Source organism: Girardinichthys multiradiatus, chromosome 18 (genome assembly GCF_021462225.1).
Source record: "Girardinichthys multiradiatus isolate DD_20200921_A chromosome 18, DD_fGirMul_XY1, whole genome shotgun sequence".
NCBI lineage: Eukaryota > Metazoa > Chordata > Actinopteri > Cyprinodontiformes > Goodeidae > Girardinichthys > Girardinichthys multiradiatus.
This window is the reverse complement of record NC_061810.1, coordinates 5,390,402-5,442,295: the sequence shown is the minus strand read 5'-3', so window position 1 is coordinate 5,442,295 and position 51,894 is coordinate 5,390,402. Positions and strand designations below refer to the sequence as shown.

Here is a 51,894-nt window from a genome sequence, read left to right as displayed (position 1 = left end):
GACTCCCGCAACCCACCCAGAGAAGAGCAGGAGAGAGTCCCAGGGGAACCATCCAGCAGCCCAGGGAGCTGCAGCGACGAGCCCACAGGCTCCGCCAGCAGCCGTCTACACCTGAGCAGATCCAGCCATGGACCCGGAGACCCGAGACCCCGGGATATATCATTCCCCAAGCAGAGGGGCGATGTGGCAAGCAGCCACCGGGAGTGAGCCAGCATACACCAAAGCACCCAGCCCCGGACACTGAAAACCACAAGTACACCGGTGGGCAGACACACCAACCACCGGCCGGTAGTGTGGTGGGGGGGAAATGGGCCCCACATTTGATGGGGGGCCTAAACTGATCCAGGCAAATCTGTCAGTTACTTCCACCATCATAAATAATATTTATAAATTAGATAATGCTTAGAGTGTTTAATGTGCAAATGACAAAGACACAACCTGGATACATGACATCCCCTGTCCCTCAGCTTTTTCTCCACCAACATCTAGCATTTATCAATCAATCCATGTGTTTCTAATCTGTAGTGATTCAGTAATCTTAAATTACTACCTTTTACAATTTCACAATCATCAAGAGGTTTTCCTTCTGATTTTACAAAAAACACATTTTCCTTGGTTGTGATACAACATGTTGGATAAAATATGCACAGAAAATGTGACAAAATGGACTGCTCATTCCAAGAAAATTACAGTGACATTTCCATGACTGGACCTTCATCTGGCAAGTGCAAGCACAAACAGAGACGTGTCAGTTTCCTATTTCAGTTTTCAATAAACTAACTAATAAATTAAATGAAAATTGCATGTCAATGGGGGAATTTACACATTCAGTCTGCATATGTTGGCTTGTTTCAGAGTATAATTAATCCTCTCCCAGTGCTCTACAACATTGTTCAGCACTTTGATAAACCAGATTCATTGATCCAACTTTAAGGCCAAGCGTCTGTTTTCTCACGGTGTTGAGAGAATAAGTTTTATGGTTGACTTAACCCCGGGCATTCTCAGTGTTTTCCCATAGATAACTAATCTGCATTAAATCCTGACCCATGACCTCAGGGACTTTTGACTTCCACTTTCTTGAGAGTATTGATAGTTCTGGAATCTGTCAAACACTGCAGAGCTAAAGGTTAGTCTGGTGTGTCTCTGTCTGAGGTTTCTCTTGAGGCTCCAAATGATATAAACAGCATACACAGTCAGGAATTTTGTAATTTCAATAGACAAAGAAACATAGACAAAAATGTAAACTTCTTAAAACAAGTTCTACTTTTAAATGCTGTTTGTCATTTTATTAAAGTGAATAAAAGACAAATCTTAGAAAAATAAAAAAACCTACAAAAGCTGTAAGAACCTGGTTGCATAATTGCACATATTCTTAGATTATGTTGAAGCAATGGGACTGTATCAGGTTTGAGTCTTCTTTGTTCAGAGTCTATCGCAATTCTACATCTTGACTATGTAATATTTGTTCACTCTACTTTGCAAACGTTCTCCAGATCTATCAGATTGCAAGAATATCAGATGTCCTCACACCTCTTCAAGTGGTTTACTATCAGACTTAGCTCTATGCTTTGGCTAGGCCATTCCAAAAGTTTAATTTTCTGCTATGGAAAACAACATCACCCCCAGACTTTGATGCTAACAGCACCGTGTTTCACTGTGGATAAGTTGTTTTTCTGTATTGTGAAGTGTTGTTTTTTTGTGACGAACACATCTTCAAGAACTGGGACCCAAAAGTTCATACTTGCTTAGAAACCTTTTAGCATGAAATTTAGGGAAGTTTTAGTCAGGCTTGGATGTTTTCTTTGGAAGAAATGGATTCTGTCTTGCTACCTCATCCCTTGTCCAAACATACTGAGAATCCAGGAGATCATTGTCACATGTAGAACACGACCTGTACTTGTTAGAAGTCCATGCAGCTCTTTCAGTATTGTTCTTGTTAGCCTCCCTGAACAGTTTCCACCTAGTTTACTTCATCAGTTTGGAGAAACACCTACATCCAGTTGTCATTTATTTTGTTTAATCATGCCATGGCATATATAGTATTGGTAAGATGGTTATATACATTCATTATGGACCTAGATGTCAAACAGGAACCAAACCATTATCTGGGTGGAATGATTATACAACAAACCTTTCAGCAAACTATGGCTTAGCTTAGCTGAAGGATGCAAATAAGCAAATGTATTGAAAGTCCTACTAGGACAGCTGCTGATTCTGGTTCAGATTCAATATTAATTAATGGTAAAGGTGAACCTACACGATAGAATGCTCAAACTGAATCAAAAGGTGATTTAAGTATTTGTTTCAGGGTGTTACCCCTCATGCAACTAGGTTACTGCAAACTTTAAATATTTTTTTTTATCCTAACAGATTTGTTTGTTTGGTCATTTTACTGTTGACATTTAGATCAACACAAAGCATTCCACATTACAGGTTAAAATATTATTTAAAATGGGGTTTTTTTTAGGATACAAAAACCTGTCATTTTAAACGGGGTGTGTAGTATACACACCCCGTCAACTCTTAATCAACTCTTAATCAACTCTAAATTGAACTTTGACATTGCAAAACAGAGCACTCTGAGATGTTGCCTTTCAATTTGAAAAGAATCAGATTTCTTTAGATTGGGAAGCACACTGATCTGATTCTTTACTTCAAGGACTTCAACAGAACAACGATGCCCATAGACTGCTGGATAAAAGAAGAAAGGCTGCATGGTGGCGCAGTTGGTAGCACTGTTGCCTTGCAGCAAGAAGGACCTGGGTTTGATTCCCGATAGGGGGTCTTTCTGCATGGAGTTTGCATCTTCTCCCCGTGCATGCGTGGGTTCTCACTGGGTACTCCGGCTTCCTCCCACAGCCCAAAGACATGCCTGTTAGGTTAACTGGTTTCTCTAAATTGCCCTTAGGTGTATGAATGATTGTGTGCATGGTTGTTTGTGTGTTGCCCTGCGATGGACTGGCGACCTGTCCAGGGTGTACCCCGCCTCTCGCCCATAGACTGCTGGAGATAGGCACCAGCTCCCCCGCGACCCATTATGGAATAAGCGGTAGAAAATGACTGACTGACTGACAGTTTAATAATGATGATAGATTTTAATCTTCATACACTTGAGGTTGGATATAAATAATTTTACATGGGACCAGAGCATTTGCATCATTGCTGGTTATGTAAAACCTTGGAACTGAAAGAAGTGCACTTTCTTTTCCCAGTAATTATACACAAGAAAACACAAGCATTTGCCTGTATTGGATATTTGTTTCTTTGGGTTTCAGGTCTGAAGTTAGGAAAATGAAACCCAACTTTGCCTTTTGCTTTCATTTTCTGCAGCATATAAAAGCCATGTGTTTGCTGCCCTGTGGAGGACAAGCAGAGAAGTGGGGAAGTCTGCTCTCCACATTATCACACTGGTGAGTAAGGACCAGTTAATATTTGTAGCAATTTTTATTAATTGACTGTTAAGGGGGAAAAATATGGCTATAAAGCTAAGCGTTTTGTGGATACTTCCGAATAAGCACTTTCAGGTCAGATCCTGAAATGAGGGAAGATGAAGGAAATGAGGTGTGCTGCTGACTGGTATACCCCACTAATCTGATTTGTTCAGTGTGGTTGACTCTCAAGCCGGTGTGGGAAAATATTTCTGGAAGGCCTAAGGAAGCCATCATAAAAATGACCTCGTGTGCAGCATGGCACATACTGTGCTTCCCAGGTTTTCCAGTCAGTCTCTGATACTTTAGCCTCACTAGGGACTCAGGGTCATCTCTGCTCAGTCATGCCTAGGTCTGCAACAACTTACCATACATTCCCTTTGACAGAGGTGAGTTAATGTAGCTCTGAACTGGGAATATGTCTTTTTTAATTTTCATTTTAAAAATACAATAATTATCAGGCTTTGTTTCAAATGTAATTTATTGTGTGCGTATGTTTTCAACAGGGTACATCTAATTTAGTTGAACTTCTGTTTGTTCATTTAGCCAGATACTCTCTTTCTAAACCTAAAGCATGCTTGCGTTTGTTAGGTTTCTGTTTCCTCTCCTGGTGTCATTAACCACAGCAGAGGGACCCAGTCTAAACTGTGGAGTTCTGTTCTTAAGATGATGCCTCGCATGGCACTGTGCAAGTTTGGTAAGTTTAACACAGGTTGCATCTACAAAATAGTTATAATCAGACATCATGTCATCATCATTTGCCACAAGTCATTATTTTGTACTCTTTAAAGTAAGCAAAGCAGGCTAAAGGTGCATGGTTGCATTTCCTGTTTTAAATAGGTGACTTGATTTGTAATTTTCTCCATCTATTAGCCCCACTGGTTCTGGTGGGAGTTGTGGTTTTTGCAGCAAGTGGGATCTTAGAAGACCCTCTCTATGAGTGCCTCCATGACACTGACTACAGTGAGCTCCTGGACATTGTGATGAAAGGTCTCCCTGCTGCTAAGACGCCTCGGCACATGGCAGTGATCGGCGGGGGCATGGCAGGACTGACAGCTGCGAAGGTCTTAGAAGATGCTGGACATAAGGTTAATTATATGGGGAAAAGGCCTATAAAAGTGTCGATAAGGTGGTAGCGGATGATGTTCCCATGGTGATGATTACGTTTTCCTATCTATGGATCAAAAAGGTGACCATACTAGAAGCTAGTGAGCGTATCGGAGGACGGGTGGAGACCTTCAGGAACAGAAAAGAAGGCTGGTATGCAGAAGTAGGAGCCATGAGAATCCCAAGCTTCCATAAGTGAGTAGTGAAAGGACTGGTCCAATGTAGCGATATGTTTACAGGGATGAATTCTGGCAATGTTAAATCAAAGTTTATCTGGAGAGAAGGTCTGCAGATGTTTGTATTTGTGGAAAAACAGAAATGATGCTACCAGACCTTCTTCAGCACAACTCTGATGTTTTGTCCCTTTAAAGGAATCCTGTCCTGTTTTGTTTTTTTTATTCTATGCATATAATTACATGTAAACACCAGCCTTAAGTGGGAAAGTGAGAAAACTTTCAATGAAATGCTGAAATAATAAAAACACAGAACGATTTTATGTATCAGAATATTATTAAACATTATATTGTCTTTATAGAGCTCTGAACTGATTTAACATGTTTCATAGTGGAATTATAGCAAGCGTGGCAAGCTCTATTAAAGCAGGACGTTTTGAAGTTTGCTATTTGTGCATACAAATGTTTCCGTGGCAAGAAGAGAATACATCAGCAATGAGCTCTGATAAGTAATTCAGATTGCTGTGAGCAGTTATAATGTAATTTCCAGCGTGTTTGAAATCCATCATTTTACAGTGAGAAAGATTATTGACCTATGGAAAACATTTAAGACACTATCCATGCTTCCAAGGAGTTATCATTCAAGCAAAAATGTCAGAAATGTAATCCAACACCTTAAGTTTGGGCAAAATTGGGACGTGCGAATGATGTCATATTGTAAAGAAGAAAGGGAGAAAGGGAGAAAAGAAGAAAGTCTCAAATCTCTTCACAATGATCTGAGAAACTGATAGTCGTATAAAACAAGTTACAACTTCAAGTTATTACTGCCAGGTGGTTCTACACCTATTGGATCATGAGGTCAAAGTGTTTTCACTCATCATGTTTCCTCTTGGCTTCATCTTTAGTCAATAAAGAGATAATTGAACCACAGAATTTTAAAAGGATGTATTTTGTTTTCACTATCACGATGTAATATTACAGGAACAGACTGGGTAGATATTTTCTTTATATTACCATGTGATTACTAATTTCCCAGTTTTCTGTACCTTCAAAGAATAAAGGAAAATCTCTCTAATGTGGATGGAATTTTAACACAATATGTTTCTATCACAGGATCCTGCTTACCTTTATCTCCACATTACAAATTCCTCTGAATCACTTCATCCAAGATGACATCAACACCTACTACTTGGTTAATGGAAGGCTACACAAAACTTACTCTGTAGAAAATGACCCCAGTGTGCTCAACTACAGCTTGAATGACAGAGAGAAGGGGAAGTCAGCTGCTGAACTCTTCAGTCAGACACTCTGGAAGGTCTTTAGACATGCAGAGAACTGAAAATAGTTATTTCTGCACTTGTTATGGATCATTTGTTCAATGGTGTCTGTGTCCAGGTGACGGATGACCTAAAGACACTGGGCTGTAGTGCCATGTTGAATAAATATGATTCCTACACAGTGAAGGTAAGACATTTGTCAGTGTACTCTTGGAATAACAGCTGACATACAGACTCTAGTAATTGGTCTGTGATCTGCAGGAATATTTGGTTAAGGAGGCCAACCTGAGCCGCGGCGCTCTGAGGATGATCGGTGACATCCTCAATGAAAACAGCCTCTTCTACATGTCCTTGATAGAGATGCTGTACATACAGTCGGACATCAATGACAACACAGAGTAAGATATTCTTCATAACTGCATGATATCATGGTTGAATACCAAGACAGCTCCAGGAAGCAGGAAAAAGGCTTTGGGAGAACATTTATTTTAGAATGATGAATGGAGAATCAAACTCAATTACAATAGGAAGTAATGTGAAGTGTCATTTATGATTACTTATAGCCACAATTGAAGAAATTACCGTATAACATTATGAAATGCTTTGTTTAGAGCAAGGATCTTTAGAGGGATTAAGTGCACCCTCCATTTGCAATTCAGGAATGGTACAAATATGTTCCGCCAGCATAGGTGGTTGATGCAAGTGGACATTGTTTTAGAGCAAGATTTTTACTGACAAATTGCAGACTAGAGTGTACAAATGTGTTAAACGTGACTAAATGCACGAAGAGTTTTCTTAGAAAGCACACTTGCAAAATGTTTGCCTCATAAGTCCTAAAAATATTGTATGTTTAATTTGTTGTTAAGCAGGTAAAAATAAAAATGTTAATAAGTTTATTTTTGTATTTTCCATTTAAAAATATTGAATTTTTGTGGACTGTGAGAATTCTCAACATGACAGTTTTGGTCCATGTGGGTGAATGTTTGGGCACCACTGGTTTAGGGGGCTGAAATGGAAGTAGGCCGGGCCAAAATGCAAAACGGAAGGATAGACCTGCTAAAATGGTTCTTTAGTATGAGAGCAGGCTGCTATTCTGCATCCTTTAACCCATCTGAGGACTTTACTTTAGCTTTGTTTTCATTTACATATTAAAAGCAGGGTTGGTAGAGCATTTTTTTTATATTTTAAAGCTCAAAGAAGAAGAGCCTCTATAGCCTTTTATTATACTTAATGATTAACAGGCTGCTTTGGAACCCAATTTGGTCAAAATAAGTATTTTAAAAGCAGGAGATAAATACAAATGTTATTTTTTTTAAACTAAAATGTATTAAAGTTTAGGCTTATTATTTTTGTTCTGTCATACATACGTACATAATCACAGTTCCATGCACTGTGAGCATGTTGGAGGGCTTAGAAAATCTGCAGAGCAATGTAGATTGGCTCTACAAACTGTACACACTCCAACACAATAAGATCATAATTCATTATTTCAAAACATTTTCAGCTTTTAATGTGACATTCATCATGTGTAGTTAAACTGAAAAGCAAATAGATCTGTTAATCGGGGGGAAAAATTAACAATCCGACACTTAATCTGACAGTTAAACTAATACTTTGCATAATCACATTTTATTTTAGTTGAGTCTTCTTTGGTTGGACTCTATCAGATTGTGATAACATCTGGTATCTACAGCTCTCTTCAGGTGATGCCATAGATTTTCTGTCAGATTGAGTTCCAAAACTTTAATTGTCCTGTTAATTCCTGCTGCTGTTTTCCTATTTGCAACAGGAATTAACCAGACTGACCAGTTTCAGTCACATCTTTTCATCCATTTTGGGGAAATGTCCAGTTTCTGAAGTGTCTGTGTTTTATTACCTTTTCTTCAACTATTGGTGAATGCATTCATTGTACCATGGTGTATATAATGTGGGTTTGATGTGAACTTAAGAAGACTGAATGCTGAAAATAGCTATTCAAATAGGTTATTGCAGCATTTTATTTTTTCTTCTAAAACATATACTTGTTTTTCAGTTGAATTGTACTGGTATATGTCACATTAACGAAAACATTTAGAAAGATAGACTCATTTTTTGTACCACAATACCTGAACTTTTAACAGGGTGAGAGCCACTTTAAAGCTGCAGAAGGTGACCTTTATAAAAATGTATATTTTACATGTATGTTAAAACTGTCACTATGTCCAGGACCAAGTTTGTAGTCCAAGTATGTGAAGGCCATAGTCAATGTAAAGCATATCGCTGATGTTTCGTGCCAACCAGTGAATGTGCCATAGCTGTTTATCTGACATCATTGGTGGCCCTGCTTACTAGCCTGCGCATTCACTGCAGGCTTTGCTGTTGGGAAAGAGCTGTAGCACAGCAGAGAGCAAGGGGAAGGGACCTGTAAGGTGTGCTTGTTCAAACTTTCAAGCTAAGTTCACTGTTTTCTCAGAACTCCCTACTGCAGCTTTAATTCAAGACCTACAGCTGCCAGTGGGATATGCATTCATTTTTGGAACATGACATTTAGCAGGGTTTACTTTCATAATGATAATGTTGTTCTGGGAAAAGAGGTGAAAATGAATAGAATAATTTCGCCATTTATTTTTTGCATCTTCAGAGCCCCAGAGCATATGGGAACAATGGTTTCCTGTTAGCATTGATATCATTTTGGCAGGTTAATTCAATTCAATTCAGTTTATTTATCTAGCGCCAATTCACAACACATGTTGTCTCAAGGCACTTCACAAAAGTCAGGTACATACATTCCAATTAATCGTAACCATTGAACAGTGCAGTCAGTTTCAGTTATTTATTAAAATTGGATAAAAAGTTTTTCTATCTAAGGAAACCCAGCCGATTGCATCAAGTCAGAGACTTGTAGCATTCCCTCCTCCTGGGTGAGCATGTAGCGACTGTGGACAGTCACTGGCGTTGACTTTGCAACAATCCCTCATACTGAGCATGCAGGTTAGCTAATTCAAATCTAGTGCTCACTACTATTTTGGTATATTTATGCCACTGGTAAATGTTTCCTTTTTCTCTTGGTTCGTAGATCACTTTGTGAGCAGGCTTTTGCCAGATAGTTAGGATACAGCTGACATAGCTATTCTTTTGAATCTGATCAAAGAAGGAACATCACATTTGACAAAAACAAACTGTGTCAAGAAAAGTCAGGTTTTCATGCATACAAATGTATTCTATAAAAAAAAAAATTTTCTGTGTAATTTTTTCAGGTACTTTGAAGTGACAGATGGTTTTGACCACCTCCCAACAGCTTTCTACCAAGTTCTAAATGCCACAATCCTGCTGAACTCCAAGGTGAAGCTAATTAACCAAACAGGCGGGGCTAATGTGACAATAACATATGAGGACTGGCGTAACTCAGGTTCATTGTCAAACATGACAGTGGACTATGCCCTTGTTACACCCACAGCCAAGGCCACCCTTTTCATTGACTTCTACCCCCCTCTGTCTGGTGATAAAATGGAGGCCCTGCGCTCTGTTCATTATGCCAGCTCCACAAAGGTGGTGCTCAGCTTTAAGAAACGCTTCTGGGAGCAAGAGGGCATCACAGGAGGGAAAAGCATTACCGACCGGCCCTCTCGCTTCATCTACTACCCCAGTCACAGTTTCCCAGGCATCACTGCAGGGGCCCTCCTGGCTTCCTACACCTGCTCTGATGACTCCACACTCTTCCAGGGGATGAGTGAGGAGGATTTGATGGCTGTAGCTCTGGAGGACTTGGTGAAAATCCATGGGGAGTATATCCGACCGCTGTGCACAGGGGGGCTGGTGAAGAAGTGGGGCCTGGACCCATACAGTCTTGGAGCCTTTGCCCTGTTCACACCGTACCAGCGAGGGCACTACGCCCAAGAACTGTTCCAGAGTGAGGGACGGGTGCACTTTGCTGGGGAGCACACAGCTACTCCTCATGGGTGGATTGAAACTGCTATGAAGTCTGCTCTCAGAGCAGCTAAAAATATCAACAGCTTGACTCTGTAGTTTCAGATCCGTTTAATATTTTTTCTTACAATCTCACCTTTTTTAGAATTTGTCCAATGTCTTGAACCCTGGTTCATTCTCCATCTGATGTAATGTCTGTTTTATTATGGTATGGAGATAATTCTGGGTCTCAGTATCAATGGTTTAAAGTTTAAGTTGTTAAAGTCTTTTAAAATCAGTGGTGCTTCTTCCATGAATGGCACATTGGGCAAGCCCCCCCTTCAGTCACCCTTCCACACCCACTACTGCTTCAACAATACAAACATCTACAGAAACAATCCCACTTTTTGTTGAGATAAATTCTTCAAATTTCCCAGTTGAATGTAACTAAAGGGAGCACCCAGCCAGTCTAGCTAAAGGAAAAGAAGCCGTCTCAAAATAAATTCACGCACATGCCAGCCTAAGTGGGCACTGTGAATGACAGCAAACACACCCTGATCTCCCTATTTGTACCAACAAGCAGGGGTGTCTTCTCGCTACACAGGTGCCAACTCTCTATTGACTGCACATGCAAAAAAGCAATAGAAAACTTGTTCTTGGTACAACTTAAGGATTATATAGTTATAAAATAAATTATACTTATTTTTTACATTGGTGCTCATCCACCCCATTTCTAATGTGTCCCTGGGCAACTGCCCATATCATGAATATGCCACTGTTCAAAATGGCTAAGCTTTTTAATCAGTATAATTAGGTTTTTAACAACTGACTTACTGTCAGTTATTGATGATATCAGCTCAACTCTGAATATTTGCGAAGCAGGGAACATTAGGGCAATGAAAAGTACACATTATAAACCAGTTTTTTTATATTTACAGTATTTTGCTCATTTCAGACACTTTTTACTTTCGCAGCTACACCTTTTTCTCGATTGAAATTGTGACTTTAATTCACTAACTCTTAACTTCATATGTTTTCATATGTAATGGAACACCAGTAAACAGTCCTTAGGAAATTATTGTTATGTATCTGAACTAAAAAGGTATTACCCTTCTTTGCCAGCACTGTACCATGAATTCTGTGTTCATTGATCTGAATAACTGACAATGACCCATTCCTTGTGTTTATGTAGTAAATAAATGCAGTACTTGACACAGTTGTGGAGAGAAGTCTAAATGCACTCATTATGGACGTAAATATATGATCTTTGACCAAGTGTTTGTTTATTTTGATCCATTCTTTTTCTGGAGTTGACTGAGTGTGCAACAAGCAACTTCAATTAGTTTTAAAAACCAGAACCCAAGTTCCAATATTGAATTTTGTATAACAATGTCCTGGGGGACCTTGGTGATGGCAACAAAATATTTAACCACACTTCCTATCAGAATTAGTAGGGTTCATTTGAATTGGTTGGTTTCCCGGAATGGGTCAGGCTTTCAATCATAGCTCATAAACTTTTAATGTGACTGAGGTCAGGGCCGTCCCAGCAGCTTAATGTAAGCTTTCTTTGTACATTCCCAAACCGGTTTTGATTTGTGTTGGGGATCATTGTTCTGCCACAACACCAAAATATATTCAGGTTTTAACCATCTGACTAAAACTGTCACCCTCAGAAAAAGGGAATACATTTTGGATGTTAAAGAACAACCCAGGAACTGCAAAGGATCAATCCTATCAAACCTGAAGATGCTGAAACACCAGTGTCACTGTACACTGTGAAGTGTTTCACATCGACTTGAATTGAGAAGGTACTATAAAGACAGACGATCCTGTTCTAAAATCATAATGTCATCTAATTTGCATCTAATACACAGATTTCCTACAGTCAAACGACAATGGAAAATAGTTAGTTCTGATTAGAATCAACCTGTCAAGGAACTACAGGTGGAAATTAATATCCTTTGCTATAACCTGGCACCATGCATATTTCCTGTTTTTAGGTCATTGTATTGCTGTGCACTGTCCCTGTACAATTCAAATCATCATCGTCATCTAAAACGATAAATTGGTTATATATTGCACCATTCCAGATGTAAACTTCTGACCTGAATACTACATACATCAGTCAGCCTTGCATCTTTGGAACTTTTATAAAATTCTCATCATTTTCCATAACCTCCTGATAGTCAGTTGTAAGGAAATTGGCTTTATGTCTTTAACGGGTAAGATAGCAGGAGGTCACTCAGGTATTCTGGCTTGATCAGGGGTCATAATCTGTCAGATCTTCTAAGGCTCTACTGGAGCAAGCAGTAATTTGGACCACAGTCAACTGAAACAGAGTGGGATATAAAATTACAAACTATCAAACTGAAATATTTATGAGAGTTGAGCATGTTATGATTACTTATGTCCTTGAAATAAGGAAAATACTTCACAATCGATAAAAATAAACTGATAATTTAATATGTGTATGAAACCATTTTTCCTGATACTAAACAGGAGTAGGAAAAACTGTCAAACTTAAAACTATTTGGAAATACAAACTGAAAAACGCTGAAAGAATGAACAGGACCATTAAACAAAAAACTTGAGGCTTGTGGAATCAAAGTAATCATGAGCTGCTCAAGGCTTTTTGGACCATACTATGCCTATCTCATAACAGACATTTGACAAAGAAAAGTACTAAATATGAATTGAAGCTGAAATTGTCATGGCTTCATTGCTATGTAGCAAAACCTAAAAATATTTTTAATTTAGTTATTTCAATATGAAAATAAGCCCCTAAAATATATGAAAAAAGAAGAAAAGATGACATGGGTGGAAAAATGCCTGTGTTTCAGAGGTATGTTTGAGCAATTACAACACAATCAGAATGTGTTCCATCACAAACGTACACTAGATAGCCCATGATGACAAAATGAAAATGCGTTCTTAGAAAGAAACTGAGCGACTAGTTGGCCTACAGTTAAATAACCACAGCCAAATATAAAGAGAATCTTAATGAAAACCTGCTCCGACTAAATAACACAGCAAAGATGACAATGGAGTTGCTTCAGGCTAGCGCAACCAGAGTCCTAATTTAAATCCAACAGAACATCTCAGGCAAAAACCTTAAACAGTCAGCATGACTGCACAAAATGGGAGAAAATGTCACAACCCAAAATGGTGGAGACATAAGGCTGGAACTACTGCTAAAGGTTCTTCAAAAAAGCCATGGGTGTGAAAACTAAAGTACCTCTTATGTTTAAATGTCAACTCCATTTACAAATGTCTAAAAAACATGCTTTCACTTTGACATTATGGTTTACTTTTTGCAGAATCTTATGAAAGAAAACTATATTCAGATAAGTTTTAGAATCACTCACACAACAAAATATGGAAAAATAAAGGTGTGTAAACCTTCTGGTGGCTCTGTACGTGCCAAATAAACTTGTATTTTTTCATGCTACATATAAAATACATAAATGGCCTAATTCTCTATGATCCTTTAACTTGGAGACAGAAAACAGAACCACACAATATTTGAAGATTTTAATATGTTTTAGGAGCACTGAAGTAGAGCTTTTTTCAAACTTTTGACAACCTACAGAGATTTCACACCAGAGCACAGATTAATTCCACTAGTGAACCTGTGGGAGTTTAATAACACCTTCAAGATCTACATCCAGAAACATTAGAAGACTTTATCCCACATCTCCATCAGCCAAAAGCAAACAGTCCACTTCACGTTCTCTCCCATCAACGTGGTACAAAACTGTCTATGTGCTAATAGTCCTCTTTCATCAGGTCCATGATCAGTGAGTGCCCTTCTGCACCATCTGTGTGAAGCGGTTGGTGATGGTCAAGGTGGTGTCGATGAACCTCTCCACACAGTTCTGCAGACACGTCTCTGTCCGGTAGTCCAGCTTAGACCCTGGACTGTCCACACACTTGTCCCAGCACGCGTCGGTGAAGCTGTGCACCTGGAATACACAGCAGCACACAGTCAGAAGCTCAGATGGACGATTCCGATTGTAATTATAACACACAGACACTGTATCTGACACCTCAGAGTCCAATGTTAGATTAGCTCGATCCATGGTTCCAGAGTCCAGGATATGAGGTGAACTTTACAGCATCTCATTTCTACATGCACATAAGTGTTAACAGGGCCAACATGAGGCCTCAGTACCGCATGGAACAAATAAAGCATTAAGTTTGGGTTCTTCAGGACAGTTTGGTATTTCCACAGGACAGTGTGGCCCCCAGCATGTAACCTGCCTGCTGCTGGGGTGTGGGTACGAACCTGAGCCTGAAACTGGGCCTTCTGCTGCTCTATGGCGATCATCTTCTGAAGTTCCGATGCTTCTGCCTTCTCCGAGGCGCTGAGATTATCGAAGCTGTCCATGAGCCTCCAACCGAACAACAAGAGTCCAGAGAGCGACCTGACGAACCGGGACTAAGCGGCGGGCAGCCGTGTCCTTCACTGTTACCGGCGTGTGACTCCGGCTGAGGAGATCTTCAGGAAATCCAGAGACAGCGCTGATCTACAGACTGCAGAGATGTTCCTCACAACGTGATGGGTCACATCTCAGTACTTTGGAAATCAGCATCGTGATTGTGACGCAGGACGTTACGTTCACCAAGATCTTTGACGGCAAAGAGAAGTTTACTCGAGTCCTAAAAATACACTGAAAACGTTTGTATGCAAACTTGCTACTTTATTCCAGACAGATGCATAATTTTATATTTCGACTAGTATTTTCCTAATTTAATTTACTTCTGAATTGTCTGTTAGTAATTATCTCAGATATGAACAGCTCAATCATCATCTTTTTTTAATTTTCAATCTTTTAAACAGTGTAAAAACTTGGTAACTCCTGTACCATTTAAGTCAACTTAATAAATTAATTAAAACATACATAAGTAAATATACATCTCATATATTTTCTTCACCTGTTTGCTACCTGTTTGCCAGACACTGAATGCCACAGACAAAGGTAGGTTTCTGCCTGGGGCGAGAGCCGGCCCGAGGAAGAAGCAAACTAAGCTGCTGCTCAGGACATCACCAGGCCCAGAATACATATATTCCACCGATATGAACATTTTTAGTTTGAGTAGTTTTAAACTGCTAAGGTCAGCAAAAACAGAAAGTGTAGTGACTAGCAGTTAGCTTCCTCCACTTCAAGAATCTATTTACATTTTCAGCAAGCTCAAGGTGATATGATGTATTTGTGCCACAGGTATGGGAACTATTACCAATCATAAGTTCAGAGAACTTCACTTCGACAAATCCAAACTAACCCTTTAACTAATCATACAGAATAAACTATTCATAGTTTGAATGTTATGTTTATATTCATAATTAAGTAGTGCTTAGTTTAATGGTTTCTGGTGCTCATGGTGACTGAAGTAACATTTTATGCACAGAGTAACTGCAACTAAATATCAATAAAGAAATGACAATTGGTCCCTTTTGCTTGAATCTACTGACACTAGTCTGAAATGTTGCACTTAGGATACAATAAGTCTGAGAAATAACCTTTATTTAATGAATAACATGAGCCAGAACTAGGGCCACACATTGAAACTCTATCTAGGGCCCTATGCATTCTCAGGCCGACTTTATCAAATTAATTCATAACATTAAGCTTTTTTAAAAAATAAAAATGAAAAATATGCCAGCAGAGTTGTATGTGATTTTAAAAAGGGTGTGTTCCAAAAGCTTCCGAAAATCCCAAATTGATCTGAATACTTTGCATATTTAAGCCATAGTAACATAGGAACAGTTGACAGATTTTAAGCGGAGTGACTCATCTTCTCGGACATTCAGCATCTTTGTTGGACCTGACGACTCCGTGATGTACATCCGGGTAACGGTGGTGACCTTGGTGGGTTAGTCGTCATGGCGGCCATCATCAGATTGAGTTCTGTGTGTCGTGCGGGTGTAAAACGTGAGTACTGCTCTCTGTCTTCCAGGTTGGTGGGTTTTCTGAACCCGACTGCTGAGCTGAGAGCAGCGGGGTGTGAGGAGGACTCGAGGAGCGTGGCAGTGGACAGGAAAACCCACGGCCGATAGGGTTGTTACGTTCACGACACAAAGCAAAGCGAGTTTGGGAACACACAGCTGGATGTTGGTAACCTTTCATAGCTCCTTTTCCTTTGGACGCTGGGAACTCATCCAACCAGAGCCTGAAATAAAGTTGCTTCGTGAAGTGATGTAAAAACCTGCCGCCATGATGAAATCACGGTTACGTCAGGGGCTCGACCCGCATCGTTTAGACAGCAAACCTACAGGGTTCCTTCACTTATAGGAAAAGTGAATCTAGAGTATAAAAATGATCTGTGCTTCCAGAATCTTTCCCTCTCTCATTGTCTAAAAATAGCATCCATCTATTTTCACACAGTCTGTTATTTCCCAGGCTCGATGTCTGACCCTTGTAGAAATAACTGCTGTTCACCGTCAGATTTTAAACTATTTTGGGTTTAAATAGGATAGGAATTTTAAACCGGGAGCAATATGTCATTTTGACATCATAAATATTTTCATAGACCAAATGATAAAATATTAAACATTGTATCGAAGATATACGCTGCAAACTATGTGAATAAAGTGTTTAATAAAGTCACTAATAGACGGAATATAAAGGAAGCAGTGTGTCCGTGGTTGTACCACTGAGTTCTGCTTTTTATTTAAACTTTCTATGTTTCTGATGACACTATACAGTTATGATGAATGCAGTTAGTATCATTTAACTCTATTATGGATCAGAAAATATTAGAAAAGGTCATTGATCGTATTGGGTCCTAAAACTAGATGGATAAGAACATAAAACATATTTGGATGGTTGAGGCTGACCAATAAAAATTCAGGCCAGGATTTCTTACTTGATCAGTTTTATTTGGCCATATTTTTGTTTTCTGCTGCTAATTCTTTTTGACTATCAGAATTGTAATGTTTTTAGGACTTGCGTTCTTTCATGCTGAAATAAGCTGCCTGAATCTGCAGGATAGATGTTATGGTGCAGACATTTCATGTTACAGAGTTTTTCCACAGCTTCCATCCTGGCCAGTCTGCACCATGTTTTACACTTGAGCTTCTGCTATGATGGCTTTTTAGCATACTATCATATGTTATCCCCATATGGAAAGTCTCTAAAATGGAAATGTCACTAATAAGTATGTTTGGAAAGCTGCTTCTGAAAAATCGAGAACTCTTGGAACAATCTCGATAAGTAGAGATATTTGGTCTTGATATTTTGGTGAACTGTGAGGCATTCAGATGTTTGGATAAATATATTGGATATTTCACACAACAGAACACCTCAGCTGTCAAGCACGGCAGTGGAGGGGTAGGGATCTGGTCTTATTTTGTGTCGCATGCTGGCATCTTTTAACCAGTGTGTTCCAGATTTTGAGGCTGTGCTCAGCAGCTAGTGACAGGCAGGTGAAACATCGCGAAGCTCTAAAGCTTTCCATCTAATGGTGCCGAAGAACATTCAAAGCTTTGAGGCTTCATTCTAACTAAGAACAGGAATATCTGCTGCTCTCCTGAAGCCCTTGATTCAGAATCAGTCAGCCCCTCCCCTGCCTGCTGCTGGAAGTTTTAAACTCTGCTAGTATGGGAAGTACAGCCAGAAAAAAATACACATGCTAACCTCTTTAGCTGAGAAGGCAAACCCACAAGCGTTGTTCCCTTTGAGACAGGCAGGTAGGAAATACCGAAGGAAGCCACATGCTAGCCACACTAACGCTACAAGCTAATGCTACGTCACTGATGTTTGAGAGCAACTTGAAAAGGTCAGTGAAGCTCCCGCATGACGTAAGCTAACGCTATCTGATTAAGTATTGGCTTCACAGACAGAACAGTGATGGTTATGGTGGAGCCAGACGAGTGGACAGCCGAAAACTGTAGGAACCTGCAGCAACCTACCCTGCTGCTGCAGCTGATCGCTACAGAAAATATTCAGCAAAATCACCAGAAAGACACGATTAAGAAAGTTAAATAATTGTCATATTGTAATAATATGTTTTTCTCTTAACTAGAAAGAATTGTGTGCCTTCAAAAAACATTGCAGCGGAATCAAAAATGGTTTTGAGTATTTTTCTAAGTATCGTTATCAAGTTTAAAATTCCAGTGTCATGCAACTCTAGCTCCCACTCAGTGTTTCCAATGGGTTCACTTCAGGATAGGGCTGAAAAAATGAATTGGATTGAGATTCATCTTTAACTGGAGTATACAGACTCTAAAACTGGTCATTTGCTGAAAGAAAAACCCACTCAGGGCAGCATTAGGCCAAAGTTGTACAAAAAATACATAGATTTTACATTTAATATGAAAAAACTTCTTTGTAAATATGCTCTATCCAGAACTCCTCAAGTAGCATAGCTTTAGCTTCACCTGGTCCAAATCCTGAAAAAAATTATTAAGTTCCTTTTGTTATCCGATTATTAACTGATAAATAGGGGGAAAAAAGTCGACAGATTAATCGATTAAAAATTGTTAGTTGCAGCCCTGTTTTACAGAATATCGCGTTTTTTAATCAAAGCAGGAATGTGAACAAAAAAAAAAAGCATCAAATTCCGTGGCCCAGTCAAAGTCAGACCTCAACCCTGGAGACCCTGTAAGGACAAGCGGTTACAGACATTGACTTCATCTCATGCAGCTTCTACATTTTGACTTTGTTCTTATTATTCAAATCAAATTCAAACATACTTTATTAATCCCAAAGGGAAATTAAATGTGGTTGCAGCTCATATCCTGCAGGTTTCTTCAAAGAACCATTGTAGATGCTGATGGTTGTGGGCGGGAAGGATCTCCTGTAGCGGTCTGTCTTACAGCAGACCTGAAGAAGCCTCTGACTTTCTAATACACCTCATTTGAATGTTTATTTGAAGTTCTACATAAACGTACAGCCTCAGCCTATTTAATGTGTAGGAAACATTAGAACTAAAAGATGTTTTTGAAAGGTGCCACCCTCTGGGAGAGTTTTATCTGTATAACCTGGATCCAACTAAAAGATCTCCTGTTTTCTCTCGTCAGCTTGGTCCTTCTTCCAAAGCACCCTACTTGCCAGGCCAGCTGTTGTCCTTCACAAAGAACATCTGCAGCCACACCGGCTGACTGCAAGGATTCATTCTTCGCAGCCTCTCTATGGTGAGTTCCGAAAACAATGCTGCAGCGAGATTCAAGTTGCATACACAGGAAGCTGTACTGTGGCTACTTTATGCACAGTGCAACCAGAGAGATTAGCAGGGATTAGAATCCAGACTTTAAATATTAAGTGAACATGCAGGGCTATGCATGTGTCTGAGCACAGACAGCATGATAGTGGCGAAGTCCTATGTGGTGCACTGTGGTTGCATCAGTATTGATACTCCTCTGCACAGTGTAAGACCTAAATCAATACTGAATGTAGGTGCCCACCTGGTGATGTGGTTCACATGCATGTAGAACACGACTTTTTTTCCATTTCACCTTGTAGGTAGACTGAAACCTGCCTGTGGTGCACAGGCGGTGTTATTTTGGGTAGTGTGCCCTTCATCTCATGTCATGTTTTCTGTAGTATGGAGTAGTAGAGTAGTTGAGCTGCTTTCTCCATAGCAGTGAATGCAGTAATTGTTTATTAATAATATTAATATTCCAGGTTTCCTGAGTTCACACTTTGCACTGCTGTGACATAATTCAGCCTGTTGAATGCAGACTTCCTGCAGCAGATGCCTGCTCCTGACACATTACACTGGCCAGGATGTCAAAGGTCACAGAGATGGTTTAAAGCACAGTTGAAGAAGCAAATGACTGAGGAAAATGTGGATTTATCAAACTGATGGCATTAATGCTGTTTGTACAAATAACATTGTCATTGTATTAGTTCCTAATATCGTGCAGTTCCAATGCAAAGGTTGTTATATTTATCTTTTAAATACCAAAATATAGTTTCATTTGCGAACCTTAATGCTGTCCACACGCTCCACCACCTCCCCCAATTTTGAACAAACCTTAACACGAGTTACAGTGATGATTTGACAAAGAGGGAAGGAATCCAATGTGAGAAACAATCTGACGTGTTTGTGATGATGACCCGACACTCGTTCAGCATGCATCACCATCCCAGGCCATGCTACTCTGCTACTGGCTGCCAACATCATCAAGCAGTATATACAGGTCCTTCTCAAAATATTAGCATATTTCATCCGACCAATAAAAGAAAAGTGTTTTTAATACAAAAAACGTCAACCTTCAAATAATCATGTACAGTTATGCACTCAATACTTGGTCGGGAATCCTTTTGCAGAAATGACTGCTTCAATGCGGCGTGGCATGGAGACAATCAACCTGTGGCACTGCTGAGGTCTTATGGAGGCCCAGGATGCTTCGATAGCGGCCTTTAGCTCATCCAGAGTGTTGGGTCTTGAGTCTCTCAACGTTCTCTTCACAATATCCCACAGATTCTCTATGGGGTTCAGGTCAGGAGAGTTGGCAGGCCAATTGAGCACAGTGATACCATGGTCAGTAAACCATTTACCAGTGGTTTTGGCACTGTGAGCAGGTGCCAGGTCGTGCTGAAAAATGAAATCTTCATCTCCATAAAGCTTTTCAGCAGATGGAAGCATGAAGTGCTCCAAAATCTCCTGATAGCTAGCTGCATTGACCCTGCCCTTGATAAAACACAGTGGACCAACACCAGCAGCTGACACGGCACCCCAGACCATCACTGACTGTGGGTACGTGACACTGGACCCCTTGCATTTTGGCATTTCCTTCTCCCCAGTCTTCCTCCAGACTCTGGCACCTTGATTTCCGAATGACATGCAGAATTTGCTTTCATCCGAAAAAAGTACTTTGGACCACTGAGCAACAGTCCAGTGCTGCTTCTCTGTAGCCCAGGTCAGGCGCTTCTGTCGCTGTTTCTGGTTCAAAAGTGGCTTGACCTGGGGAATGCGGCACCTGTAGCCCATTTCCTGCACACGCCTGTGCACGGTGGCTCTGGATGTTTCTACTCCAGACTCAGTCCACTGCTTCCGCAGGTCCCCCGAGGTCTGGAATCGGCCCTTCTCCACAATCTTCCTCAGGGTCCGGTCACCTCTTCTCGTTGTGCAGCGTTTTCTGCCACACTTTTTCCTTCCCACAGACTTCCCACTGAGGTACCCTGATAGAGCACTCTGGGAACAGCCTATTCGTTCAGAAATTTCTTTCTGTGTCTTACCCTCTTGCTTGAGGGTGTCACTAGTGGCCTTCTGGACAGCATTCAGGTCGGCAGTCTTACCCATGATTGGGGTTTTGAGTGATGAACCAGGCTGGGAGTTTTAAAGGCCTCAGGAATCTTTTGCAGGTGTTTAGAGTTAACTCGTTGATTCAGATGATTAGGTTCATAGCTCGTTTAGAGACCCTTTTAATGATATGCTAATTTTGTGAGATAGGAATTTTGGGTTTTCATGAGCTGTATGCCAAAATCATCCGTATTAAGACAATAAAACCCCTGAAATATTTCAGTTATTGTGCAATGAATCTAAAATATATGAATGTTAAATTTTCATCATGACATTATGGAAAATAATGAACTTTATCACAATATGCTAATATTTTGAGAAGGACCTGTATTTCCTTTGAAAACCAAATGAGTGAACAGATTCTTAATTTGACAAATAAGTGCTCATGTAAATTATTTCCTGAGCTCAAGTGAAATTCAGATGTTTCCTTCATCACACATGAATAATAGCTGTTCTTTGTCTCGCTCTGCAGCAGGTTCCGACTCCAAAGCCTCACTTCACTGGACAGCAGAGCGAGTGCTGAGCATCGCCCTTCTGGCCTTGGGTCCAGTAGCTTACTTTAGCCCTGGGCCTGTCATCGACTACTCCCTGGCTGCGGCTCTCACCCTGCATGGACACTGGTAAGACTGGCAGAAAACAGGTGCATTTATCTAAGAATTGTTTTATCAGATTTTGTGTAAAAATACACAACTGATTTCCACTTGATGGGCTCTGATTGACAGCTCAGATACCAGCCAATCACAATATTAAATGCATAGAAACTTACCCATCATTTATGGCCTGTAAAAGAATCATCCAACAACATGGACGTTGATGTATTATTTATTACATCAGTACAAGTCAGATAAAGGTCAGGTACCTTGCTCTATAAAAGAACCAGTTGAAAGAATTGTTCTCCTCTATTTGTTGGAGTCCTTTTAAAAAAGGAATTGTTAAAAATCAGAATCGGCAGGTTCTTCGGAGGAGCTGGAATCCGGATCAACCCGGAAAATCTCTGGATCTCTGATTTAGTCTTGGATCACTCGTTGAAAATAATTCATATTAACTGTTCAAATTTGAGTTGTGAAATGGATCCTTTTGCCTTCGTTTGCTCTGCTGTTGTGTTGAACACAGTGAACCTGGTGAAGTGGGCAAATACTTTCACTTCCTGGCTGATTGTCAGTTTCACAAGATCACCCTGAGGGCTGGCAGATCGATTCCTCTAAATCTTAGAGGAATCGAGGTTCAATGGCCAGATGCCCATTCTGAGGTTTATGGAGGTTATTTGATTCAGATTTTGAGTCGGTGTGGAAATGAGAGAAGACCGGACTTTACTTAGTGTGGGAAAATATGATATTCTTCATCAAATGAGCCTGACTCAGTTACAGATCCGGTTCATTCATTTTTGAACACACATACACACACACACTTGATCCAAAGGGGTCCCCAGCTTTTACAAAGGTTTAACCAATGAGGTCCTAAGGGTTTAGAGGAGGCAGCCATAGCTGTCAGCACATGTTAATGCAGCCTTGATTTCTTTGTGCTCCGTTTGCAGGCTTCAGAACCTGGCTTCAGTCCATGCTCTTTGTCCAACAACCTAAACTCGGACAGAACAGCAGTGCAGGGGTACGCTGCAAATCCTGCTCACAAGTCTTCTTGTGTGATTTCTCAAGGTCTAGCGCTGCTGATTGTGAACGCTGTTGTGATGTCATCAGCTTAGACTGAAGCATGAGAAACAAGGAAAGGTCTCCTTGTTCAAGAGACATGGCGCCTAATAGGATTTTAAAGGAATGTTGGCAAAGAATGGCAACCTGATGAATCAATAAGACAGTAAGCTCTTATTTAGTCTTGAGTTTTTTTAATGGGAATCTGGTTCTGAAGTCTCTGTCAGGACCAAAGCTTTGCATACTGACAGACATGTTTTGTTTCCATACATTTCTGCTTCAGTTATAGTTGCAGTTTCCATTGAGTCTAGGCTGCTATGAAGCAGATCAGATGAAATGCAATTAATTACTAAGTGGATAGAAATCAATGTATTTTTAGTTCTGCCACTATTGCCCCTTTTCCACCGGCTCGTTTTAGCCAGCGCGGTTCTGCACCACTTGGTTTCGCTCTACTTGGTACAGTAACTGTTGTTTCCACTGACCCACCAACAGCTGAAGCTACGGCGACTGAAGCCCCGCCTCCAGCCATGAGTGTAGAGCACTGTGCTGCTATTAACGTTACTGTGTTACATTCATTCACATTAAAGTAATCCGTGTGAAATGATAGATAAAAAAAAACATGAATAAACTAAATACTAATAACGTTTGTATTAATATATATGCAACAATGTGTTATGTTTTTTCTATGTCTAAAATGATCCACTAGGACAATTATCTGGAGCACAACCCAGCCAGAACTTCTAAAATAAGGCTCAGGGGTTCTGATGTTAGGGGGATGTGACAGGAGAAGCAGAGAGGAGAGATGCTGCTGTCTGGATGGTGAAGGTCCAAAGTTTGCCTGAAGAAGTTACAATTTTGGACTTTATGAAGACGTTTTTGTCTTATCCATGGCAATAACGGGGACAAGCACTTAAAATTGCAAAACCGCTGACCTATGACCTTTGGAGTTAGTTTTAGGTTGAATATCCGTGCTCATCAGATTCAGTGGACTCGTCCTCCCGTTTGGTCCGATGCAGACAGTCTGATTACGGGCAGCTGCTCTCTGCCTGCTCCCTCCTCCTGCAGACGCTGGTTCTCTTAAGGACCGTCAAGAAATGTCCGAACCAAACATGTTGTTTCATGGTGGTTTTGTTTTGTGTGTTTTTGGGGGAAATGTTTGTACCTCTGAACGACTGATTTTATGTGTTCTCAGCTGGTTTAGGATGTTATTAAATACAGCGATCTGCCTGCGTGTAATTCAGAAAGCTGATGTGTCCTTTTTCTTTTCTGTCAGCCTTCAGGCTGGTTTATGATCTGTAAATGTTAAAATTAAATGTATGACCTGCTCCAGTCACTGTGGTCCTCAATATTATTGTAGTTGTTTTTGAGTTTCAACAAAAACTTTCTCATTTCTCCCCCTGCCACGGCCAATCAGTGAACAGCAGTCTGGTCACATGTAGTCCCTACTCAGTCCCGGTCGTACCTGCTCAGGAGCAGAGACCAAAAAACAGTACAGAAAAAAACAGTAATGGAAACGCTCGCAAAGCGAGCCGAGTAGAGTAGGGCCAAATCGAGCCAGTGGAAAAGGGGCATAAATGACCTGCAAGCATCTTTTCAGTGATGTCAGGTTCTGCTAGGAGTAAACGGAACGAGGACAAGGCAGCTGATTGCACTCTGTCATTCTGATCTGATAGGAAGAACCGTACAGTTGTATAAATGGAGTTGTGCGTTAAGTAATTCTTCTTTTGTCAGACATTGTTTCCTCAAAGGAAACATGCTGTTAGTGAGGACCTCATTCACAACCAAGCTTCTAGTAGGTTTGCACCCAAATCAAGCATTTAAGAAGAGAGGTTAAGCTGATGTACCGAAAGCATCTGGATGCCAAAGAAAGTTCAGATGGTTACAGGATACTTTCCAAAAGAGAACTCAAGGAAAGGATGGTGCTGCCACCAGTGCATAGCTTGCTCAGGAATGGAAGCAGGCAGCTGTGACTGTCTGTGCACACATGGTGAGGTGGAGATGTTCTCTCATAGAAAAACATTAAGGATACACTGATGTGCTACAGGAAGTACCAGGATTGGACAGAGGTACAGTTATCTTCCCAGATGGTGTCCTCTCTGCCTGTTGGGACATTTAGAGAAGAAAAGGTGAATGCTGCCATGAGCCCTGTGACATGTTGACAATGAAGCATCCTGATACCATTCATGTGTGGGGCTGCTCCTTGTCCAATGGAATGGATGTTTGTAAAAACCCCGACTAGCGATCCAGAAGCAATTTGATGATGAAAAACATATTTTTCCAGCATGACTGTGTCACAAGTTGAAAGTGATAAAGTAACATTTTGGCTCCATTGTTAAAAAAACTTCCCAGATCCATTTATCAGAACTTGATACTTTGCAAAAAGCTGATGTATTTTTTAATAAAAGCATGTGAAATTTATGGCATTTTTACTGAGTTGATATCATAAACACATCTGACAAAAATATCTTATAAAAATGAAGCAAGTTTGTGCCAAACAGGACCTCAGTCCAACAACACATCTTGACGGTTAATTCAAAGCATGGTAGGAATTGTTGACTTGTCTTTCACAAACTGACCTCACAGCTCATCTTTGCTTTGCAGGGGTATCGGTCAAGTGTTAACGGATTACGTCCATGGGGATACAAAGATCAAGATGGCCAACGCAGGCCTCTTCCTCCTGTCCACGGTCACCTTCGCCGGCCTCTGCTACTTCAACTACAACGATGTGGGCATCTGCAAAGCTGTCGCTCTGCTCTGGAGCAAATGAAAGGGACTCTTGGACTGGCAAGCTCAGGAGGAACTAATATTTTGGGAGAAAACTTGTCCTGTCTAATTGTAAAAAAAAAAAAACAAAATTCAGCATGTTCTTTGTAAATTCTTGTGTCATTTTGAAATTACTTTGGATGTAATGTGTTTGTCTAATGAATGCTCGTAAATTCCAGCTTGGTTTTTCCGTTGAGTTTATTAGGCTGCAAGCTTCCATTTTCCTCTGGAAATATTTTGGAAACCGCCCTTATTCACCTTCACTCTAGGCTAAATTCAAGCATTTTCATCCAAACAGCCATGACTCTGATCAAGTCTTACAGAATACAGCTGTTTAACATCTTGTATGTTTTTCTCCATTTTTGATTCAGTCACGCATGCTCTGACGCATCAGGGCTGCACTGCAGATTTGATGGGTTTTTTGCAATACACATTGAAGCCAGTTTGATTTATTTTCAATGGTCTGCTTAATGGTTCGCTTTACAGCATTCCTGACCAGAGTTTAAGGTTGCATCGTGAGAACTCTGAAAGCAGACCAAATTTCAGACTGAATTTGATCACTGATGTTTCCGGTCCATCTATTAACTCCCTGCATGGAGCTTAGATTCCAGCACCTTTTTTTCCACTGCTGCTGAAGAGCGAAATGAAAACTGAGCTCTGCCTTCACTTTGTGTACACATAAGTAAAACAAACTGTACACATTTGGTTTTGATCTGTTGATTCTTTATTTAGTAAACTGATTAAATATATTGTATATAAAACAGAGTAAAATGACATTTGGTTAATTGGATAAATGACAACAAACAAGAAAAAAGAATATTGCAACCAGACACAAGACTGAATGTCTATGTACATCTGAATAACGCTGGGAATAATACATGTAACATAAAAACATGTAAATATGACAGGCAGGAGGGCAGAATTAGATGACAAAGCAATGATTATAACCAAAACACAATAGCTTCCTGAATAAACGGCTGCAAAAAAGTTCTTTACAAGTTCCAGTCAGTTAAAATAATTTGGACCTTCAGAGACGGAGTTCGCAGATGCAAAATATGAGTCGCTGCCATCAGTAAGGCAGCTTTCTCTCTCTGAGTCATTCTACTTTATGACATTTCTCTAGGGGTGAGAAGGTTTATGTTTATTTGATCAATGTTTTCACTGTAGGCTGTCGCTTCCTTTCATACCAGCATTTACATAAAACAGGTTTGCTCGTCATTAGTCAACATTCTATGATGCACGCAGATTTTCAGACGGTTTAATAAACATGAATACACCAACTGTGGCCACTTCATTAGGTACACCATTTGCTTATGTATAGAAACATAAAATCAGCCAATTACACAGCTGTAACTTGTTATATTTGGTTGTCTAGAAGTGATGAAGACAACTTGAAGTTCAGGCTGAGCATCAGAATGGGGAAGAAAGAAAATTTGTCACTTCGAATGTGGCGTGGTTATTGGTTCTGGACGGGCTGAAAGGAGTATGTCAGAACCTGCTGATCTGTTGAGATTTACACAACAAAACTTATTACCAGCAAGGTTTTCAGAAAACCAGCTCTGAACACACAACACGTTGAACCTTCAAGCAGATGGGCTACAGCAGCAGAAGACTACACCAGGTACCACTCCTTTTAGCTACGTGGACAACAAGGACAACACATGCACAATTCTGACAGATGGTACGGCCAGAATTGGGCATAAACAACATGAAAGCCTGAATCCATCCTGCCTTTTATCAATATTTCAGGATACTGACTGGTGAGGGGATATTTTCTTGACACACTTTGGACTCTTAGATTATCGTTTAAACACCTCAGCCTACCTGAGTGTTGTTATTGACCATGTCTGGGTAAGGACATAAAGCCTCTACAATCACCGGAGGTGTTCAGCTGACAGAGTAACTGATGGTGAGGAATGTGACATCTTGTTGAATCTATGCTACGTAGAACTAAGGCAGTTCTGAGAGGAACTGGGGTATTAGAACGGTGTATATAATAAAATGGCTTGTGAGTGTATTCTGTAATTTACAGAGAGAGATTATATCGGCTTGTAGTTTGACACACTAATCACCATTGACTCATCCACTTCGTCCTCGGGTTCAGGACGCAGAATCAGCTTATGCAGGCAGGGCTTATCCTCTAAGGGCTCAAATGCCAGGAAGTAACCTGTGTACATGGTGGACTCAAACTTGTATTTGCCAGTAGAGATATGTTTCCACCGAAACAAGGCCTTGTGTCCAATTTCATTAATCCTCTCCAGACCACTAGTATTCTATGAGAAACAGAAGTGAGAATAACAGACAAGTTACACTGAAGTTTTATTTTCCACCTCAGCACACATTTTCCATATTGTAAGGTCTTGTATGTCAAAACCACAGAAAACACAAGGTACAAAAGAGGATGCTTGTACTCACCATGGGCTCTGGAGAGACTTCCTTGTTATTTTTGCAGGATACCATCATTTTCTGGCCGTTAATACAGGCATAGAGCATGACAGGCTGTATTTGTGCAGTTGAGTCCTGATAAATCTGGATGTCAAATTTGCAATCTGAAAGAAAAAAAAAAAACAGAATATGAAATGATATTAATGATGAACAATGGTTGACAGGAGCACAAGTGCCAAGTGATGTTTTAGAAGAAACCTGTAGTGCAGGTTTGTCCAACTAAAGCACAGAAGGAGCCAAAACTGGAAAGATGGACTACATCACGAACCAAACGGGATAAATGTTTGTAAAAATATGTATACTAGCAGGAGTCACATAACACTGGGAAGGGAAAGGGCACTATTTGGACATTTTCACTTAGGTGTGTACTAACCTTTGTTGCTGGCGGTTTAGACATTAATGGCTGTGTTGAATTATTTTGAAGGGAAATTACAGGGGTGGGACAATGAAACTGAAACACCTGTCATTTTAGTGTGGGAGGTTTCATGGCTAAATTGGACCAGCCTGGTAGCCAGTCTTCATTGATTGCACATTGCACCAGTAAGAGCAGAGTGTGAAGGTTCAATTAGCAGGGTAAGAGCACAGTTTTGCTCAAAATATTGAAATGCACACAACATTATGGGTGACATACCAGAGTTCAAAAGAGGACAAATTGTTGGTGCACGTCTTGCTGGCGCATCTGTGACCAAGACAGCAAGTCTTTGTGATGTATCAAGAGCCACGGTATCCAGGGTAATGTCAGCATACCACCAAGAAGGACGAACCACATCCAACAGGATTAACTGTGGACGCAAGAGGAAGCTGTCTGAAAGGGATGTTCAGGTGCTAACCCGGATTGTATCCAAAAAACATAAAACCACGGCTGCCCAAATCACGGCAGAATTAAATGTGCACCTCAACTCTCCTGTTTCCACCAGAACTGTCCGTCGGAAGCTCCACAGGGTCAATATACACGGCCGGGCTGCTATAGCCAAACCTTTGGTCACTCATGCCAATGCCAAACGTCGGTTTCAATGGTGCAAGGAGCGCAAATCTTGGGCTGTGGACAATGTGAAACATGTATTGTTCTCTGATGAGTCCACCTTTACTGTTTTCCCCACATCCGGGAGAGTTACGGTGTGGAGAAGCCCCAAAGAAGCGTACCACCCAGACTGTTGCATGCCCAGAGTGAAGCATGGGAGTGGATCAGTGATGGTTTGGGCTGCCATATCATGGCATTCCCTTGGCCCAATACTTGTGCTAGATGGGCACGTCACTGCCAAGGACTACCGAACCATTCTTGAGGACCATGTGCATCCAATGGTTCAAACATTGTATCCTGAAGGTGGTGCCATGTATCAGGATGACAATGCACCAATACACACAGCAAGACTGGTGAAAGATTGGTTTGATGAACATGAAAGTGAAGTTGAACATCTCCCATGGCCTGCACAGTCACCAGATCTAAATATTATTGAGCCATTTTGGGGTGTTTTGGAGGAGCGAGTCAGGAAACGTTTTCCTCCACCAGTATCACGTAGTGACCTGGCCACTATCCTGCAAGAAGAATGGCTTAAAATCCCTCTGACCACTGTGCCGGACTTGTAGATGTCATTCCCAAGATGAAATGACGCTGTATTGGCCGCAAAAGGAGGCCCTACACCATACTAATAAATTATTGTGGTCTAAAACCAGGTGTTTCAGTTTCATTGTCCAACCCCTGTATGTATTGGTATGGGTCAGATATGGGAAGAGAAGTTGGCTATTATGAATCTTTATGCCCCTAATTAATGTGATGAAAACTTCTTTAAAGAATTAGCTAATGTAATAAGCAGAAAATGCTAATAGCTTAATATTAATTGAAGGATATTTTAATGCTTTACAGGATGAAAAATAGACGGCACCCCGGTGGGGGTGTTGTGTTGGGGGGATGCAAAGTAGAAAGACAAAAATACTTAATAATGTGCTGGAGATTTAAGAACCCAAGCATGAAAGCTTTTACCTTTTTATCCAAAGGTACATAATAGTTACTCAAGGACAACACATTGATTGTCATATAGAAGTAAGGACACTTTTTTTCAAATATTGTACACTAAGTGTATCATTACTTACTAATGCATTAGTGATTCAGGAACTAAAGCAATGTCTGATGGAATACTTAGAGATAAATGACACGGAGAATGTCGCCCCACCTATTGTGTGGAGTGGAGTTAAAGCAGTTTTAAGAGAAAATGATTCAGATATCATCTAAACTTAAGAAACTGTGCTTGAAGGAACAAACAAGACTTGAAAACAAAATAAAACGATTAGAAATTGAACATGAATAAAGAAAGGCAAGTGACACATTGATGGAGCTAAAAGTCCAACTTCTAAAAGCACAATCTGACAGAACAGCGCCTAAAATAATTGGCCCCACACTTAAAACAAACTTATATCGCACAAAAGAAATAGCCAACCCTTTTGATCCTGCTAATGCAATCTATATGAGGAGCCAAAACCAATGAATGATGGACTAAAACAAACTGGTACATTTCTCGTTGATTTAAATCTACCTGTTTTGTCTGAGGAAGAAGCATCGGGCATCACTCCAACAATAACAGGGATTGAAACATGGGATAACATCAATAAGTTAAAAAACAATAAATCCCCAGGGACTGATGAGCTCCCTGGGGGAATTTTATAAATGCTTTATAGAGATTTTACCTCCAATTTTAACTAAAAAGTTAATTACACACTTAAGAATTATAAAATGCTGATTGCTTATTCCCAGGACATTTTTTCAGATATCTATAAGGAAGGGAAAAATGGAACCATTTTTGAAAGATACAGACCAATTAGCTCATTGTGCATGGATTTCAAACTTTTGACCACTATTTTAGCTAGAAGGATACAGAAACATTAAGAAAACTTATCCACCCAGACCAGACGGGATTTATACCAAACCGACATAATGCTAATAACATAAGGAGAACCCTGATTGCTATAACACAGGCCAAAGGAAATAAACAAGTCTATCTTAATTAGGTTTGATGCACAAAAACCATTTGACACTGTCAACTGGCATTATGGGCTCTCATCCACAGTTTATGGAATAAATAAAAGTGACACACATGAATCCTACATCATGCGTAAGGGTTAATGGACACCAGGGACTGTCGTAGCACCTTACGCTTTGCCACAACTATGGCATTATCAATCAAAATGAATGACGATATTAAAGGTATTAAGGATAAAAACAAGAAGGAACACAAGATTTCACTTTTCGCTGATATCATTCTTACTTTAGAGGAATATGGCAAATTTTCGGGCTAACAAGTCAATCTATCAAAATCAGAAGCTATGCGAATAAATGGTCACTTACCCACAAATCTAACAGGTCAATTTAAATTTCGAATGTCTAATCAGGCATGCAGAAATCTAGGAATTTTTGTAACTCCTAAATTAACACAACTGTTAAAAAGCTATATGTGGGAAAATAATGGACAAGCTTAAGAAAGACAAGTAAGATGGGAAATTCTACCTCTTGTATTTCTACAGAAGATAGAAAGCATTAGAACAAGCATCTTACCAGGATTGCTCTTTCGTTTTTACCTATATAAATCTCTATGTCCACATTCACTATGCTCAACAAATTTACTACAGGACTGACCAACTCAGATCAATGGCCACATGGGTTTGCCGAGATAAAGACACAGTTTGGAATAAGATGGAGCAAGGTGACTGCCAGGACATATTCCTTGATACTATTCCTTTCGTAAACCAAGACACATGGTCAAAGAACAAAATCAACAATGAATGGGTTAAGGTAATTCTATCGATTTGGTCAAAGGTCAAAAATACAGTAAATCTCCCCAGTTCTATATGTAGAGCTCTAGAAAGTTATAACAATGCGTTTCTACATCTGGACTACACAACTGGACTAAAAAAGGCTTAATTCTGCTGGGTGAAACGTTTGAGAATGGAAGTCTAAAGTCTTTTCAGCGGCTCCAACAAAAAAAATAATCTCCCAAGCCATGACTAATTTAAATATTATCCAATTAAGGAATTATTTACATAAACATGAAGACTGGAGTACCTTACAAAAGCCACCCTCTAAGGTGCAGAGGTTTGGTCGCAGGACCACACCCCAACCAGAGCTGTTAATCAGTTTGTATAGCATTTGAAGAGAGGTTTGCACTGTTGCCAAATTCGCACTTTTGTTGCTAGATTTTGCCCCTTTTCAGACCCACTAATCGACTTTTATTCAAAAAAGCGCCTACCACCCAATCTGGCCCCTTTTGGTAAACTGACAGCAACTTTCTGAGGAAGAAAGTCGCCGCATGAATGAGCTGAATCTGTTACCACACACAAAAACCAGCTACAACAGGCTGCTGATTGGTACTCACAGCACGGAGTCACAGCTGGCAATGTGTAGAAAAATAATCGCTCCCATCCAAATAAAACTCTGCATAGAACTTTTTTTCTCTTCCTGCTTTTTCCAGTGGTTGTCGACTCAGTTTTAGTTCATACTGATGATGGTATAACTTTTTAAAGTTTTATTAGGAATTGAAAATATAACAGAACAAAATAAAACATTTACTGTATATTGAAAAAAATAACAATAAATTAGTACAATAAACAGAAACAACAACTGAGTCAAAATTAAATTGGTGCTGTAGGGTTGAAGCTTTTTAACCTTCACTGAAAAACAGAATTCAAGTCAAGTAAATTTTTATTGATAAAGCACAGTTAAAAACAAGAGGTTGTTACCAAAGCACTAAACAATATAAAAGTACACTAAAACAGAATTATCTAGAAGTAATAGAAGAAAACTAAACATAAAACAGAGCAATGAAATACCTAAAAACCCACACTGAGTCAAACGTCAGGGAAAACAGATAGATTTCAAAAGAGGAAATGAGTAAGAGTGTGATCTCTTCTGCCATCATCTGCTGGGGAAGCAGCATCAGAACCAGGGACTTAAAAAAGCTCAACAAGCTGATAAAAAGGCTGGCTCTGTTCTGGGGACTCCTCTGGAACCTCTGGAGATCATTGTGGAAAGACGGATTCTTCATAAATGAAGAACATTATGGAGAACCCTGAGCATCCTCTTCATGAGACTGTCCTACAACAACAGAGTGTCTTCAGTCAGAGGCTTCTTCAGATCTGCTGTAAGACGGAGCGCTACAGGAGATCCTTCCTGCCCACAGCCATCAGCATCTACAACGGCTCTTTGAAGAAACCTTCATAATATGAGCTACAACATTTAATTTCCCTTTGGGATTAATAAAGTATTTTTGAATTGAATTTGAATTAATACAGGTCCTTCTCAAAATATTAGCATATTGTGATGAAGTTAATTATTTTCCATAATGTCATGATGAAAATTTAACATTCATATATTTTAGATTCATTGCACACTAACTGAAATATTTCAAGTCTTTTATTGTCTTAATACGGATGATTGTGGCATACAGCTCATGAAAACCCAAAATTCCTATTTCACAAAATTAGCATATTTCATCCGACCAATAAAAGAAAAGTGTTTTTAATACAACAAACGTCAACCTTCAAATAATCATGTACAGTTATGCACTCAATACTTGGTCGGGAATCCTTTTGCAGAAATGACTGCTTCAATGCGGCGTGGCATGGAGGCAATCAGCCTGTGGCACTGCTGAGGTCTTATGGAGGCCCAGGATGCTTCGATAGCGGCCTTTAGCTCATCCAGAGTGTTGGGTCTTGAGTCTCTCAACGTTCTCTTCACAATATCCCACAGATTCTCTATGGGGTTCAGGTCAGGAGAGTTGGCAGGCCAATTGAGCACAGTGATACCATGGTCAGTAAACCATTTACCAGTGGTTTTGGCACTGTGAGCAGGTGCCAGGTCGTGCTGAAAAATGAAATCTTCATCTCCATAAAGCTTTTCAGCAGATGGAAGCATGAAGTGCTCCAGAATCTCCTGATAGCTAGCTGCATTGACCCTGCCCTTGATAAAACACAGTGGACCAACACCAGCAGCTGACACGGCACCCCAGACCATCACTGACTGTGGGTACTTGACACTGGATTTCTGGCATTTTGGCATTTCCTTCTCCCCAGTCTTCCTCCAGACTCTGGCACCTTGATTTCCGAATGACATGCAGAATTTGCTTTCATCCGAAAAAGTACTTTGGACCACTGAGCAACCGTCCAGTGCTGCTTCTCTGTAGCCCAGGTCTGGGGAATGCGGCACCTGTAGCCCATTTCCTGCACACGCCTGTGCACGGTGGCTCTGGATGCTTCTACTCCAGACTCAGTCCACTGCTTCCGCAGGTCCCCCAAGGTCTGGAATCGGCCCTTCTCCACAATCTTCCTCAGGGTCCGGTCACCTCTTCTCATTGTGCAGCGTTTTCTGCCACACTTTTTCCTTCCCACAGACTTCCCACTGAGGTGCCTTGATACAGCACTCTGGGAACAGCCTATTTGTTCAGAAATGTCTTTCTGTGTCTTACCCTCTTGCTTGAGGGTGTCAATAGTGGCCTTCTGGACAGCAGTCAGGTCGGCAGTCGTAAGACTGCCTCCATGATTGGGGTTTTGAGTGATGAACCAAGCTGGGAGTTTTAAAGGCCTCAGGAATCTTTTGCAGGTGTTTAGAGTTAACTCGTTGATTCAGATGATTAGGTTCATAGTTCGTTTAGAGACCCTTTTAATGATATGCTAATTTTGTGAGATAGGAATTTTGGGTTTTCATGAGCTGTATGCCAAAATCATCCGTATTAAGACAATAAAAGACCTGAAATATTTCAGTTAGTGTGCAATGAATCTAAAATATATGAATGTTAAATTTTCATCATGACATTATGGAAAATAATGAACTTTATCACAATATGCTAATATTTTGAGAAGGACCTGTATATGGAATTCCTGCAGCCTAAAGAATCACAGCTGAGTTGTGGCCAAGACAGTCATTGTGAAAGGATGTCTGCACATGTATTCAGACTGAGCGTGAGTCAGTGTCAGTTCACGAGCATAACTAAGTCTATTGGTCAGTGACGGAGGAATGAATTTTACATTTGATCCATAATTGTTATAAAATAACAACATTAATCTTACATTGTTTCATAATTTACAAATCTGTAATAAAATAAAGCCTGTGAGATGCGTCTCATTAAAGTACAATGCAGGGCTTCTGCTCCATTCAAACCTAAAATCAGTGATTCTAAGCATAAAAGTTTAAAAGTATATTAATTTTACTGGTTAAATATGTTTTAAAATGGTTTGGATGAGAGCATCTCTCCTGATTTCAGGAAACACTATAAGTGGAAATCTGCAATTTCTTTAATTAATTAGGTTGCAGGATTTTATTCATGTATTTGAATGTAAACTCTTTAAAACACTGTGATGTTCAGCATGGGGAGCTGTGTTTATATTTGATTTGCAAAACAAAAAAATAGAGGTACTGCTGTGTAACTTAAAGTTAAGAGAACATATGAACTGCAGAGGAGAAAATGACAGAAATAAAAGTCAGGTAAGTGAGAAATGTTTAGCTTCCTCCCACTACAAATCACCACCTTTAGCTTAGGGTTGAATCAAAATGTCCTGCCTGCTCTCTTTCTTCAGGTCCTACAAAATGTACCATATCTGATGGAATCATGAATTCCGGGCTGTTCTCTAGGAATTTTCCCTGCCCCCAATTTATGACCTTAAGCTCCAGGACACTTGGATTATGTAGCAGAGCAATGATTCAAAGGATACCAGCAAGTCCACGTCTGACTGTCTCAATAAAACTAGATAAAGGTTTAGGGGTGTCCTAGTCAAAGTCTGGATTCAATTCTAATTAAGATGCTATGGTATCATCTTAAACAGGCTGTTCAATCTCAAAAATGCTCCAATGTGGCTAAATTAAAGCAATTCTGCCACGACTGGGCCAAAATTACACCCCTGTATGGACTCATTGCCAGTTGTTACAAACCCTGCATGGGAGATGTTGCTGCCAATGATGCTACAGTCAGTTATTGGATTCAGGGGGCAATATAGGGCCTGAAGAAAGGGGCAAATACTTTTTCATGGCACTGCTGAGTATTTTGCAAATATATCAGTTCTCACACACTAAATGTATACAGAAACAAACATCAATGTACAGAGGCTCAGTCAGCTCAAAATCAGTTATTTGATTCACTTATAACAAGCAAAGCAATAGTAGTTTCGATGTCTCTTACCAGGCAGTCCCCGATCATGAGTAGTCCTGTCCTCAAACTCAAAATTCCCTGAGGTTCTTAAAACCAGGAACTTTTGATCCATACTTTGAATCCAGTAGGAGTGTGGCGTTTGATTGCCTTTCCTGAAAGCATCTGGACAGAGATCTGCATTTGTGGATAACAAGTTGACAACTAGTAGTGCCGCATCTTTCAGTACTTGGAGGTCAATATGAAACAATCTAATTAATAAGCTACCTGTTTTAGGTGTGGCAGAACGCGAGATACATTCAGTATCTGTACACAGACAATGAACAAAAGAAAAAACAAAAAGCTCAATAAAAGCTATGCTGTACCCATGAACCACATAAACAGACCAACAGATTTACAGTTTAGACAAGGATGTAATCGAGCCGGTGGTGGCTGAGCTGGTTGAGCACGTGCACCGGGTCCAGAGGCTGTAGTCGTCCATGTGGTTCTCCTGGGTTCGATTCCCGGTCTCGAGCCATTTACTGCATGTCTTCCCCTTCTTTTTCCATTCTCTTTCCTGTCTGATGACTGTACAATAACGGGCACTAGTTCCAAAAAGATGTAATCACTTACCTAGAAAGTAAAAGGTTTCGTCACATGTTTCAGCAAACATTAGAGGAGAGTCTTCGCAGGTAGCCATTGGTAGACGTCTGCAGATGAAAACACAAGTCACTCTTCTCTATCAGCGTGTTTCTATAAGCTAACACGAAGTATTTTTGGGGCTAGAAATAAATAATAGCCATCCTGATTAGATTTATGAACTGCTCTAGTCTTTCAGTTTTACATAGTGATCATAGTTAAATGTAAAAGCACAAAGTGAAATGTTCTTTACCACGTCTTACAACTGGGTGTATAGATTCTAGCCATTATGGAGCTATGGTTTAAAGTCCTTTTAATGTAATGCCAGGAAATGTGCCAGATTGATGGGTTTTCTCCAGCTGTTAGGAAGACTCCCCCCACCTGCAGTACTGCACACTGCTGGTCAGTTGGCTACAACACTGTTCCCTCAGGTACAAGAAAGACAAATTTGGCTGTTTGGAAACATTTCCAGGCACAGGAGATATAGATAGTCATGTGGTCACGTTAACTGAATTTTTTCCGGGTTTTTTCTAATAGTGATGAAAAAATCTGAAGGCCATCTGTCATTTTGACAGATATGATTCACACCTACGACCACTTGGTGTTAAGTTAGGATATGAATTAGCTGTTTTATCACTTGATGCATGACCTTGTTGGCTTCACTCAGAAAAACATCACAGCAGCTGAGTGTCCGAAGTATTTTCAAAGTCCTAAACTTCATGAAAAAAGCCTCTGCAATAATCCCCCGTGAGACATTTGATTATGCACATACGGGTGCATAATTCAGGTCCGTGCGGACCAGGAGGAAGTTGTGAAACTGTGTGTTCAGGCCTGTTCAAGTGAAGTCATCTTATTTCTTTGTCTATACGTAGTTACAGGGACCGCAGTCAGTGTTCTTGTCACTGCAAAGCAAAAGTTAGATGTATTCATCTGGTTGATGTGGATTCTCTGTTCAACTTGTTCGATCTCAATATTAATTCAACTGAATAAAAATAAATGCTACTAAATGTTTAATTATTATCATTTTAAAAAATAAAGTGACGGGCAAAAATAATGCTGGTTTCAAAGAGTACCAGTCAGACGCTGCTAACATATACAGTTATAGTAAAAGTTCATCATCCTGGGTATGGAAATATTGTTCATATATGGAAAAAAAATCAGATTCAGAGACACTGTCCCTGAGAGATCGGCCACAGCTTATCAAAACACACATCGCCAGAACAAACCACAGCTTCTGTTTAATCTGACTGAAATGTTTTGATTGGACCTAAAGAAAAGCTGTTGTAACTAGAAACATTTGCATTTCCTGCGAAAATGCAGTGTGAATGCTGTAAGCTGAATTTTTTTGCTGAAAGCTGGCAGAAACAAGCTGAAATTGACTGCAGAAGCAGAAACAGCAAAGAAAAACTGTCATCTGATCTGTTTGAGCAGGAAAGACTTAAAACAGCTTAACAATGTGAAGTTACCTCAAAACTACTTGTTGAAAGAGTTGTTGAAATGCAAGAACTGACAAAAACTTTAAAAAAGCAGGAAAGAGCTGCCCATAGATGAGCTGAAAAAGCATAGACAGAAGCAAAAATATAACCTAATCATTTGAAGTCCGTGCTAAAATACATTAAAAAATAGCAGAAATTTCAGAAAAAATGAACTAACAAACACGCTGAAGAAACACAAAAACAAACAAGTGTTCTTCAGCTTAGAGAGAAGAGAGGAGAAAGAGAAGCTAAAATGCTAACATTAGCATATTGGCTATCACTAGCATGAAGGCTGATATTAATTTAACCCATCTACCATGCAAAAAGCAATATATAAGCTAAAATTTGTTAAAATACCAATGCTTACTACAGCCTATATTCAAAAGTCTATGAAATTGCCATTTAAAATTATTCACTCTTCAGCATCCACATAATAATAATAGAAATAATAATAAACTAGAAGATTTCTTAAGAAATTAGACGGAGCCTGCCTCTTGGTGCGTGCTTTTCAGACCAGAGCCAAAAGTTGTGGGGCTGAGGTACAAAACCAAAGCAACAGAACGGTGTGCATCACGATTGAGGGTAGAAGGTTAAGTAAGATGTCTATCTAGACCTGTTCTTGTTTCACCAGTAATCATGCGTCGTTGCATTGCTTTGGCAATCGCCAATAAATAAAGAGTCCAGTTTAGAAATGTGTAGTAATAGGTGCCACCAGGCAATGGCATGGGAGTCAGGCCACTCACTGTTCTCCCTTCATTGCTATGGCAGGCCCCAACTAAGGAATGTTGAGGCTTTCTGCTCTCGGTGGAGGAGGACGCTTTTTCTCTGTCTCCCACCCCCTCCCATATCTGCCCTGCTTCAGCTCTGTGTCTTGTCTTTGGAGCCTCTTCTTGCATATCTTCCAAATTCTTAGTTATGGATTTGGTCAGCTGGTCTCTCAATGCAATTGATCAAATTTTCTTGACGAGAAGACAGGGTGAAGGAGAGCCCAACTTGTCCGGACTGGACGTTTTTCTCTGGATACACAATGAACTCCTGGCAGAAGTGGAGGATTGTGTGTTTGTCGATAATGTCAGTCGAGGATGTGGAAGATGTGTATATAATTTGGATGTTTGATATCAGGATTTCTGCTTTTTGGAGTCAGCGGTTACCTGGCATATTGAGAAATTCGGAGAATGTCAGCAGCTGTTCTGGCAATTGTGAGGCTGCCTAGCATGTGTGATGGGATCTTCAGAGCGATCAACACTCAGACTGAGATGTTACGTGAGCTGAATCGCAGACTGGATGTGATCCTTATACAGGATCGCAGGCAGGTTGCGGTTCCTGGACTCAGGGGTGAAATGGGATAAATCTTGGAGAAAGTTGTTTGCTCGGATCTGGCGAAAGACCAGGAATTTGGCTGTTTGGATTCGCCTTTGAGAAGCACCAGCGAGACTCTCAAGGCTGACGGAAAATTAAGAGTCAGCCTAACCCAAATAATTGTTGTTTTTCTGAATCTGGGTCCCCTGCACGGCCTTGATGGCTGGCTATGTTCAACTTCTCCTGGAAGTTATGTAAACATGACGCTCTGCTCCCTCTGCCCCCTCCCTTCCCTGAGGACATCTGTGGACCTGCTCAGAACTTTGTGGCCGGTTGATGAACATTCCAACGTACAATCAAGGACAATGGTCTCTGTGACAGTTCTTCATGGACTTACTTGCACACACTCACTCACACACACACACGCATGCTCAAGATAAACATATGCACCCCCTCACACCACCTTCACCATTCCCAGCATGATGTTGTTTTGTAAACTTGTTGCTTCTTTGTGCTGAGGTTTTTTGCAATCTCAAACTGTATCCTGCTAAGGATAAAGTGTGAAATATGATTTTTTTCCCTCTACTTTCCTAATGTGGCCTCTTTTCTCATCTAGCAAGGGCAGCGCCTGTGAGTGGGCAGCAAAGCCTCGGTGACCCGTCCCCCCCTTGTCTTGTGTCATGATGTCTGTTTGGATGGGTTGTACTGGAATTCTAATTTCCCCTCGGGGATCAATAAAGTATCTTTGAATTGAATTGAATTATTTTGTAAATATCATTGAGTTTATTTTGAAAGGATAAAGTAGATCCATTTCCATTACAGAGTACCAGCAATAGTGTTAAGACCAATGCTGCAATTATTGCTGTGTGAAATATGAAGACGTTTATTTTGTAGGGTATGTCTAGGTGTTATTTTGAAAGTCCAGTATAGTTGTCCTTTCAGGTCTGGCATACTTCCACTAGATATAAAGAACCTGGATGCTATTCTAAAATCATTATGTATGCTATTATCAGCTTAAAAAATTACTACTACCTCTGGAAAACTGAGGCTTTAATTTTGAACATGTCCTATTTCTAACAGTGGGAAAGCTCCAACAGTAGTGTGAAGCCCAGTCCTGCAATTATTTATAATTTAAAATGTAAAGGCTTTTATTTTGTAGAGCAAGCTTTGTCTTATTTTGAAAATCCAGCATGGTTGTCTTTTCAGGTCTGGGTTACTTTCATTAGTTACATAGAACCTGCTTGCTCGGCTGAAATCATTTTGTATGCTATCATCAGCTTTAAAAAATCATTTGTAAATATGGAAGGTTGATGTTCAGTGTGAAAAAAGGTATTTTATTTTGTAGAGTATGTGTAGGTCTTATTTTGAAAATCTAGTGTGGTTGTCAGCAATGACTTACTTATTGTGATCACTCATGGAAGCTTCTGGCCTGAGCTCAGCCTCAGAGCCACTCTCTGTCAGAGGTTACTTAAGTTCACTGGCAGCTGTGTTCTATTGCTATGGTAATTAATGAGCGCCCAACAGCTGCTGTTTCTCACTCACCAGCACCACACTTTGTGTCTCATCATGGCCTGGCTTTATAACATGGAGGTGCATGCCCCCGAACTACTGGCCATAACTCGGAAACCGTAAGGGCTATCAACGTCATTCTTGGACCGTTTTTCTCAGAACGGACAGGGGAACGGGAATATTAACACATTTTTGTTGAAAATATAATAATAAAGGCACAACACTAAGTGAAAAAAAGGGGAAAATGCACAAAAATGCCTGAACATGCTCTCGAACAACCTCTAATAACTCGGAAACTATCGATTTGATTCATGCACCGTATGAATCAGCAGGCCTTGCTGAACGATCATGGAGCTTCTCAAGTTTCTACTAAAGTCTGTCTGGGAGGTGTAACCCTGTGAAAAAGTGGATCATTTTGACCATTTTTAACCCGAGTGAAGGTGAATTTTTCACTCTCAAACAAACCTACTACCTACCTACCCCTAAACGATAAAAGGTATCCAACAAATTTTTGGACTGTAGGTATCAGCAGGGACCGGTGAACAATCCTGGAGATTTCCGTGTGTCTACATAAATCCATTCTTTCAAAACAGTTCTTTCACTGTGAGCGCCAGCAAGGTCTGAAGATAAATCTCCACAAGGCTCATGTCTCTACCTCGAACGGTTTACAAGAGGCAGCAATTCGAAAACATGTGAGTTTAAGAATTTTTTGGTCAGATTTTTTCTGAAATTCCTATAGATTTCCTATACAGGGTGTGTTGACTTTGCGTTGCTTTGGGGCGTGTTGCCGGAAAAACTGTTTGTCCCACATCAACAAGGGTGACATTTTCTTAATCGCAAAAGAGCATCCTACGTTTTGATGTATAATTTGTATAGGTAGAGTGAAAATTGAGCGAGTGAAGAGAGTTTGTTCGTTCTTTTTCAAGTTATTCAAAAACCTACAGTGTACACTCTAGCGACACGAACATTCCGTCATTGGATTACATTATAAAACTGAAAATCTGAAATGCCTACAGCATTCACACATTAGTATGGTGTAGGGCTTCCTTTTGTGGCCAATACAGCATCAATTCGTCTTGGGAATGACATATACAAGTCCTGCACAGTGGTCAGAGGGATTTTAAGCCATTCTTCTTGCAGGATAGTGGCCAGGTCACTACGTGTTACTGGTGGAGGAAAAAGTTTCCTCCTTGCCTTCAGCATTCACACAATGAACAGAAGGAGGATGTAAGACTGAAAGGTCACTCATGACGATAATCTTAGCTCTACTATAGTCTGCAAGTCCAAAGCATCCTGCAGAGAAACCCCATTTCCTGTGGTTTTCCCCAGCCTGAGATATTTGGCCTGTGCAGCAATTTCACAGATGTCATAAAAATCTGTACAATAGGCTGTGGGAAGCGTTCTTCATTTGGTTCATATTAGTATCCAGAAGATTAAAGCCACACACACACACACACACACACACACATACACACATACACACACAAACTTACAAAGATCCTTGTAGTATGGTGTCAGTTCACAACTAATGTCATCTCCAGGCACTCCACAATAAACACATCCAATTAATTTCCATTTATAGAGAAATGTGTAATTGGCTCAATCTAAGACCATCTAATCATACAGACCAACGGTTGTCCAGCTTTGTAGAACAAACACCACCTTAGTAAACACCCCGTTTTCCAACTACCATGGTGCTGAAGTGCATTTTAAAGCTGTAGCAGATTGTTGTGCATTGCAGATAAAAATGAAATTGCCACTACTGTGGTTTAGTTGTGTTCCAGTTTTATTCAGAAGTAGACGTTACACAGTCATTCAGCACCGTTTCCAATTCTAGAAACAGATAATAAACTATTTCTGTGACGGCTCTTATATAAAGGCTACCTGTAGAAAGTGACCCACTTTACGAGTCATTATTATTCACCCAATAATAACAATTGTTACAATAACAAGTCTCCATATTTAACCATAGTTCCTTTATAACTTTTAATTCGCCTAAGAGATCAGCATGTAGAAACATGTTTGTTTAGATAACAAATGCGTTAAACGTCTTGTTTTACTCACCCGAACCTGGTCCAATCTAAACTGACATAAAGCTCAGTAAGACGCGTTAATTACATACCTTTAAAGGGCGCTCTTCTTTTAGACGTGTTTAATGGAAATAAAAGCTCCTGATTTTTCTGCGTCGCCTGCACACTTGCTCCGTCACGCTGCTTCGCCCTGAGCCGCAGCTGTACTGATTTCACTCCTGCTCGCTTTCAGACTACCGCTTAAATTCACAAGGCACGCACGCATTTCCCGTTCCAGACGGAAGTGAAAAGATGGTATCAAGAAGATTTAAACTAAAATGCAATCCTTCTTCTATTTTATGCTTTCTAAAATCTCAGGTCTAGGGTTGTTATTTCAGCAGGAAATAGGCATGGTGGATAACGTTTTGTTTTTCTTTTGTAATCACTTGAATCTATCAGTGACTTAAATGTTGCAAAAACATGCTTTGTAAACTAAAGTTATACCAACTGGGATTTTTTTCCTATTCAGCTGAATTATGTATAGGTTTGGATTTCTCTTGCTGTGCTTTTGCACAGTTTGGAAGTTTTATCATTTAAAGTGTGGGTACAAAATGAGTCATAAGCTCATACCACAGGATGTGTATTTACTAGATGATTCCTATAATAGTCAGGTTCCAAGTAAAAAGGTTTGGTTTACCACAACACAAGTGAAGTCTTTTGCATGTTTGTTGACTTTTAGTAATTCAATTTTTTTACAGGGCAGGGAAAAGTATTTACCCCTCACAGATTTATTTAATTTTTGCTTTGTCTGACTAACATGTTTTAAATCACCAAAAAATATTTAATATCTAACAAAGTTAACCTGAGTAAATACAATTAAAAAAATCTGTTTTATAACTATCATTGTATTGAGGAGAAAAGCTATCTAGACTATCCTGGCACAAAATAAAAATAGAACTGCCTCCTTTGTTCAATCACAAATTAACTGACAAAGCAATGTTTTTGTTCCTGTTTCTCTTGCCCATCCCAGGGCTAAATGGTACAAGATCTACAGAATCAAGAAAAGGTTAAATAGAACCAGATGTCTTTAAAAGGTCTTGAAAAATCAAAATGAAGATATCCATCGGTCGGGAAACGGTCACAAAGCTTTTATTAAGGCTTTGAGACTGAATTGAACTCCAGTAAGAACCATTATCTGCAACTGGAGAAAACAGGAAGCAGTGGGGAACTTTCTTTGGAGTGAGTGGTCTACCAAAATTACTCCAAGAGTCAATCGATGACTCATCCAGGGGTTAACAGAAAACCCAGAAGAATGTCTGAAGCCCTGCAGATCTCATGTGCCTCAGTTAAGGTCAGTGTTCATGACCAACATTAAGAAGGAGACTAGGTAAAGTGGTATCAACAGGGGGGACTCAAGGCCCAACCCACACCTGACCAAAATTCAATCAGTCAAGCTTTATTTATAGAGCACTTTACACACACTAAGTAACCAAAGTGCTGTACGGTCCTGTCCGAGCTACCACACCCTGTTGGCGGTCAGACGCCTCGGAGCTCCTCCAGTCCTTGGTGCCCAGAAGCGATCACACACTCTATCTAAAGACTTTTAAATGAACGACTCTCATACAGTTTCTAACTTTTAGCTTGTGATGGAAATTCTAGCAGTAAGCATTCCACAGTGTATGACCTTTGGTTTACCTCACTCCAGTGAACATCTGTGTTAGAGGAGGAAGCTGTAAAAGCCATTATCAGAAGTTTAATGGTTAAGGGCATTTGTTAGGGTGATGCCTCAGGGAGAGTAGATGGTTGTTCCTAGGTAACCTAGTCACCTCTGAACCCGAGAAGGGTCTGGGGTCATAAAACACAGACTCTTTGAAGTGTTGAGATAACACTGTCATGTTCTGGTATAAATACTGTGTGAAAATGTTGATCGGGGCTCTGTTTCACTGACTAACCTCAGTGTCAGGGTCTTCAAACGCTGAATGCCTTTGAATAAAACTTATTGAGACAAAGTCCGGATTTTCCCTTGTTATGAGTCAACTTCTACCCACTTTGATAAGAAAATTCCACAACAATTTTAGCATCACAAACAAGATCTAACGTGCCAGAGGAGACCGCAGGATGGGACACGGACGCCTGGCCAGCCTGAGAGTTGTTCTCAGTCCACTTCCATTTTACGGAGGGGAGTCCTCATGTCCGCCTGCGGCTTCTGGCTGATTAGATCCGAACTCTTTGTCTTCAAATATATCTGGGTGAGAAGTTGCTCTGTAGGATATAATGTATATTATTATTTTTATTACACATTAACCATCATCTCCTAACTAATTAATTAGGTTCCAGAGTTACGAGAGGGAGGACATCAGCTGAGGGCCCGGTTACCCTGCAAAAGGAATGGCAGGGAGGTTCTCATTGGTAACAATGGGATAAAGCAGAACACAGGGTTTTGCGGGTGGTTTTTAGCAACTTTCTACACCTCATAAAGGAGAAAAGCCAGTGGGCAGACTTGCCGCTGAACGGGTAAAAAATAAAAACTGGTTCCGGAACCTTGAGGCATCAGGGGTGTCTCCTTCTTCATACTCTGATTTATAAAATAATGAAAGGAAAAAGTGGGGATGATTGTGTTAAATGTGCTTTAATTTGGAAGATAAGTTTGGTTTTTCACAGCGTGGAAGTTTGAGTGTAAATAAGTTAAATAGTTTAAATAGTTTCAAGTAAAACAGTTGATGGAAAAATAAATAAAAAAAACATAAGGAAAAGATTAAAAAGCACAGAGTGCATCAATTAAGGGGTTAAAGAGTTAAAACTTTCCTGAAGGAAGTTTTGTTTGTCTTAAATATTGCGATCAGTCGGTAAAGAAGGTAAAAGTGAAAAGGGACGTAAGAGAGTCGAAAAGAAAGTTGTTTTAGAAAGGAGTATAGTTCATGTTGTGGAAGGAAGTGACAGGCAGGGGGACAACTGACTGACTGACTGATAATATTTCTTTGTGCAAAATCTGAACCTATACTAAACTTTTTCTTCTGCCTCTCTCACACACAAATACACACATATATGGGATTTGAGTTCAACATCTGCGTTTTTGAGTCTGGATTTTAGAAACCTGCCCTTCTCTATGGCTACTACACCATAGACGCTTCTCCAGCACGGCCTGAAAGAGAGAGATCTGCCTTCCTGCATGTTGAAAATCGCAGCGTGACTTTCTACAAGAAAAAAAAACAAAGCTCAGAAGAAGTCTGGACCCACTAAGATGGACAACGATCCATGCTGTTTGCAAGAGCCAGAAGAGCGATACACTGGATTTATATTGAAAGCATCTTATGCGGGCAGAAGAGAAACCGGAGCAAAGTTTCTTCTTTCTCCCTCCTGGAGAAGTTAAAGTGGACAAAGAATGATTGAATGTCTCACCAACAGACCTGGGAAGGGCCTGGTTGTGTTTTGGACTGATAGAGGACTGTGTGCCTGACAGTCTGACTCTGGAGCGATTTAAAAACTGATGGGGATAACGTACAAACACACACACACATTTGCATAAAACTTTTCCTATTTTCTGCAATGAAGAACGCTTATTAACCGCTGCTCATGTGACGCTTGCTTGACGTGGACAGATATAGCGGGTTAAAATATTATTTTAGGGTTAGAAAAGTATCTTTAAAAAGGTGATAACTTACCTCATTTGATACTTTCCAGTTAATTCTTTCAGAGAAACAAGTTCTCTTTCGTCGTGAAATATTCAGGGTCAATTATTCTAGTTATTAAAAGTTATTAAAAGCAGAGGAAGTTACAACATCTCCAAAACTCAGCAGTAACCAAGTGTTTCTATGTTATTCTCAGGACAGATATCATGAAGGAGTATTTTTAAAACCCAGTGCATGTGTAAAACCTGATGGGTTTCTCCTTCAGGTATTATTTTCTGTTGTCAGAGTTTGTATCCCATAAATCTAATGGGTAGAGACCTCATTAAAACAGTCTTAGTTCTACTGCAGATGGTCTTCATACAGTCTCTGACACAGTACTTCCAGTTTGGTGCAGTTTTTGTCCGCAAGTGTTAACTGACGCTTATGGAAAGTACAAATTCATTGTTTTTCACAGCAGCTGCTGGGAAGAGGTTATATTAGGTTTCCCTTCCCTCTTCTGATTCATGCAGCGTGTTGATTTACACTGTACCTTATATCAGGTCCTGACAAAAAACTATGAAAGGTTTGGTTCTGCAGGTTCTTTTTTCTCCCTTTGGAGAAGGAAGGAGAAACCTGATCAGTTCTGTGTTGCATAGAAATATTAAAACACTTGTTGTTTTCTAAGATATCACCAGCTAAAAACTTTTAAAACTTTTGAGAAGTAATTGGTTTTGTTAAACACATTTTCCGTGGTAAAACAAACCTTTAAAATGAGTATGAAAAATTGGGTTATTTAGAAAGAATCTGATTGGACAGTGGTACCACACAAAAATTAAACTAATCTCATGTTTCCTAAAAGACTCTGCATGAAAAGGCCTTCAGAACCGTGGAGTTATTTTCCACCACAGTAACACGTTTTTTTAAGCATGCTTTTTCTTTATTTTAAAACAGATCTGGTTTTTGTTTTGTTTTTGGCTTTTTAGCATAATGATTGTCTGAAGCTTCTTATGAACTGGGTTAGAAGCAAATATGATCTGAGGTAAATTAGGAGCTGTGAACTAATAATTTTAAAATCTGATTATTGTCCAAGCAGAAATAATATATTTAGCCAATCCTTCAATCTCTGCAGAAAGTTAACACCATTGTTCAATGCAGTAGTACTCAACTTGTGGTTCCTGGACTCCTGAAGCCCGTAAGCCATAGATTTTGGGTCCGTGAAATTATAATACTTAATTAAAGGTAGGCTGATTACTTATTAAAATAGATCTAAGCCAATGATGAGTTCCAGTCATTTGGTGGCTTTGAAATGCAATAATACTCAAAATTTCTACTCTGGGGAACACAGATTGGGGTTGAAGAGTTTAGTTTTGGAACCAAGGTTAGGACTTGTATAACGGAATAAAGACAAGTAAAATCCTTTATTTTAGGAAAATAAAAGAAATAAAGGCCCTCTTAACAGTAAGAGGATGGTCGACTCAAACTCAAGTCTCCTTGTTTGATTTCTTAGGGTTTAAAGATTAAAAGAATACATATGAGTAGAAAGGTACACAAGGTGATTTCAGATTACTAAGAGATAAAATATTGGAACATTTATCAGCATTTGGATTGTAAAAGAGGGGTTCTAGTAATAAGTTTTCCCCAACTCTCAAAATTTAAATAGCCCAAATTAAAGAAAATGATGTTTGTTCTTTTTTGAAACATTATGTGGGGAAAAGTCCAGTTTGGAGACAAGCTTCTTATCTTAATTTCTGATTAAGTCAAACACTGCAGTTTTTGTTTAGTTTGGGTATATCATAAAAATGTCAACGCTGACTTTTCTAATTTCCCCTCGGGGATCAATAAAGTATCTTTGAATTTGAATTTAATTAAATTAAAAATACTTCTTTGCATTTAACTTGAAATTCTGCAATGCAGCTGCGATCAAATTGAGCCAAACAAAAAGAGAACTATAACAATAACTCTCAGGATTGTAGTAATTATTATTATAGAGTTACAGTACAAAGAATTAGCAAAAGGTTTCAGCATCAGTAAATTTGGATTCATATAAGAGAAAACTGTTGCTGTGCTTCTAAATACTTTGAGATCTCTTTGGACTATGTGCACTCATTTTTAAAAAGGATCCTGACAATTGTCATAACAAAATTGATCAATTATAGCATTAAAAGATATGGTTGAGAAAGCATATTCTGAAAAGAGATTGTTAAAAATTTCTTTGAATTCTTGAAGCTTCAAATTTGGCCATTTGTTTGTCTCTGATGTTTTGTCTTTGTTTTGTTGGAATGAATGTTTGATTATATGTTGCATGAAACAATAATCCATGTTTAGAATAATGTTTCTAAATCTCAGATTGATTAAACTTTGAGTTTTCAGGAGAGTTAAGAAGCAGCTTGTTTCTGAGGTAGGTGCATGTTAATAGCTTTGCAGTTTAAGTTACACTAATGTGGGTTGGAATGAAGAAACTGTGGGTCCCGCCCATAGGCTGTCAATCAAAGGTTAGTTCTGCCTGACTCCGCCCACCTACTAGGTTGGTTCATGCCTTTGTTGTCATGGTAACGCTCAGCACCTCCCTTCCTGAGTTTTAACACTGTTTAAGAGACAATAGAATCAAAATGCTTGTAGTGATTGTTGCCTTAATAACATGGTTTTTTTTTTTGTATAATAATTAAGGATGTAGCATGACTTTTAGATTTATGTGTTTTATTATTAAAAGGTTAATGAAATAGTTTAAACTAGTTTGAAGAATTAGTTTTGCATACAGAATCATTGGTGATTTATTAGATTGAATGTTTCCCTGGTGCTATTAAGCTAGCTGACAATTCAAGATATGCCAAAAGTAAGGAATATATTTTTGATAAAGAATCAGAGTCATGCCTTACTTGGTGGGAATTATTTATTAGATTTAATTTGTAGGGTTTATTCATCCAAATTACATTAGATGTCCATTAATCTAATACTCATCTTTGTACAAGACAAATCAGGATGATATGTGACTAATTTCTAAGTGAGACATTGATGATGTGAATAACTAAAGTTTGTGTTTGGTTGTTGATGGAACTGAATTGCAGTTAAAAACATCTGGATTTTCTTTATGTTGCTTTCGTTAAATTCATAGTGACACATAGTTATGTCAGAATTCATTTCTTTGGTTCTATGTAATGTGATCTTGGTTACTAAACATTTTTGTTCAGACTTTTTGCTGGATTGTCGCATGGGTTGGACCCTGCGCCAGGAGAGGGGAATGTCAGAATAAAGCAACATGGGGTTCCAAAAGTTTTTGCACTCATGGGAAAAAGGGTAGCTCATACCTCCAGTGAGGACTTAGTGACAATGCGAGAGAGACGTTGTACTTTGTTTATATAAATGGTGCATAGCTCCCTAAGACCACATTATGAAAACCTCTCTGAAATTATGGTGTTGATTCTTTGTGAAATTTTATATCTCCACAGATTAGACCATTTTTGAAATTCTTTTTGGGTATTCTGAAACTATGAAATGTTGACCTGTAATCAGACCTTCCTCAAACATCATGTCACATTTTTGATATTCAGAATATTTAGCTGATGGTCACTGCTAGTATATCAGGTGAAGTCAGAAGATCAATTCTTTGGATTTTGTTGGATGTTTTGATGAAGTTCATGTAGTTAAGCACTTAGGTTTGAGAATGGGACTTTGAATTGAAAATTAGCCAAGTGTTGTGAAGGCTCTACCTATTATTCTCACTTATATGAGATTGAGACAAAGGACAGGCAAATCTCAGTCCTTTTGAAGTGCTGTGTGGCAGGTCTCCTAATTTGGACATGGGGATATTGCCAGGATCTTTTTCTTCCACATCTTTGTGTGAAGATAGGATGTTGTTTTACTGTCAAAACCTGTCCACTGTGTTTTCTCAAGTTTCACAGACGGTGAAGGCTGCATTACCAGAAACAGCCACTTCCACCCTCCAGTCCTTTATTCCTGGCGACTGGATTCTGGCCAGAGAATTTAGGAGAAAACACAGGAAGTCCAGGCGCTGGAATGGCCCATATCAGATCCTACTAGACACCCTGAAAAGCTGCAGGAAAGCTGCAGGAAAGCTCCAGCTCCTCCAGCTTCATCTGGCTTCCGGGACACAAGTCATCTTCTAACTGGATCATCCACGGCTGAAAGGTGTGAGGACATCGGACCACCACAAGACAAAGAACTGTAAGCTGATCACTGGCGAGTGATTGAACAGGTGGTTGAAGAACACTGTTCTTACAAGGGCACAATAATCCCTTGGGCAGTGCAACGTTATTTCAGAATCTACTTAAGGCCATCGCATTGCCTGAAAGTTAGAAATCATAAGGTCATTTGCCTCACTGCACACACACCACAGTGAGAGATTCTTTCCTCCCTCTTTGACAGCAAGACTGACTCTGAGGAGGAAATCTCGGATGCTTTTATCTAACTTTTATGTTTATTGCTTGATATTTATCATTATGGTATTATTACAAATTTGAATGTGTTCATTTCCACCGTTGTTTAGTTGGACTATGGAAGCCTAACTTCCAGCAGGTTAGAGTTCCTGTTTCTAAATATATTTCTAGAGGAGCTTCCTACGACCGCCCACCTGTACCAGACTGGTAACAGGGCAGCTTGAAGCGCAGAAGCCACTCAGGAGAGTCAGCAGGATTTTTTGTTTTTTTTGTTTTTTAAGTTGTGTTTATAATTTGTTAATTTTCCTTTAGTTGTGATTATCTTGTAATCAGAAGAAGGGAGTGTGATGGAAATTCTTGCAGTAAGCATTCCACAGTGTATGACCTTTGGTTTACCTCACTCCAGTGAACATCTGTGTTAGAGGAGGAAGCTGTAAAAGCCATTATTAGAAGTTTAATGGTTAAGGGCATTTGTTAGGGTGATGCCTCAGGGAGAGTAGATGGTTGTTCCTAGGTAACCTAGTCACCTCTGAACCCGAGAAGGGTCTGGGGTCATAAAACACAGACTCTTTGAAGTGTTGAGATAACACTGTCATGTTCTGGTATAAATACTGTGTGAAAATGTTGATCGGGGCTCTGTTTCACTGACTAACCTCAGTGACAGGGTCTTCAAACGCTGAATGCCTTTGAATAAAACTTATTGAGACAAAGTCCGGATTTTCCCTTGTTATGAGTCAACTTCTACCCACTTTGATAAGAAAATTCCACAACAAGCTCCTTTAATCTAAATATAGACAGAGGAATGATTACAGAGATCAGCGCTGAAGCTCCCATCTTGGACCATCGCCGTCTGTGTAAGGATGACGAAGAGCCTCGATAGAAGGT

General features: G+C 39.8%; 4 protein-coding genes across 6 annotated transcripts; 2 read left to right on the top strand and 2 right to left on the bottom strand.

Moving 5' to 3' along the window:
- The first annotated feature begins 3,360 nt into the window (after positions 1–3,360).
- il4i1 (interleukin 4 induced 1) lies at positions 3,361–11,082 on the top strand. Of its 2 annotated transcripts, none has more exons than XM_047390930.1 (8): positions 3,361–3,410; positions 4,020–4,125; positions 4,302–4,516; positions 4,618–4,730; positions 5,822–6,023; positions 6,104–6,172; positions 6,247–6,383; positions 9,222–11,082. In XM_047390930.1, exons 2-8 carry the CDS (start codon positions 4,095–4,097, stop codon positions 9,988–9,990), a joined length of 1,536 nt encoding a protein of 511 aa, XP_047246886.1. In that variant the 5' UTR covers positions 3,361–3,410; positions 4,020–4,094; the 3' UTR covers positions 9,991–11,082. The 2 variants fall into 2 exon arrangements, with proteins under 2 accessions (XP_047246886.1, XP_047246885.1); XM_047390929.1 differs by lacking the exon at positions 3,361–3,410 and adding an exon at positions 3,478–3,817.
- A 2,304-nt stretch (positions 11,083–13,386) lies between these two features.
- On the bottom strand, positions 13,387–14,429 carry timm8b (translocase of inner mitochondrial membrane 8 homolog B (yeast)). The gene is made up of 2 exons (XM_047391494.1): positions 14,156–14,429; positions 13,387–13,832 (listed from the first exon to the last, which is right to left on the bottom strand). Exons 1-2 carry the CDS (start codon positions 14,255–14,257, stop codon positions 13,665–13,667), a joined length of 270 nt encoding a protein of 89 aa, XP_047247450.1. The 5' UTR covers positions 14,258–14,429; the 3' UTR covers positions 13,387–13,664.
- A 1,221-nt stretch (positions 14,430–15,650) lies between these two features.
- sdhdb (succinate dehydrogenase complex, subunit D, integral membrane protein b) lies at positions 15,651–25,873 on the top strand. Of its 2 annotated transcripts, none has more exons than XM_047391493.1 (4): positions 15,651–15,803; positions 18,893–19,006; positions 21,596–21,740; positions 25,365–25,873. In XM_047391493.1, exons 1-4 carry the CDS (start codon positions 15,755–15,757, stop codon positions 25,528–25,530), a joined length of 474 nt encoding a protein of 157 aa, XP_047247449.1. In that variant the 5' UTR covers positions 15,651–15,754; the 3' UTR covers positions 25,531–25,873. The 2 variants fall into 2 exon arrangements, with proteins under 2 accessions (XP_047247449.1, XP_047247448.1); XM_047391492.1 differs by having other exon boundaries at positions 21,593–21,740.
- A 354-nt stretch (positions 25,874–26,227) lies between these two features.
- LOC124883967 (interleukin-18-like) lies at positions 26,228–43,256 on the bottom strand. The gene is made up of 6 exons (XM_047391490.1): positions 43,121–43,256; positions 36,710–36,786; positions 36,365–36,403; positions 36,131–36,274; positions 27,942–28,075; positions 26,228–27,799 (listed from the first exon to the last, which is right to left on the bottom strand). Exons 2-6 carry the CDS (start codon positions 36,774–36,776, stop codon positions 27,566–27,568), a joined length of 618 nt encoding a protein of 205 aa, XP_047247446.1. The 5' UTR covers positions 36,777–36,786; positions 43,121–43,256; the 3' UTR covers positions 26,228–27,565.
- Between the last annotated feature and the right edge of the window lie 8,638 nt (positions 43,257–51,894).

Bases quoted from the DNA above. Each gene is read 5' to 3' on its own strand.
- il4i1 (XM_047390929.1), top strand. From the start codon at position 3,773: ATGCCTAGGTCTGCAACAACTTACCATACATTCCCTTTGACAGAG. The intron at 4,126-4,301 runs GTAAGTTTAACA...TCCATCTATTAG, and splicing joins CATGGCACTGTGCAAGTTTG to CCCCACTGGTTCTGGTGGGA. The intron at 6,024-6,103 runs GTCTTTAGACAT...GTCTGTGTCCAG, and splicing joins TCAGTCAGACACTCTGGAAG to GTGACGGATGACCTAAAGAC.
- timm8b (XM_047391494.1), bottom strand. From the start codon at position 14,257: ATGGACAGCTTCGATAATCTCAGCGCCTCGGAGAAGGCAGAAGCATCG. The intron at 13,833-14,155 runs GTTCGTACCCAC...TGTGTATTCCAG, and splicing joins AGGCCCAGTTTCAGGCTCAG to GTGCACAGCTTCACCGACGC.
- sdhdb (XM_047391492.1), top strand. From the start codon at position 15,755: ATGGCGGCCATCATCAGATTGAGTTCTGTGTGTCGTGCGGGTGTAAAA. The intron at 19,007-21,592 runs GTGAGTTCCGAA...CTCGCTCTGCAG, and splicing joins TTCTTCGCAGCCTCTCTATG to CAGGTTCCGACTCCAAAGCC. The intron at 21,741-25,364 runs GTAAGACTGGCA...TTTGCTTTGCAG, and splicing joins CTCACCCTGCATGGACACTG to GGGTATCGGTCAAGTGTTAA.
- LOC124883967 (XM_047391490.1), bottom strand. From the start codon at position 36,776: ATGGCTACCTGCGAAGACTCTCCTCTAATGTTTGCTGAAACATGTGAC. The intron at 36,275-36,364 runs GTAGCTTATTAA...CCACAAATGCAG, and splicing joins TTCTGCCACACCTAAAACAG to ATCTCTGTCCAGATGCTTTC. The intron at 27,800-27,941 runs GTGAGTACAAGC...TGTTTCTCATAG, and splicing joins AAGTCTCTCCAGAGCCCATG to AATACTAGTGGTCTGGAGAG.